The sequence below is a fragment of the Liolophura sinensis genome, chromosome 9 (genome assembly GCF_032854445.1).
Source record: "Liolophura sinensis isolate JHLJ2023 chromosome 9, CUHK_Ljap_v2, whole genome shotgun sequence".
Lineage (NCBI taxonomy): Eukaryota > Metazoa > Mollusca > Polyplacophora > Chitonida > Chitonidae > Liolophura > Liolophura sinensis.
Genome location: NC_088303.1, coordinates 6,445,531 through 6,517,619, shown reverse-complemented (window position 1 = coordinate 6,517,619; position 72,089 = coordinate 6,445,531). Strand labels below are relative to the sequence as shown.

At 40.3% G+C, this 72,089-nt stretch overlaps 4 protein-coding genes across 5 annotated transcripts in view; 3 read left to right on the top strand and 1 right to left on the bottom strand.

Annotated features, from left to right (window-relative positions):
• LOC135475065 (protein Jumonji-like) overlaps nucleotides 1-12,225 on the bottom strand; it is a 33,680-nt gene extending 21,455 nt beyond the window's left edge. Inside the window, exons 1-7 of the mRNA XM_064754808.1 lie at nucleotides 12,117-12,225; nucleotides 11,684-11,829; nucleotides 10,601-10,881; nucleotides 9,765-9,916; nucleotides 9,074-9,264; nucleotides 7,873-8,109; nucleotides 4,851-5,688 (exon numbers count right to left, since the gene is read on the bottom strand). Of these exons, the coding sequence (XP_064610878.1) occupies nucleotides 4,851-5,688; nucleotides 7,873-8,109; nucleotides 9,074-9,264; nucleotides 9,765-9,916; nucleotides 10,601-10,881; nucleotides 11,684-11,797 (1,813 nt within the window). The 5' untranslated portion in view covers nucleotides 11,798-11,829; nucleotides 12,117-12,225. The remainder of the gene's footprint in view (nucleotides 1-4,850; nucleotides 5,689-7,872; nucleotides 8,110-9,073; nucleotides 9,265-9,764; nucleotides 9,917-10,600; nucleotides 10,882-11,683; nucleotides 11,830-12,116) is intronic.
• A 20,190-nt stretch (nucleotides 12,226-32,415) lies between these two features.
• LOC135475350 (UDP-glucuronosyltransferase 2C1-like) lies at nucleotides 32,416-36,325 on the top strand. Its single transcript, XM_064755210.1, has 2 exons — nucleotides 32,416-32,484; nucleotides 34,232-36,325. The coding sequence occupies exon 2, from the start codon at nucleotides 34,242-34,244 to the stop codon at nucleotides 35,796-35,798; it is 1,557 nt and encodes a 518-aa protein (XP_064611280.1). The 5' UTR covers nucleotides 32,416-32,484; nucleotides 34,232-34,241; the 3' UTR covers nucleotides 35,799-36,325.
• A 966-nt stretch (nucleotides 36,326-37,291) lies between these two features.
• On the top strand, nucleotides 37,292-44,254 carry LOC135475312 (UDP-glucuronosyltransferase 2C1-like). 2 transcript variants are annotated; one of them, XM_064755160.1, is made up of 3 exons: nucleotides 37,307-37,378; nucleotides 37,697-37,814; nucleotides 41,806-44,254. In XM_064755160.1, the coding sequence occupies exon 3, from the start codon at nucleotides 41,816-41,818 to the stop codon at nucleotides 43,370-43,372; it is 1,557 nt and encodes a 518-aa protein (XP_064611230.1). In that variant the 5' UTR covers nucleotides 37,307-37,378; nucleotides 37,697-37,814; nucleotides 41,806-41,815; the 3' UTR covers nucleotides 43,373-44,254. The 2 variants fall into 2 exon arrangements, with proteins under 2 accessions (XP_064611231.1, XP_064611230.1); XM_064755161.1 differs by lacking the exon at nucleotides 37,697-37,814 and having other exon boundaries at nucleotides 37,292-37,378.
• A 16,046-nt stretch (nucleotides 44,255-60,300) lies between these two features.
• LOC135475062 (carbohydrate sulfotransferase 11-like) lies at nucleotides 60,301-68,782 on the top strand. Its single transcript, XM_064754805.1, has 2 exons — nucleotides 60,301-60,567; nucleotides 67,700-68,782. Exons 1-2 carry the CDS (start codon nucleotides 60,301-60,303, stop codon nucleotides 68,780-68,782), a joined length of 1,350 nt encoding a protein of 449 aa, XP_064610875.1.
• Nucleotides 68,783-72,089: the final 3,307 nt, after the last annotated feature.

Here is a 72,089-nt window from a genome sequence, read left to right as displayed (position 1 = left end):
TGACAGCTGTATCATACACTTCTGGATTATATATATATATATATATATATGACAGCTGTATCATACACTTCTGGATGGAAATGTATTAAAATAGATACCTGTTGGCCATAAGATATTCATACAACAGCTATGCCCTTCCCCTTAGAGAGGTATTGAGAAATGCAACAGGGTTTCTCAATAAATTTTGAGTGTGTTTGGACAAGAGGTTGCAAAGGGGGAGAGTGCAAGGGGGGGGGGGTATCTCGCAAAATTTTAGGAAAAAAAAGTCATAAAAATAATAGTGTAGCAGAGTACTTGGAATCAACCTTCCATATTTTTTCTGGTGCTTCATTAGCTCCGAATTTTACTGGACATGCGATACACTTTTGTTGAAAGACATTTATTTCCCTCAAAAAGCTATGCCTAGGGCCTACAGTGAACTTACTGAAATAAACCTACAAAAATACGTCTATATTATAACAGCTTGCTGAAAAATTGTAGGCCCTCATCTTTGCAGCTCAAACAAATTTTGCAACAAAATACCTTGTGAAGACGGCATGAAGATCACTGCCCTGGGTAAACAAAATGAGACTGCACATCAAAGGCCACATGTTTGCCTATGGCCTAGAGGTTAGACCATCGCAATGCATGGACTGGAAATCATCCGCTTAAATTTCGCATTAATGTTAATAGATATATACTTTGTGCAGTTTTTGCTATTGTCAACTCTCCTGTTCTGAAACCACCAAATTTTATGACAATATTGAGACACAAAAGTGGAGAATGCGAGATTATTCATGTGATTTATTTTGGCCTATCCTCTTGCAGATTTTTGCCACCAGCGCGATATTAGCAATAAAATCTTTATTTCTCATTTTTAATTTCTTATTTAAGTTCTGGACTTCAGCATCCCAATAAAAAAACCTACGGGTCAAAATTAGTAAAACCTGCGCGATATTTTATGAAAACATTGTGCGTTTTTTTGTTTATCTGGACTCTTGTATTCTTAACCTGATTGCTCAATTACCGTATTAAAAGATGCGGCTCTATATATCTATGTATATATTACAGCGAAGATATGTATATGAATGTATATAATATATATAAATCATTGTATAGAATTTAAATAAAACAGCACAAAATGTATAAGCCAATACTTCAACCATTATTATTCCTTACACATTAGAATGCCTGTATGGTAACTATTTCAAGTGTAATTCAATTTTACACAGAAGCTACGTCAAAGTGCAGGCCATGCATAATGGCCGAACGCTTGATATGAAAACTCTGGCTTATTATGAGAGGAGGTAGACAGCCAATAGTCGGCTAGCAGTTGAATATAAAATGTATCTCATTAATTAACAGTCGGTTTCCAGTTCTCTCAAATTCTATTTTCCTGACTAAACAGACTTTAAACTTATCAATGATCGTATCCCAGTCCTCATGTGACATCGTTTTTCGACTTGAAGCAACGCGCAAAAGCGCTTTGAGGCTTTTAGGTTTAAGTCGTCCTTGCAAACCAGGACTTGATGTTGTTTAGTAGGCTTATGCCCTTTCAACAGATGCCATCCCTGTTGGAATCAAGTATGAAAGCACCAGGAGGTGAAAAACAATTTGGAAATTGCATCTCCAAATCCAGCTTATGGATGTCAAATAAAAAACTTCCAGTGCGTATACTTATCCTGATCCAGTAAGGCCTCTTTCTTCGTCTGTTTTTGACTTTCCGACACCTCAGACATAGCTTCGACTCTATCTACGTGTGGTTGAACTGATATTTGGCTCTCTGGAACGGTTGAATCGTTCTGGTAGATATCATGCTTTGGTGCAGCATATTCTTCTAGCAGAGACTTTAGCTCGGTTGTACCATGCAATAACCTTTCTGATTTATTTTGTGGAAGGTTTTGGGGTATGCCAAATCTCAGAAGAACTTCAGTTGTGTCAAAGGCCTTCTGAACTTCCATCATACACCATACTCGGGACAGCCATCGAGTTGTGGATGGCATGATCAATCCATATGGCTTTTCGAGAGTGATTGAACAAAAAACGCTGCCAAAAGTCATAAGGGTTGTATCCATGAAATGTATGCCATGGTAAGTCTTCATAAGGTGAATAAATATCAGTGCCATTTGGTGACACCTACAATTAATGTATTTAGTGTACGGCGAAGCGTGTTTTAAACATTTGATGCAGTCCACCCTTGGCTCCCGACATTTCGTTTGTCCCATCTAACCCAACAAATCAGAGATTAGTGATGTTAATGCCTTTCCTTGCCAGCACCTGTTTGATTTGATCATAAAGGTATGATGCATTGATCCGTTCACAAGGAATTCCACAATAAGGTGCTCTGCTCCAGGATTTCCCCTCCACATAATTAACCATCCGCCTGAGAATTACAAGTTGTTCTGTTTGTGTCGTATACATAGCTCCATCTGCCAGCACTGTAAACGCTTCGGCCTGTCACCATTCTCCCACATCACTCTCCTCTATATATTTATCCAGTGTTAATGAAAACTTCTTCATTAATTTGGTGAGACTGATAGTTTTCACTACTGGGAATTGACAAAGTGATAACAATGTCTTCAATCAGATCGCCTAATTCAGACACAGTACTGGTGTAAGCTAAATTTTTCTGATGAGTAAACAGCATATATTCTTGAAAAGAATTTTCCTTCTGTTTTCCTCCTTTACACTTTCGCTGGCTTCCTGTGTCAGCTGGAAAACCTTACCCATTAGTTTACAGCATACTTTCATTCATGATTCGTCCCCTTTCTTTCTGTTTTTTTAATTGCAAGTTGAATGCACTTTGCACATCCAACCGTTTTTTTTTGTAAACTGAAGAATGCCCAGGGATAGAGAGGAGCTCATTTACTGAATTCACCTCTACGTACTTTGCTTACAGTAAGGATTCAGACTCGTATCTACAGGTATAGATACGATTCCTTGATTAACTGATTGATTAAGTGTTTTCACGTTGTACTTTAGATTTATTTCAGCTTTGTGATCTTTCTTTCAGTATATACACAATCTTACTCTATACCATTACAGGCCAATATATTTTAAAATGTGGACTATTTTTATAGCTTAACATAGCACTTAAACTCCTTTTTGTACCATTAAAACTAGCAAAACTGACAAATCAGTGCAAATGTCAACGTTGTTTATCTGTTCACGTATAGAAAGTAAAAAGCGCCTGATCTACACACAGACACTGTATGTAAGTCTACCCAACTTCATTTTATGTGAAGAGGTCTACTCGTATTTCTGCCCGAACACTTCGCCGAGTTTTTCCAATTATTAAGTTGGTAGGTTAATATTTAATGAAGGTTCCATATTTCAAATATATATATACATATTATTTACAGGTATTTTCACAATGCAAGAAAAAGATCCTGACAGACACTATAGATATGTCCGAGTTTCCCACGTCTGATTGATAAAGATTCAAACTCCGCAGTGTCGGAAGATGTGGAGGCCTGTGGTTCTCTATCTTGGGGTTTTGCCTATTTAAATACAATAGTTACTTCATGACAGCCCTCTAAGTCCCGCTTTCTAATTTTGCAAATATAATTTTTGTGAGAGAGGTTAGACATCCTTTAGTTATTATGCTGGAACATGCGTGACCATGAGTGATGCCCACACTTTCCGTCATAGGTTATAGGTTTTGTATTTCGTCATAGGTCAAGGACACAAAGATGCTAAAAATAGATACAGGATGACAGATTTAGGAATGGTGAATGTATACCCAGGAGTTTCGCGAATGTGCAGATAGGCTTGTTTGAGTGCTTTAACTATTTATTACTGTCAGCATATACGTAAAAGGTTTCAAATATTCGACTCTTTTGTTCACTTATTTTGTATGTCTCAGGAGGAATTTTTGATAGCTTTGTCGGGGGAATGGGTCCATTTACGGGACGGAAAACCTAGCGAAAAACCTATACACCCATATACATGCACACTTATGCTACACAGTTAAACCCAAGTGCTACGCTCATAACAATTAATTTAGTATAACGAACAACTGAAAATGATCTTGAATAGAGGTACATTGTTAAGCATATCTGAAAAGTATGCTTTCCTTGCTGACATGATTACACCACACATGAACACCTACACACACCTACGGACAGGTACATTATAAGTCAAGCCAACTCTTTACATTTGTAAGGGGGAATAACTACAAGTGGTTGGTGAGAGACCTCATAAAGATGTGTGGATAGATTGGAGTTTGACTGCGTCATGTAGACAAACTGGCGCTCTGAATTAGGGCCTGCTGAGAAATGAGAATGAGTTATTAAATCCTCATTCATTTGCCCTCGCAATATATACACTATCTCTTTGGTGGTTCACGCCAAAGACCCTGTTCAAGGCTACATTTATTTCTGTCATTAAATACCAAGTACAGGAAACCAGGGTTTTCTCAGAAAACCTCTCATCCAATTGAACTATCTATGAGTTGAAAATTACACATACCTATGAACAATAACCAGCCTTAAACCATCATATTCTGCTCACAAATTCTTGTCACTTCGTTTTTGTTTTTGAGCAGGAAAGTAACTGGCACACCCTTGCATAGAACAGGAGTTTGCTTAGCACATCTAAATTCATTCTCTCAGACATTTCATTTTGTTGGGTGTGACTTTACTATCACACCTCCAGGAACTTTATCTGAGGAGTGCATTCTGGATAGGAGTGTGATAGCTTGCCTCAAATTTCATGGCTTGGAGACAACCTTATTCCATTACTCTCTGTTGTTGCAATCTCTAGTGTAGCAATATTGTCACTGACAACTGAAAACCCTATGAATTTTGTGCAAACGCCTATTTTTTTAAAATCTATTTTCATTCAGAATAAAGTTTTGAACTGGTACTCACATCTGGGCCTGCCACGGCGTCTAGGACTTGAAGCGCTTGATTTGACATTAGAATGTCGTGATTGTTGGCTTTCAATGCTCTCCCTGACTTTAGCCGCCTTAGCCTGTCTTGCCTTCCTAGCAATTGCTGAAGACGCATCCATATTGACCTCGGCTTTTGCCTTCTTACTCTGCTGCTTCTTCCTCTTAATGTTGGACAGTTTCTTAGATGCTGCCATTTTGGCAAGGGATGCAGCCACAATTTTGCGTCGACTTTCTGATCTCTTGTCGCGACCTTTTTTCATCAGTGAAGTCTTCTTGCTGTGCTTGAGAACCTCCAGATCATCAACACTATCCAGGTCATCATCCACATCTTCTGCATAGTTCTTTGACAGAGTTGCTCGTCTTTTTTTCCTCACATTGGTTGCTCCCTTTTCCTTAAGTCTTGTGACTTTCCTGCCAGAAGGACCGGTCTCCTTGGTTTTTGTTTTTGATGCCACGTTCTTTTTATCCCTGACTTTCTTAACCGATGACAGTTTCTTCGCTGGCTTGACAGTTGGTTTTATTGGTATTTCTTGCTTTGGTTGATCTTTGCCCTTTATTATTTTTGATTTCTGTTTGACAGGTTGGGGAGGTTTGGGAATGATAGACAGCTTTCCCCGTCGACTTGTTGTGGTATCTTTGGAATCCCTAGACTGAACAGAACTGTCACTATCATCAATATAGAACTTAGGCATGGAGCCAATAGGCAGAGACTGAGGTGTGATTCGTTTTTTAGATGGAGTCGCAGATGCTCGGACAGGTTTCGAGGAGACTGCATCGCTGGGTTTGAAATCAGACCCTGATTTCTTGCCACTACCCTGGAAAAACACAAACAAACAGATGTTTATACATTTATTTGATTGGTGTTTTATGCACTGTGTTAAATATTTATAGGAGAGTTGCATAAATCAAAATTTATGTTCATAAAAATGAATGTGTTTCTCCAACAGCAAACAATACTTATGCTTATTTTTTTCAAACTTTAAACTTAATGAGAAAGAAACCTAGATGTATGAGATGTGCATGGCGACTTTTTTTTTTTAATCTGCCAATTTGAAAGCAATTTATCAATAACTCAATTTTTTATGATGGGATCATCATAATCAATGGTTTCTTCTGAGATCTGAGTTCATTCACTAAGGCTTCTCATTAAAAAGATATGAACAGGTATGTTACAATCTAAACCTGTTTTCCCTCTGAGCATGCCAGAACGTACCAGTCCTACACCACTGTGTTAATGTGAGAAGTGAGTATTACAGCTATATTACACAAATCAAATACATGTATTACATCAAGGAGGTCAGTTAGAGGTTACATCACAGAGGTCAGTCAGGGGTTATATCACAAAGGTCAGTCAGAGGTTATAAAATACAGATCAGAGGTTACATGATGCAAATCTGGGGTTGCAATCCCATACGCCATGCAGTGAGGCATGCGCAGGTAGTATTAAAATCAGGTGTTACAATTGGGTATTTCAATCATAAACTGATGCAGTATCAGCTGAAGTTGATAATTTTTCTGGCAGGCAAGCTACTTTGCTAACTGAATTGCATTTTGTTGCAAATCAGTTACATGCACTTGTACACAATTTATGGAAAGACAAGCATTTTGCTTTTGTACATAAAGCAACTTTCACTCCCAAAGCTCATAATTTCAGCAGTGAACATACCTGACCAGAAATACTGATACACTGCAAATGCTCCATCTTCAAGTTTATAGACTACATGTAGTATAACTCACAACACATCGTAAATGTACATCAGAAAGCATTCATGCTGCAAAGGGTTAGACTGTCAATGTTTCAACTTGTTACTATCTATGGGTGGGGATACCTCTAAAGGTTGAACTGACACACAAACTGGGGGTAGGGGATAGAGAGTAGTGCCTCTGCCTGGGGGGTTCATGACAGCTGCCTCCTTAATATCCAGGTTTGACTCCATCACTGGACATTTGTCATTCAATGAACATTTGTGCTGTGTTGAACATTTGTCCTTCCCCTCTAGATCCTGAAAAAAAGATGTACTCCCCATCAAGGAATGTACATCATGATCTTTCCCATCTTCCTGTTCTTCCCACTGGTTGGACATGGTGGGATCTCTTTCAGTTCTACGTGTAGATCTGTCCAGCATTGGTGAGACAGCTTTGGGGCTGCCCTTTGTTTCACTGTACACCGGATCGGACACATTCACTTCCACCTCAGACAACAACAAGGCTTGTGACTTGAAGTGATCATTTGGGACTAATAAATGTGCCTCAGACTTGCCTGGCAGTCCTTTATCAAGAAGATCTGAACGGTACTTTTCAAAAAGGTTCATCATTGCTTCGTTCGCTTCAAACAAGTCATTTGAAAGATTTAGACGAAGTTCTGGAAATGTGAGGTCATCTGCAAGTGACGGGCCCTTAGATTCTGCCCAACTCTTATCTGCTGAAGAGTTTCCTTTACAAGGGAGACTACCCACACAAACTGAAAGCTGGGTCTGGGGGACTTCAGGGTCTAACTGAGTTTTGGCTGGATAACCCTGACTGCTGAAATCTAGACATTTCAGTACATTATATGGAGGAGAGGGAAGAGGAACACAGGTGGCATGTGCTACAGGTTTCTCACAAGAAAATACTGAATAATATAGCTCATGTTTAGTAAGGCCTGGTTCATTCACAACATCTGGATCAAGGGGGACTTTAAAACAAGGAGATGTGGCAATCCCTTTTGGGGTACAAGGTTTACCAATACAATTTAAACCTGGGACAGGAAGACAATTTGTGGTATCATTATTATGACATCGTGCTATTTGAGGAGCACCAGTGCTGCAGGTAGTGGGTGGGTGTGGTATTGTCACAGTATCACTGGTGAAAGGGAGTGTTAGTGTAGAGCTATAACAGATATCTTGCTCATGCCGCGGAGATAAGCTACCATGATATTCACACCAATCTACACTACTGAGATCACACGGACAGGGGTCACAGGGATGACCAAGATCTACAAAACACGCTTGAGTTCTCACTGATTTGGATGGAGAGCGCTGGTGTCGGAGCAGAGCACGCTCGCTTCGCGGGGACATCTTGTTGGGCTTAGTTAGAAAGACCTTGCTGCGTCTGAGTAGGTCTTTGGCAGGAACTTTGTTGGCTTTCTTGGCCACACTGGGCCTGATGCTGGCCAGGCCTCTAGCAGTCTCTGGGGTGCTGGCAGAGGCCCGTGCAGCCTTTCTTGTAGGGGTGTGCTGGTTCTTCATTATTAAGTTCTACAAAGATAATTTCAACAAAGTCTAAAACAAACAAGAAAACAAGAGAATTATCAGAATCACCTGATACAAGACCCAAAGCCAATGTAAAGAAATCTTAAACAAAAAGGATCAAAACTTTGCCATCCAAATCACACAAACACTTTTTCACATGCAAGATCAAGGTTTCAAATATGAAATTTATGGGAGACACCATTCAGCGAGTGGGGAATCGCCACTTGGGCAGAACTTTTCAGGTGTGCCTAAATCTTAAGAGTTGGTTTCACATACATATGACAGAAAACAGCTGACGTGAACTGTGATCCAGAACAATGAACACTACGGAAATATGACTGGTCAAGAGGTGAGACATGGCCGTCTAAATTACAGCTCTCACATCCACCATGTTTTCAGCATTGTTCAAAAACTGCAAGAGCTATCAACCCCAAAACTCCCACCATCACTTCTTCTAGCGACAATGCCTTTTCCACTTATATGCACTAAAAAGGACCTGAAATTTTGCCCAAAAACCACATCAGTTGAGGAAAATAAATGTCAAACTATATTTTTGGTGGTGATACTCACGTGTTTCAATTATGGCATCACAATATTTTTCAAACAAATCTAAACTTGTTTGACTAAGCCCAACAGAACACTCAAATTAAAATCATTTGCACTAAATACTGTATTTCACCTAAATTTTGGTATGTACAAAGGTCTTAAAATTATACTTCTGATGTCAAGACTTAATTTTTCTTTGATAAAACATTAATCCAGCTTCACAGAAAACTCTTAAGTGGCCTTATAGGGTGGTTGAGTCAATCAGGGTCAAGAAAACATGAGCTGTGATCCAGAACAATGAACAACAAGTGTAAAAAAGCTAAACTTCACTTGAAATACAATACATGCAAACTAGCTTAAATAAGCCTATATGAATACAGATAGGACAATGAACGATGACAACCACAGGTGAAAGATGACTCACGGCTAGTTCCGGGACTTCATCCCTCATGTCACTGTCACTGGAGCTGGACAGGTCTGGAGTGCTCTCCCTTGTCTCACCGCTATCACTGCGCACCCCATGGCCTGGGGTGTTAGGGCGGCTGGACTCCCCTGCTTGATGTTCATCACGAGAGTACCCGAAGAAGTCTAGATGTGGTGGCAACACAGAGCTACCTGGAAACAGAAATAATCAAGAGTGACTGATTGATTGATTGGTTTTTGGTATAAATACTGTAAAACATTTTATGTGTATAATAGGGGCCAGTAAATTCAGTGAGAAAACCAACTGTCCATTTTCAAGTTACTGCCTAACATTTCCACAAATGGCTAAGATATCCACAAATCAAGTTTTGTGTGTATGTCACATCACGAGAAGATATATTGTGATCTCCAACAATACTTTAACCATTTTTTTATATCTATTTGATGTTTTCCCTGACAACAACTGCAAGCAGAACTACAATCACTATTATTCATTCAATACCAACTCTTTTCTTGCAAGAGGAGAGGCAGGACAATTTCTAAAATACTGTGTCGTAGGCTGTGATATTGAACCAACCTTCTTGCTTGAATGGGCAAAACTAAAACAAATATTAAACTGACATAGAGGTCTTATTGTAAATGCTTTCATTTGCTGGCTAACTACATGGATGTAAGAAAGGTAAATGGCTTACCACGCAGACAAAGGAAAGTGAGGAAGTCTTCTGTTTTGGCACGCTTGGAGAACAGCTTTACAGGTGTGCTGTGAACCTTCACAGGGGTGGTGCTGGGGGTAGATGGCTGGGAGTGACCCTGTGCAAACTTTCGTTGAGCATGCACAGTTGTCCTGCCAATCACATAAGCAGATTGTGATGTCAGAGCAGAAATTATTGATATGCATGCAACACTTTGCCATTTTTACATGATGGGTATCAGGTTTATTCATTTGCATATCTGATTGCTCTTAAATGTAGTATGCAAGATTTTATCAGTTATCTGATGGCAACCAGTTTCATGGGTGCACATGAGCACCCAATACCCCGAAGGCAGAGTACACCACCGACCTACATGTACATGTAAAAGTAACTGACAGACATTTCTATGTCTGATGTACACATGTGAACTTTGTATTGGCAGAGGACAAGTGGTCTTTAACACCGGTAATGTTATCCTAATGGCCCACAGAAATCTGTCGTCCACTTGTTGTCATCAAGGCAGCAAGAGTTATGATAGCAACCTTGGAATCTATGCGTGATAATCCTTGGAAGTTGTGGTAAGTGAGCTACATCTTGCTCCACACACCTCAACTACTTGACAAAAATTCTTGAAGACGGCGTAACACACCAATCAAATAATACAAAAACGTCTTCTGAGGATTATGGTTGAAGGAAACAGCCCTGAGTACACTGTCCTTTAGTCACCTAAGAAAACCCCCGATGCAAAGCCACAGCCAAGCCATTAAAAGCTGGATTTGAACATACGACTTCCATCCACAGGTAAAGTAGAGCTGCCACAACCTGCCCATGCTCACTTTTTGGATTCGTGTGTACTGGAGCTGGTACCAGACTCCTGACTACTCTCATCCTGGTTGAACCTGCCCACGGTGCTGGGTTTGCGGACAGGGGCCCCCATCAAGCCGCGCGTGACCCGGCCATGGTGCTGGTGGTGGTGGTGAGTCATCAGTTTGGTGCTGGGGGAAACACCCTCTTCTTCCTCTTGCCCACGTGACAAGCGTTTGCTCTCTTGGAGTGAGGCATACAGCGCTCTCTTCAGGTCAGTCTCTTCTCGCCATGACAACCCCGTGGACTCGTCCTGGTAATTAACAATTGGTCTCACAGCTAATTTGTTTATTTGATAGTACTCAAGAACTTTCTACCTATATGCATACACTGATGATCAGATTTATGAGGTGAGGCGTAAACCATCTAACAGTGAGAGTGGAGATATGCCCACATCTGCAGTCTATAGTTGAGTTTGAAAAATACAAACATCTTGATCGATTGGCCAAGACCTAGCTCCTTTTTCAAAGCTTAATAAATCAGAAGTGTTCTACTCACAAATCAGTGGATACACAAAAATGTATGTCTTTGTTATTAGTTTGACAACATTGTAACTTATAAACAAACATGTAACTTATTACATATAAACAAACAAATCTTTCACATTTAATTGTTTAATTACAAGTATAGTACTATTATTGTCATTTGTAACTTGTAGTTTCTTATAATAAGATCAAGTTTAGGGCCTAGTTTTTACATGTAGGGCCAGAAATTCATAAGCTAGCTTACATGAAGGCGGTGTGGCTATATAGTGAATGTCCTGATTGTTTTGAAGCCTGGAAAAAATCTTTACCAGCTCAAAACATCAAAGTGCTTTACCTCTACCGGAAAACTGGCTGGCAAAAGTTGATGCATAACCCATAATTTGGTGTGTATTGGTTTTCGTGAATTGACTAGTTCTTCACTATGTGGGAATGTGTATAATCAACACTACAAAAACACGTAGTCGTGCATCTGTATGACTATACATGCTCCCCTACATACCCCATGCATTTTGGCATGTGTTCGAGACAAATTCAGTCTTATCATGGTTCATTGTTGACTGGACCCCTTACCACATTCTTGGTCACGATCAGCCGCTTTGGTCGCTTTGCCTGCACATCTTCCTCCTTCTTCCCCTTGCTGTGCCACGCTGTACTTTGGCTAGAATTCTTACGTTTGTTTGTCATTGTTGTGATAACAGTAGGCCTACTGAGCAGTACTAATTTGGAAAAAAAAAAAAAAAAAAGAATTACCCTCCATTTTAAACCTTGGGAAACTGTTAAAACATTTACACAGTACAAAACTGGTGTGAAATAAAAAAACGTAAGTCAGGTGCTGGACAAGAATACGTTATTAGAAATGTGGTGAACTGCTTAAACAGAGGCTAAACTTCAATGTCGACGAAGCGAAGAAGTCAGAAGGGTTGACTACTTTATCAGTGAGCGAGCACAATCAACTTTGTTTTGCAATGATAACAAGTAAGTTGCAATTAAATTTTGACCTTACTCTATGTCAGAATTATCCAATGAGAGAAATACTTGCAGAGAAACGTTTAAAAGTCCACCCAAACGTAACCCTTGGTGGTGTCTTTGTTCCTTAAGTCTTCCCGTCTGTCTGTTGGACTATCAACATTCTCCATGTGCGATCCGCACTCGTACCTTGCGGCTTATAAGGCGTGCGAAGAGGCGTAGCACCATGGTAGGGCCGTTCTCCTGGTGGATGCACTTCCGTTCCCCTCGTGGATGTAGGCTGACGAGTACTGTTGTCCACGCTAGGACTGCTCCACACAGAGACTGCTCAACGCTGGCACTGGTTGTCGCCAACATCAAATCAAAATACCCTTAAATTACGCTTTTTTTTTCTTTTTTCTTATATAATAACTCTAGCGCTGTGCTGTGCCGTTTTTCGTGTATTTAACACTTATCTTACTTTTTTTTTATGAATGCTTATGATCGACCGATCGCGGAAGTCATTACCTTAACAAGGTACATGCACAAGTCTTCTGCTTTGAGTGAGTGAGTGAGTGCTTGGGGTTTAACGTCGTACGCAACAATTTTTCAGTCATATGACGACGAAGGAATCCTTAGGGTGCATGTATGTGTAATGTGACTCCTTGTTGCAGGGCGGATTTCCACCGCTGTTTTATTTAGTGCTGCTTCACTGTGACGACTTACCAAAGGCAAGTAAGGCACCCCGCCCGAGCCATTATACTGATACGGGTCAACCAGCCGTTGCACTATCCCCTTCATGCTGAACGCCAAGCGAGGAAGCCGGTCTCCTGCTTTGAAACTAGCCTACGTCCTCCCAACTGTGTACATGTATGTGTATCGTAACCTTTGGCGCGCGCAATTTGTACACATGCTGGCAATAGTAAAACTGTATCCACAATTCGGCTTCCAAACAGGAGCTAAGTTACACGTGGACATTTTTGAGAGATGATGAAATATGATAAATTTAATCGTGGACTCCAGTATTATGAAATATATAGTAGGCCAGCCTGTAGACGAGGCGGTTTGCATGCAGTATGCCTACCAACCGAGAGAATGAATATGGCTACTATGAAGGGTAAAGTTAACATTTAATCGAGAATTATCGATATAAACTAATTATTTATCGATATCGATAAATGAATTAGCGATATAGATAAATGAATTAGCGATGTCGATAAATATTTATCGATAATTTAACTCCCATAGGTTACGTCCAGTGTTTCAACACAGGCGAAACATCAACGTCAGTATCATAATTCACGGTGGAGAGTGATTAATATTTGCCAAAACCAGGAAAACCTACAAATCATAAAGAGTAAAGATATAAATTCTCATAAAACACAATTTTTATTCAGTCTTTTTCTTCTTCTTTTGTAACCGCGTATCGAGAATATCATAAAAAATATATCCTGCTTTTCTCTTAGTTGTGCCCAAGTTAGCCTAGCTGTCGCTAGTGTTCAGTTCGTTATTGTCGCACGTATTTCCGAAACATTTATAGAGGGAGCTATAAATTTATTGTATAATTCTGATTTCCGTGTTGTTAAGCTGTATGTTTCCCAGTGGCTGCTGAAATTTGGCAGCAGTTCCTTTTCTGTGTTTCTTTTCAGTCAGTAAGGTAGGGTATGCATGATATGTATGTAGGCAGTAGGCCTACTAAGGTTTCTGTGAAACGGTTGGTTTTTATTTCTCATTATGTAAGATGTAAAAGTACAAAAAAAAACGTCACAGCTTTCGTCTTGGGACGTAAAATTGGCTTTCAACTGCAGTTTTCTTAACACAAATGTGTGTGGAAAAGAACCCGAATTGGGAGTGGGGGTGGGTGGGTGGACGGAAAGCTGACCTTTTGTTCCTAGTAAGTTACCGAAAATTTCCAGATGTTGACGGAAAATATTCAGAAAATAGAGGGGTTATTAAAACACATAAAATATGTCTAAAAAAAGATTTTTCTAAACTTGCCTTTGTTACAGCTTTTCCCTTAAAATAATATTCTTCTTTCTGAAGTTCATTTTCATGTGTCCTTTAAATTGTTAAAATCGCCATATAATAATACTGCATATGCGATGTGCAGTTTCATCCCTGTAGCAAGCTTAATATATCCGTAATTACATTTAGTAGTTTGAGATTTGTATGTAAAAAATATTCAGCATTGAGGACATCTGTTTCATATCCGTTTATATTCGCTCAGGCCGTCTTCCTCTCTCAGTTGTATGTGGGAAGGTTTGCAACAACGTACGGATGGTCATGGGTTTCCCGCGTGCTCTGCCCGGTTTCCTCCCACCGTTAGTGAAATACTCTTGAGTACGGTGTAAAACGGGGATTTCTAGTGTGACAGACTAGCATTATTGATATCTTAAAATATAATAGACCTGTATGACATACTACATGTATGTACCCACCCTCTTTTTTAATAGGACGTCAGTAGATTATCATCAAGTACTTTATAGAGTTGCCTTTTAAATTCCACCCAAATGTATGCTGCAATTAAATATCTTTCGACTTTATGCTTCAATGCTTCACATCGTCCAACCAGGCTACCGACGTTTTCAGGCGCTACTTTTTCTGCACCAGGTGTTTGATTTAGTACATTACGAGCATTCTGGAGCAACCTTCCCCTGTCCGTTTTTTTCCTCTGTCCAAAATTTTGCTTGTACTGTCTCAATTAACGTGAACAATTCTGTTTACTAGGACAAACACCATGGCTGGTTTTAATATCTGTTCAGCAATCGCCGTCTTGGCTCTACTTTACAGCGTACAGTGTTAAAAAATCTTGCTGATATTAGCGCCTTTATTTAGCCACTGTAAAGAAGTGAGCGCAGTTGGTCAGGAGCTAGTTTGACTGGCACAAAAACTGCCACCTGAAGAGAGCCAGCGGAACGAAGCAAATACACACAATTCTGATGACCCCAAAGGCAGATGTACAGCCAGGGGAAGAGATGATGCGGAAGATTTCATATTCTTTGATGCAAAGAAAGCAAATGTTTCTCACTACAGGTTTAGGGACTTTGTCTAAGCTTGTCCGTAGCGTATGTGGCAATGTTTTGTCAGACACCCAAGCCCTGAGGAATCTAAAGAGCTATAACTTTGACTTGGCCATCCTGTATGGAGCTTTCATGGGGTACTGTTTCGTTGTTGTGTCATAAGTCTTGAATGTTCCGTACGTAGCCGTTAGCTCTGTCTTTCAGGATTTCGTCACTGGCAGACCCTTCTTACCGAATATTTATCCATCTTTCCAATCTCTATATACTGACAACATGACGTTTTTCCAACGACTGAGTAATGCTTTGTCTCAAGTGGGCTTTCACCTCATGATCCGGTACACTATGCCGATGGGCTTTGTGTCACCCCTAGCTCCGGAATTGTCAAGACAGGACGTTATCAACCTGGTAGTGAAGTAAGAACTATTTCTGTATAGCTACGACACTGTCCGAACCACGTGACGCTTGGCGGAATTGCAACACGTCCGGCAAAGCCTCTGACTGGAGAGGTTGATAAGTATTGTCACCAGATGGCGTTGTCTTGGTCACATTTGGTCACACAAGAGAAAGCTTTATTACGGGTGTTTCAGAAAGTGAAATGTAATGTACTGTGGAAGCATGAAGACACACTGAAAGACGGAAAATTGAAAGTGATTAAGTGGGTTCCGCGGAACGATTTACTTGGTCACCCACAGACAAAGGTTTTCGTCAGCCATTGTGGTAATAACAGAGTTTTCGAGGCTTTGTACCACGGGGTTCCACTCGTGTGTACACCATTTTTGATGGATTGGGTGATGGATTCTTTAACGCTGCAAGAGTTGATCACTGGAAAGCAGGTGTAACTGTCCCTTTGATGACGTCAACAGAGCAGCAATTTTGCAACGCCATAATGGAAGTCATTGCCAATCCAGAACACAAGAAAAATATGAAAACGGCGTCGGAAATGTTTCACAGTCAGCTGAAGTCACCTCGAGAGAAAGCCGCTGACGCTATAGAGCATGTGTTAAGATTTGGTGGGGATCACCTGAGGTCACGTGTTTCAGATATGAGTGTGTTTACTTACATGGGTCACAATATATTCTGCTTCGTATTGGCAATTTTTGCTGTCATTATTTTCGTTATAGTGAAATGTGCACAGATTCTTTCTCGGCGGTGTATAAGAGGTGCGAAAAAGCCGAAATGAAGCTAGATACTCAGCCACCAAATGTTTCGCAGTAATTAACGATAAAATAACGCAATGTTTAAGGAATCATTGATGTTCAGTGACCCTTGAACCCTTTCCCTTGTGGTGAAAGTTACATTCCTTTACACATATCCTGTCGAAAAGAAGACCGCTTTACTTTTTTTTCGCTTCAGCTTTCGTAACTTCAGTCGATGACGTATAACCATGGGTGGTCAGTGACGACACTATCAACCAATCAGTGTCAGACTTTGTAGAAACTTCATGGCCACCGGAGCAGTCGATACTTGTCGAAAATAAAAAGAAGAGAATTCCAATTCTATGCGCTGGATGCAACATTGCTCTAGAAGATGATCGATACATGGGTCTTCTTCTCATGAATGGCTGTTTTAAGGATATACATTTGGTGTTATAAATTAAAAATCCGATAACAAATAAACTCCCAGCACATTTGTATTAATTGCATGATGGCTTTATTCTCATGCGCTTTTACAGTGTATGCCACTGTATGAAAAGTATGTCAAAAGACAGGCGGGAATCTCTTCAAACTTGACCTGTACAGGTTTAGTTTGTACAGTGTAACGTTTATTGAAAACCATTTATTTTTTACCAGTACGATGTACATTACGTTTATAGAACACAAATTACCTTCTGATCCAAAGGTCCATGGTTTACGCCGGGCAGTCCGGTTTTCTTAGGTGTGGCATTGAATCAGATACATGTATTTATTACTTTGATTAGAGTTTTACATTTTAAATATTTCACCAGCTTTGTTATTATTTTTTGGACGATGTCAACATTGAAAACCTTGCTCACGTATATCGGAACACTTGCCTGGAAAATTCCAGGTCACAACACTGTGACAACTGACGTTATGCGTTGACTTGCAAGGTGCGAGGAGCGATGATTTAAAATTTAGCACGAACTATTCACCGCAGAACTTAATTGCGGGTCTTACTAATCATAATGGAAATAGAGTAATAACAGACTGTACAAGGCATTTTAAATATTTCATCAGCTTTGTTATTATTTTTTGGACGATGTCAACATTGAAAACCTTGCTCACGTATATCGGAACACTTGCCTGGAAAATTCCAGGTCACAACACTGTGACAACTGACGTTATGCGTTGACTTGCAAGGTGCGAGAAGCGATGATTTAAAATTTAGCACGAACTATTCACCGCAGAACTTAATTGCGGGTCTTACTAATCATAATGGAAATAGAGTAATAACCGACTGTACAAGGCTTGATTTTCTGATTTCTTTTCGGTCTTTTCCGTCTGTAGAGATCATTGCGTGTGGAACCGTGTACGTTTCGCTGGATCAAAGAATGATCATGAGGTGCATAAGGGGCAGGCCTCAGAAAGTATATTCATATACAAGAGATACATTTATTTCATTAGTGCTCTAGACAGCTGTTAATTTCGTGACATGAAAATCTGATACAGATTGATGTTGTCGTTACGCAATGGCGCCTAACAGTTAAGCTTGTGTTTATGAGTACCTTAAGGGACCATAAATTCCATCCATGACTACCTTTCCCATTTTTCCTGATTCTGTGAGTTTTATTGAGTTTAGAATGATGTTTTGAGGTTTGGTTGGAACATGGGATGATATTCTACTGAAAGAGTTGTAAGTTTCAACACCAATTATAACATTTTGTGACATTTATTTGCCTCTAAAATACATTTTTGTGGGCGAAATTTGAAGTCATTTAGGATAGCTTGCTTTATAGTTTTATGCGCATTAATTTTATTTGCAACAACCAGTGCCGTTTTTTCTTCATCTTTTACATGAAGTTGAAATTTATGCCATTGTCCCAAAAAATTGCGTGTACACGGTACCAAGAAACCATGGTCACGGTGCAGAATTAAGTGATCTCTACACTGGTGATTGTTTTTTTTTTCTTATTCTTTCGGGTCCCCCCCCTCCCATCCCCCTCACTATACACCCTTCAGACTTCTGTTAAATGCATATATTTAGCACACAGAGCTAATTTATAGGGGTACCTCTTGTTAAGTTCTTTTGTAACTTATTCAGTTGTTTCTTATGCCATACACGAACATTTTTCACTTATTTCCTGTTTTTCAATTCTAAACCAGATAGAGCCTGGAGAAAACCATGCATCATACCTCCTCCGGTAGCCCATCGGACAAACAGACCTCAACATTTAATTTAATTAAACTACCATATTTGATTGATTAATTTGATTGGCGCTTATGTTGTACTGAAGAATATTTCACCAATACGACGGACCGGCCCGGATAGCACAGTTGGTAGAGCGTCCGCTTCGGGACCGGTAGATCCAGGATCAATCCTGGTCGAGTCACACCTAAGACTTTAAAAGAGGAAGTTGTAACTTCCTCGCTTGGCGTTCAGCATGAAGGGGATAGTGCAACGACTGGTTGACCCGTATCAGTATAATGGCTCGGGCGGGGCGGCTTACTTGCCTTCGTCTCAGTGAAGCAGCACTAAATAAAAGAGCGGTGGAAATCCGTCCTGCAACAAGGAGGCACATTACACGTACATGCACCGTAATGATTCCTTCGTCGTCATATGACTGAAAAATTGTTGAGTACGACGTTAAACCCCAAGCACTCACTCACTCACCAACACGACGGCGGCCAGCATTGTGGTGGGAGGAAACGGCAGAGCCCAGGGGGCTAATTGAACCAATTCAACATGTATACTCTATGCATCGTAAAATGAATGTTAATGTGCAAATGATATCACATTTTTCTGGTAGCTATAAATATGCACAGCAATCACCGGTGGTATTAAACATAAAACACAGAAAAAAAAAGTGTAACAGCCAAAAAGACTGATAGATAAGGACATAGATATTTATTTATTTTATTGGTGTTTTACGCTGTACTCAAGAATGTTTCGCTTATGCGACCAGCATAATGTGGGTGGAAACCGGGCAGAGGCCGGGGGGAACCCACGACCATACTCAGGTTGTTGCCAGACCTTCCCGCGTAAGCCAGCATGAGCTGGACTTGAACTCACAACGACCGCATTGGTAAAAAGCTCCTGGGTCATTACGCTGCGCTAGCGAGCTAACCAACTGAGCCACGGTGGTCCCAGGATATAGATACATTGTACATCTGAATTCTGTAGGAGGTGGTAGTTTAACATGGGTTCACAGCCAGCAACAACTTCTGATATCGAATTATGACAGACCTGATAAGACTTATGTGCTCATTTATTCGTTTCTTTCATGTCATACATACACTAGAAGTCTAGCAACTCATACTGCTTAATAATTTTGTTTTTATTCTCAAATTAATATATTTCCCAGTCTGCCCCATGTCAGTTACTCTTTTGTAACAGTTTGTGAGACTGGTGGAACAGTCAATTACAAGATTATATGCAGCCAGACAGCATTTAAAGTGCATACAATGGAGAAATTCACCACATGCAGGGAATATATATTTGACAAATTCTTAGTTTACACTTTCAGCTTATATGTAAATCAAGAGGCATAGCCCGGGTTAAACCTACGATCATGCACAGGTTGCTGTAAGACCTTTTCACGCACGACTGGAGACGAACCGTATGATACAAAAGTCAGCCCTGACATAAAGCGGTGCCTGTCGACATTTCACGTCGGGTTTGAGTGCACATGAACGTGTACCAGAGCGTATCAAGTAACGAGTCTCGTCACTTCTGCCGATTTACACACTGCTCCATTTTGTTTTATTGTTAACATACAAAGACTTCATCCAGTGAGAAATTGAATACTGCTGCAATAAGCAGCAAGAACACACACGTCGTTCCCAAGTATTTTATTCACTGTTTAGACACAGAGATGGACAAATTTAAGTTACAGGAAAGGCAATGCAATTTATGCAGCAAGTACATACATGTATTGTCATTGGTTATTTTGATTGCCGTCTTCACGTTGTTAGAATAGATACTAGTATATGGGAGTCCTCTGCACATAGCCCCATTTCAGAGTATTGGTGCTATTGCCTACATTGTATTGATGTGTACAGGAACAGGCCTTTTCGTCAATATAACCTCTTACCATACATGCAATATGTGCAATCTTTTACAAATTATAAACTTTTATATCCACGACGTGATAATCGAGTAGACGGTGATATTAGATACCTTAACAAAAAGCTGTGATGGATTGTTTCCCTGAGTTTAATACCAAATTTGAAGGTGAGCATCAGACTAGTTCACAGCTGGCTAAAAATACATACGATAATACATACATACTTTCTGACTGTCAAAAGTCAAAACATCAAACCTTGCCATGATGAATAGCTTTTAGTACTGGAAGTTGAAATTATGAAACATTTGACTTCTTCACATCAAATCCATGAGGTGGTGAAAATTTAAATTTCAAAGGCCTAAACATAAGCTGTACAATGGTATTTCAGGTTTTAAATTAAGTCACAAACGGCTTTGTGGAATCGGCCCATGGTATTGTAAGACGGGCAATCGGCCCCAGTGATAGAAACTGTGCACCTCAACAAGCGAAACTGACTATAGCTGTTAGTGGCAACTGCAGACACACTCGTCAGGCCATTCCTTTTTTCAGCTCTGTTTTACTCTTCTGTTCGTGTTATTTGACAAATCTGAGACTTATAAAGCTCCAAAGATGCGCTGAAGAGATGTGTATGTTATAAACTCGAAAAATGGTAGCCCATTCCAGTCACACTGAAATATCTTTTTTATTTATTTATTTTTTTGACTTCTGTTTTTAACCCACCACCACCAAACTCGTAGCATAACTTAACATGTGAAAATATCGGGCTTCTGGGGCTATGAGGTGACGGTGAGCATCAGACTAGTTCACAGCTGGCTAAAAATACATACGAAAACCAAAGGGCTGCTGACTTGATTATCGAACTATTAAACCATGAACCTGCTTATTCAGAAAAGTTATATATATAAAAAAAAGCAAAGAACAAAAAGAAGAATACCTGAGTTTTTATATCAATAATATGTATCAGTCATGAGTTGTTCTTTGGTGCCTTCAAACAAAGCACTGTAAAAAAGGTAAACATCATTTTCCACATAAACGGACGAGCCTGGTGACAAAGTTTAAAGCAATTTATATTTGCCATCTATGCATCCAGTCAGATTTAGAGACGTTCTTCTTCGTACCGTATTTTACATAATATAAGAAACCTCAATTCATCAATTTAAACTGAAAAATATGTTTTTCATGTCCATACATATGAAGTCTGAATTATCCGTGTAATTACCGCCATACGATTGTAAATGGTACTTTAACCATAAGTACCAGAGAAACGTTAACACTTAGTACGCCTAGTCAAGATACAATTGCAGACAAAAAGGACATTTAATGACTTATTACTGATATACAAAGATACTCACTAATGCATTAAAACCTGTCTTGAAACAATGATACACAAGGATATTCACTAATGTGATAAATCATGTCCTGAAACAATGAAATAATGATACACAAGGATATTCACTAATGCAATAAAACCCTTCCTGAAACAATGAAATGCAAGGATATTCACTAATGAAATATAACCTGTGCTGAAACAATAATATACTGGAATATTCACTAATGCAATAAAACAGTTTTTACAATGATATGGTAGGAAGTTTATCCATTAGTGCTTTAAAACATGCACTTTTAGAGTGATACACAAGAAAGATGTACACAAACAATCTACAATATATACATACCGGAAAATTTTAAGCATATTATGTTTCCGTGAAAATCTCGCGATAGCCACGGGTAAACATCCCTGGAAGGCCTATAACTTTATACAGATTTGCATGTACGCTTTGCTCATTTTTTTTATTTTCACCCTTTGTTTAATCTACCTATATCCACTCCTGCTTTCATCCACATGCACGTATTTATCTGTACGCTGCAGAGAATGTGTATTCTGACATGAGGTCATAACTATGAATATACATTACATGGGTATCAAATGGAGAAATCAGGGGTAAAGTGACAGGTCTTCCCACAGTTTGTTACCTCGCAAAATCTCGTGGTTCACGGGAGATTTCAGCTTATTAGATTACTGCCATGGACCGCTTCATGGTCTGTCCATCATGTTTGCGTTCAATGTACATGTTTGTGGCTTCCCACGTTGTGACTTTCAGTAAGGCAGTTAAGGTCGCCATGATACCATCATGTCGCAGTAGTCACTCTCATATTATTGAACGTAATGTAATAACAGCTGTCGGAGACCCCCCTGGCCTGTCGTGGTAGCGCGGAATATTGAACCAGGAGCTTCTCAGTAAATTGTGAGTTCCTCCAGTACAGGATGGCCACCTCTCGTCCCACATACACATGGGAAGGTCTACCAGCAACCTGCGGATTATCATGGGTTTCTCCAGCCCGGTTCCCTCACACCATCATGCTCGAAAATAAGTGAAATATTCTTGAGTATTCTTGAGTAAAACTCGATTAAATAAATAAAGACAATAGGATATGCGACAAAACATAGTGGAGATCGTCCATTATCCAGGAGATCACTTTTTGTTGACCAGTTAAAATGTTATCTGCAGCCTTTGTCTTGACTAACTGATTATCAAGGTTAACATTATGAGCCAAAAGAAATTATTTTATGTGCGGAATAAAATGGTCCTTCAAACATATCGATGTGTACAGGTTATGGTGTTACGTATGACTAATGGAAGGCAATGTTGGTATGGACTGAGTACATGTAGGAATGATGTTTAAATAGCTAAAGGAATATAACCAGCAAGGTGAGAGACATATGTGCATAATAAATATGTAAGACTGGTGCGTGGTAGCCTAACCTATTTACTGTCTTCACACCAGTCAAAGAAGATCACGTCAGAGGTTATTTTCTGGGATATAAGCTGGAGAAGCTAGCAAAGAATTTATTTATGTTCACAGATGTAATATGACAGACCAGAAAGCGTGTTTCTGAGGAAGGACGAGTGTCCATCGATACAACCTGATGTACACGAGGCACACTCACCTTGTCAAACTGATTTTCGCGTTAGCTTCTGGCAAATTTCAAAGACTTGCTGGTAAGTAGAACTACACTACGGGTGGGAGTGCTCGTTAACCCGCTGGACAAAGTGTCTGACCCAAGTACAAGTCTTCCAATCCTCCACACCAATCACACACTCCTGAATATTTTATTTCCGCGAACGTATGCATGTGTGATGTCAACGTAAGTGATGTACTAACACATCCAAGTTTGCTCAAGATTTTTAATGTTACTTTCAACACTATTTAGATTATTTAAAGGAGAAGAAAACTTTTTAAAAAATGGCACTATAGGCTGAAAAGAGCACATGTTTTTCTATCTGGTGGTGTCTGCTGCATAATTTTACAATTTTTCCTCGCCATTCTCGTAAAGCCTGAATACGGCAAAGCTCCGTGGCGTCTTCAATCATTAACACTCTGTAATTTATGCTGGGGTGTGTTGCCTCTCAGCCAATGAGAGTCAATAAAACTGCCGGCTTGTTCGTGTAAACTCGGAACATACGTCCAACATCCCGGTTTCCCGATCGTCAAACGGAAAACGAACCGTACTGCTGGTTACCTTCTGGGAAGAAGAGTTCTGCCGGAGATGTACGAACTGCACTTCGGCGGTTTCTGAAGGCAATTCTCCTCTTAACAAAGAAGACTTCAGGGCTAGTTCTTAGGCTAAATGGAGTCACCCACAGTGGATTTTGGCGCTGAATGTATTTATAATTTTTCAACTTGAGGTACATATTAGAATTTTTTATGGCACCCACCTACGAGGAAATACTGTATTCAACGGTATTTGTTTGAAATTTAAGTTTTCTTCTCCTTTAACGACGGTGTATTCTTGTAGAAATCTATGCCCAATGATATGGAAGCCGCTAGAGGACATCTCCCTACCTTTGTAGCACAGGACGAGACAGCGAGGTAGTGAGGCAGCGAGGTAGCGAGGTGGAGAGCTGTTATTATAATGACTTTAGTGTCAGACTGAGGCTTTCACCGCGTGTAAGTTGGGTTCTTGACACACCTAGCTTTTAGTACTGGAAGTTGAAATTATGAAACATTTGACTTCTTCACATCAAATCCATGAGGTGGTGAAAGTTTAAATTTCAAAGGCCTAAAAGTAAGCTGTACAATGGTGTTTCAGGTTTTGAATTAATTCACAAACGGCTTTGTGGAATCGGCACATAGTATTGTAAGACGGGCAATCGGCCCCAGTGATAGAAACTGTGCACCTCAACACCTCAAATATCTTTTTTATTTCTTTGATTTGATTGGTGTTTTACGCCGTACTCAAGAATATTTCACTTATACGACGGCGGCCAGCATTATGGTGGGCGGAAACCGGGCACAGCCCGGGGGAAACCCACGACCATCCGTAGGTTGGTGACAGACCTTCTCACTTACGGCCGAAGAGGAAGCCAGAATGAGCTGGAAATATCTTTTTTAAATTAGACACTGGGTAGTGGGGGAAATCACCCTACCACAAATGTACCTTTCTGAGAATTTCTTCAGAACGCAGTCTTTCACTTATGCTATGCGTAACGCGTTAATCTTAATGACAGCTAGACGACCACTTGTAGTCTCAACTTACGTGCGATTTCGTTACAGTCGCCACAAGTAACGTAATACAATCTTAACAATTATTCGTTCTAATTTCGGTAGATCGGGGGTCAATCCCGGGTCGAGTCACAACTAGGTGCTTAAAAGAGGAAGGTGTAACTTCCTCGCTTGGCGTTCAGCATGAAGGGGATAGTGCTAGGACTGGTTGACCCATATCAGTATAATGGCTTTGGTGGGGCGACTTACATTGCCTGCGGTAAGGCGTCTCAGTGAAGCAGCACTAGATAAATAAAGAGCGGTGGAAATCCGTCCTGCAATCCGTCCCGAGGCACATTGCGTGCACTCTAAGGATTCCTTCGTCGTGACATAACTGAAAAATTGTGAAGTACGACGGTTAACCCCAAGCACTCACTTACTCACTCATGATAACACTTATTTAATGAAAGACGGCTTATGTCTTTATTCTCACAATAGTATGCTTCCCAACTAAAATAAGACCAACAAAGATTCGAACTCTTCTTTGAGATGCAACCTGTTCTCCACTGTGACTTGGTTGTTCACTCTACTATGAAGCGTGCCCGATAGCAGACGATAGCAGAAATGCAGATTTAAACTTGCCAAAATATAACAAAATTGATCGCTTTATAAAGTTTACATATCAAAGCCAAAGTTAACCAAAACGAAACTTTGACAGCACGTAGAAATACACACATGAAAATTTCAGTTATGTTTCTGGTTAATGTTGACCTTTACACTGTATATTAAAAACACAGTGCCTCGTTTGAACGAAAAATTGGCGTTTTTGATCGAGAGTGCAATTTACCCGGGTTTATTATTAAGCAACCATCTCTTTTATTGGTCATATAACTTGTATGGGTGCTTCGACCAAGTTGTATATTGATTTGGAAATCTACACAATTGTGCTGTGATTTTGAAATTTGCACATTTTTATCCACCTCCCTGTGGCCGATTTTTCGCCTTACCGCACTAGGTCCTTTGTTATATATTTATTTATATATTTACTCAACTGTTGCCTTACACCGCACTCGAGAACATTTCACTTCACGGTAACGAACTTTATGGTGGAAGAAAACCAGACAGAACCCGCTGAAAACCTACGACCACACGCAAGTTGCTGCAAGATCTTGCTGTGTACGACATGAGTGGAAGTCAGTCAGAGCTGGTCTTTAACTCGTAGGGAACGCATTGGAGAGAGGCCATGTGTCTTTAAGCCAAAATCTTTCATTCATTCATCCATTGGAGAGAGGCTCTTGGGTCATTACGCTGCACTAGCGCGCTAACTTCCTCGGTCACTAGTCCGCTTCGGGACCGGTAGATCCAGGATCAATCCTTGGTCGAGTCACACCTAAGACTTTAAAAGAGGAAGTTGTAACTTCCTCGCTTGGCGTTCAGCATGAAGGGGATAGTGCAACGACTGGTTGACCCGTATCAGTATAATGGCTCGGGCGGGACGGCTTACTTGCCTTCGGTAAGTCGTCTCAGTGATGCAGCACTAAATAAAAGAGCGGTGGAAATCCGTCCTGCAACAAGGAGGCACATTACACGTGCATGCACCCTAATGATTCCTTCGTCGTCATATGACTGAAAAATTGTTGAGTACGACGTTAAACCCCAAGCACTCACTCACTCCTCGGTCAATTTGAGTGACGTTGTCGAGTTGAGTGATGTAATACTTAATAACCCACCGGGGTGCAAGAAGCCAACTAACACACGGTGTATGCCTCAGTCTGACACTAAAGTGATCATAATAACTGCTACCCACCTCGCTGCCTTGATACCTTGCTGCCTCGCTGCCCCGCGATGCCAGGCAGCAAGGTATCGAGATTATGTTAATCTCGCTACCGCACTGTCTTCCATCGCTACCTCGCTGCCTCGCATCGCTACCTCGCTACTTCGTTAACTCGCTTTGCGACTTCGTTACCTTACTGCCTCGCCCTGTATTAGAAGGTCGGCGTAACAAGGTAGCGAGATGTCCTCTATCTGCCTAAATATGATAATATATCGGTGGTACTAGAAAAATGGATTTCTTTCATAAAGTCGGAATTTACACACATCATTAAATAATTAGTAGACAATTTTCAGGAAAAATTCATCACCATAGGTAATATAGTATTCACAGATTTGAAAGTCTTAAATATACCACATTCCATTCTCTAGACTTCACTCTGTCTGAGGTGGTATGTGTTTCAGCTTAGTACTTTGTGTTTTAAAAATATTTCTTCTGTAATGGTAAAATGTTAAAGAAAGATGTTTAAAATCCATTCCATGATATGAGTGAAATATTCAATTCTTACGTTTTATACATGTCAAGTAAGTGAGTACTGAAATGGTTCGTCATAAATTCTGACCCATGCATGTGTTAGATAATGTTATGTGTATTGGGCACTACGTACATCATACGCACTCCGTATTGTGCCTTGATATAGGCCAAAGTCCTCCTACTTCACCTTGACAGGTCGTCATCGTTATCCAGTCAGACATAAGTAATTTCCTCGTTGAGTTGTCAAAGGATTGATGTAGAGAAACCTACGGAAAGCTCATGAGCTTGAGGTGCTTAAGACACGAATTACCTCAACTAAAATGATCGTACAGAGTTGGTCCTAGTTGCCGATGGCCACATGTATATAAATACAAACGACTTTAAAATTGAAATGCACATGCCTACACATGACAAGTCTAGTCGAGTCGACAAACAATCGATTTCCAGGTGTGTACGGACATGTATCTGACTTTCAGTGGACAGTCGAATTTAATGTCAGTGATTTTCAGTGAATTTAATGTCATATACTGGGTATTGTTATATTGCAGCCTACCATGCATGTAACTTCAGTTCTGTCGCACAGATGCGAATGCTGTACAATATTTGGTCAATATCTTAAGAACACAACGGACAAGCGTTGAACATATGCAAGAACATATTTGGTTTACGAGACTTTCAGTCTGTCATATTGTTTACAAGTGCGATCCATGAGTGAAAGTTGCGGTGTGAGAATCTTTGTGATGCCTCATTTGCATATTATCTCACAGTTTACACCAGTGAGGGATTTCCCCTTGTCATTCCCTTCATTGACAGTTTTCTGAAAAAATTAGCCCAGGGGGTTTAGCTGGGAGTCAAACACAACTAATTATTGTATTAGCTGAACCATCTCAAAAATTCAAAATTTCTTTAGGCGGTACGTCCCATTAACGAATACATGAAACCATAAGCTTTCTTCATGAGGCGTAAAATTGGCTTTGAACCACAATTTTTCCGACGTCTCACTGCTCAGTGCGGAAATTTATACTATCCAAAAAAGAAACGCATAGGTGTTTTGTTTTATTTTAAAATGAAATAAATACATTTTGTCTTCATTTCATGAGCAAAATGTGTTTTAATATTGTTAATAGTCACAGTTAGCACGCATTTTATTCCTCAAAACATTTCTTGGTTGAAAGTGTTGAGTTTGGAGGCCGTTTTTGGAAGAAGTAAAAAATACAGCACCACACTGCATCACGTGCAGTCTTACACGCCGAACTTACGCATGGAAAGCATGCAGTGTGTGACTATAAAACCGCAACTTCGGGCAGGAAATCGACGTCTTTCAAGTGGTGTTTTCAAGCTGATTCAACATGCCACGTCTTGACACTGTCACAAGTAATATTGCCATTGGAAGACTTCAAGCTGGAGAGTCCCAATCGTCCATTTCTAGGCGTCTACACGTCAGCCAGAGCACGATTTCACGGCTTGCTGCCCGCTACAACAATACTGGGACAACAAATGACCGTCGGCGTTCAGGTCGACCACGTGTCACTACAGCAGCCCAAGATCGCTACATAAGGGTCCTCCATTTGCGTGACCGTTGTGCTACAGCTGAAAGCACAGCAGCCAGCATACCGGGACTGATTGGGATATCAGGTCAGACAGTGCGGAACAGGCTGAGGGAACATGGACTGAGAGCCAGGAGGCCCTATGTTGGGATTGTGCTGCGTCCTCACCATCGCGCTAATCGCCTCCGATGGTGTAACAACGTGACTGCATGGAATCTACGCAACTGGCGACGCATTTGGTTCAGTGATGAGTCCGGATTCCTACTGCAGAGACGTGATGGTAGAAACCGGGTTTACAGACGTGCTCACGAACGTTATGCCCCTAACTGCGTACGCCAAGTGGACAGATTTGGTGGAGGGAGTGTGATGATGTGGGCAGCAATATCGTATACTGGTCGTACAAATCTTGTCCACGTTCAGGGAAATCTTACGGCCGTACGCTACCGAGACACCATCCTGCAGCCACACCTCTTACCTGTCATTGACGTTCAGCGGGAGTTGTTCCAGCAGGACAACGCCAGACCGCACACGGCACGTGTCACAAGGGACTGCCTCGCCGAAAACAATGTAAATGTGCTACCCTGGCCGTCCCGTTCCCCGGATCTTAACCCAATTGAGCATCTGTGGGATGAACTTGATCGACGTCTACGCCAACGTCAACCTCAACCCCAAACGCTTCAAGAGCAAGTTGCATGTTTGCAGGAGGAGTGGCAGAACATTCCCCAGGCCTCTATCCAGCGTCTCATCCAGTCCATGACAAGGCGTGTCAGAACTGTTATTCGTGCCCGTGGTGGTCACAACAGATACTGACATTCCACTCAAGTGGGAGACTCATTGTGACCGTCTTACCTCAAGTTGATGGCCTTGTTGTCTAGATATGGACCCTTCCTTAATCTGCGTAAAAAAATATTTGCTGAATAGCAATTCTTTTTTAGTTATGCATAATTGAAAAGACTGCATCACCTCCGCAAAAAACCGGGTTATGCGTTTCTTTTTTTTGGATAGTATAGTTCCGTGCTGTGGTGAGGTCAAAGGTGATAGCTATCAAAGCTAATTTGATGGGGAGAGAGCCCGAATTTGGGGAGTTAAATTGGTCCCGAGTTCCCCGTATGATTACCGATGACGCCATTTCCAAATATTTCCAGCCCCTGACGGAAAATATTCATAAAATAGCGGGATTATTAGCAAATATAAAATATACATAAAATAGTTGGTTTATTAGCAAATATAGAATATGCATAAAAATGCCCATGTAAAGTAATAAACATTCAATACTATAATTTTTGAATCAATATATTTAATTAATTATGTCTTTTTCCCGCTGGTTACCGGAAGACCTTCCCACGTATTAAGTAAGAGGATTTGGTGATATCAGCCAGTTCGGCAGTTATAAAGACCAAGGTAATATTTAATTATAATTTTCTACGTCACTACTTACCTCAATTCATTCATGCTTCCCTGAACGCGGCTGGCCAAATTAGGATGTAGTCCACGTGACAAAAGCATGAGACACACACACATGCGCATTCAACCCTTACCTTGTTCATCTGTCTTAAAGACGTCTAAAAATCACCTTACCCGCTGGCAAGGAAGGCCATTGTTAAAGAATTGTTCGGCTCTTGCGCCTCATGGATCGCGATCGTGTGTTGACAGCAGTCCAAAAGCTTCCACGTCATGCAACGGTGCTGTTCCTGATTCTCCCCTCAGCCTTAGCTCAACGTCAATGTGAGCTGTCAAAACAGCTACACAAAATGCCATCTGATGAACAAGCTAAGTACAAAATATCATATCTCCTTTCCTTAAAAGTAATCCTCGGTAATTATTCAGCATCCATTATTAGAAATATAAAATATAAACATCCAGTCTACATGTCTCTGGTTTTCTTGTACATTATTACAGTACTATACCGATATGAGCTGTAGTTAACTATAACGCTTATGATTAAAGTCTTTTTTTTTCATTTCTCACTATCTTATCAAGAAATTTAATATTTCTTGTTCTTTCCTTGCTTTTCGTGTCATCAAAGATCTTTTCTTATGAAATTGATGTACTTGCTTTACCCAGTCAGCATAAGCTGATGTGACATTATATGCGAAATTTTTAGACAAAGTCAGAGAATGTGTTGCAAAATATGTCTGCCTATAGTTCTATACATCTTGTGATTATTTATTTTGTAAAATAGGGGGCCTCTGTGGCTCAGTTGGTAAGCGCTCTTGTGCAACGTAATGACCCGGAGCCTCTCACCAATGCGGTCGCTACGAATTCAAGTCCAGCTCATGCTGGCTTCCTCTCCAATCGTAAGTGGGAAGGTGTTTCAGCAACCTGCGGATGGTCGGGGGTTTCCCCCGGGCTGTGCCCGGTTTCCTCCCACCTTAATGCGCCCACCATAAAGTGAAATATTCTTGAGTATGGCGTAAAACACCAATCAAATAAATAAACCAAATAAATTTTGTAAAATATTTTACACTAATTGGTTGCTTTATAGTGTCATGCGCATTGATTTTATATACCATTGTTTTAATTCACTTTTTATATAGCATAATGTTGAAATATATAGGGAACAAAAAACTTTATATAGCGTGTTGTTATTTATCTGAAAGCGTTATGTGGCATATTGCGTGAGAGAAAAATAGAAATAAATCCGTATCATACAAAAGTCAGTCCTATGCATAGATATAACATGGCACTTAACAATCTGATGCATGGGGAGCAATAAGGTATGTGCATATACTGTGTATTCTTGTGGCACGGCGAGTCCATGCCCCCAAAGTACTGCCGCCACTGATGTATCATGCCGAAAACACCATACATTACACAACACTCGGTCACATTAAACTGGTACCGCACCAACCACCAGTCCTGTTTCCCTGCTCTAACCTACTAGTGCTGAGAGCCAAGTGATGAGAGTAAGTGTCATTTTCAAAGCCTTTGGTATGACCCGACTCGGGTTTGATCCCGGGTCTCCCGACTTCGAGGCAGACGCTCTAACTTTGTCGTTGTAGTCAGTCACACATGTAATGAAAAAACGCACTAAGCAATAACGCGTGTCGGAGCCCGCTTTGGCCTGGTGGTTATGACCCATACAGAAGCCTCTTACCAATTCGATCGATGGGAGTTCCAGTTCATGCTGGCTTCCTCTTCGATGGTACCTAGGAAAGTGGACCTACCAGTGACGTGCGGAAGGTCGTGGGTTTCCCATGGGCCGTGCTTAGTTTCCTTCCACCATAATGCTAGCCAATCAAATAATAAATTAATAAATCTAGATAAAAAGATAATAACTTTATTTGATTGTTGTTTTACGCCGTACTCAAGAATACTTCACTTATACGACAGCAGCCAACATTATGGTGGGAGGAAACCGGGCAGAGCCCGGAGGAAACCCATGACCATCCGCAGGTTGCTGAAGACCTTCCCAAAAGGATAATAAAGTGTCTATGCCAAAACACAGTGCCCACTATCCTACACAGCGCTCGTTTATGAATAAATAAGAAGTTACATGGGGAAATTCAGCCTTTATCTTGAAACTCACAGATTAACAAGGTTAACGTGATGAATTAAAAATTCTATCTGCATTTTCTCTGTAAAAATATTGACCTTCAAACATGTTGATGTGTAGAGGTTATGGTCTTACGTCATGTACGTGTAAAAGACAAAAGGTCATGTGGGTAGTATCTGCTATGAAGTTTATCTAGCTTATTTCACCAGACATGCGAACATGACCTACTTGACACGTGTGTGGTAGCCTGACCTACTTACTGTTTACACACCAGTTAAGCGGATTATGTCAGAGGTTATTTTCTGGGACATAAGCTGGAGAACCTAGCCCGTTGTTCATAGATGTAATGTGATAGACAAGAAAGCGTGTTTCTGAGGTAGGACGTGTTTAGGTGAGTACACGTATCTAACGGCACAACGAAATGTTTACAGTTATATTAACGTCCACGGCACACATTGATCTAGTGGCGTTTTTCTTTGTGTTACTGGTTTCGAGTAAATTTGAAAGACTGGCTACTCGGGCACATGTATTTTCGTGTCTAACGGCTATGATTACAGTCAAGGTTTGGGTATCTCTAGTGAGAGGGTAAACGATTCCCCGCCCTGTTAAATGTCAGATTTTGATCTTTTACACACATCATTAAATAGTTATTAAACAGTTTCAAGGATAAATTTGTCACCATAGGTAACATAGTATTTACAGATTTGAAAGCCTTAAATATACCACATTCCATTCTCTAGACTTCACTCTGTCTGACGTGGTATGTATTTCAGCACTTCGGTTGTTTTTTTTTTTAATATTACTTCATCTATAATGCTAAAATGTTGTCTAATAATATGAGTGAAATATTCAATTCTTTTGATTGTTTAATAACCTCCCCTTGTGGTGTATACAACGGGAGGTGGTAAGTAAACTTCAAATATCAGACATCTTTTCTTTTTGCAGTCTAAAATCAGTTATGCCATATAGATCATAGGGAATTACGAGTACTCCTAAATATTCGGCCAGTAGAAAGGAAGAACATATTTGGTTTAGCAGACTTTTAAACTGTCATATAGTTAACAACTGCGATCCATGAGCTCACTTTGCGTTGTGGACATTTTTGTGCTGAGTCATTTGCATGTTATCTCACAGTTTAGACCAGTGACATATTTTCCCTTCAAATTCTCCTCATTGACGTTTTTCGAACAAAATTAGCCCAGTAAGTTTCCTGAGGAGTCAAATACAACTAATTTGTGTATTTAGCCGAACAAACTCAAAGATTCGGAATTTCTCTTGGCGATGTGCCCCTTTAAAGAGTACATGAGACCATTCTCAGCCTAATTCTTGAGGCGTAAAATTGGCTTAGAACTACAGTTTTTCTAAGATCCCACCGGTCAGCCCGGAAATTTAGATGCCTGCTGTGGTGACGTCACAGGTGATAGCCATCAAAGCAATTTTGATGGCGAGAGAGCCCGAATGGTGGGAGCTAAATAGGTCCCTAGTTCCACGTATGATCACCGATGACGTCATTTTCGAATACCTCCTTCCACTGACGAAAAATATGAATAAAATAGCGGGTTTGTTAACAAAATCCCTATATAAAGTAAACAACAATCAATGGTACAATTTTTAATAAATAAATTTAATTATTTCTTTTAATTAATAACATTTTTCTTCCTTTCTTAATAAATAGGTTTTCGTGAGGGGTAGGTCTAGGGTCAATTCTCACCTAAGACCTTAAAAGAGAAAGTTTTAACTTCCTCGCTTGGCGCTCAGTAGAAGCGGATAGTGTAACCACTGCTTGGCCCGTATCAGTATAATGGCTCGGATGGAGTGGCTTACTTGCCTTCGGGAAGGCGCCTCAGTGGAGAAGCACTAGATAAAAGAGCGGTGGAAATCCGTCCTGCAACATGGAGGCATATTGCATGCACTCTAAGGATACCTTGGTCGTCATATGCTTAAAAAATTGTTATGTACGACGTTAAACCCAAGTACTCACTAATAAATAGGTTGACAATCATAATATCAATTGTTGAATTTTCAGAAATGCAGGGTATCGAAATAAATTGGAAATCTACAATAACAATGTTTGTGGAGAAGCCAGATATCTGGAATATACATTGTCATGGTCTAACGTGAAACTTCCTGTTTTCTAGGACCACCACCATGGCTCGTGTTCAAATATGGTCTGCATTGGTGTCCTTGGTTCTAGTTTCCAGTGTACAGGCCTCGAAAATCTTACTTTTATCAGCCCCTACATATAGCCATTGCGCAGAAGTGAGCAATGTCGGCCAAGAACTTGTCAACAGAGGGCATAACGTCTCTATACTGTTTAGTAAGACGTATAAACACAAAAACTGTCACCTGAAGGGCGCCAGCGGAACAAAGCAAATACACACAATTCTGATGACCCCAGAGGCAGATGTCCAGTCCGCGGACGAGATGACCCAGAACATTTCCTCCTCTTTGCTGGATGGGAAGGATTTCTCCATCATAACACGTTTGGGAACTATGTCAAAGCTTGTCCGTTGTGTATGCAGTAATGTTTTATCAGACACCAAAACGCTGAGGAATTTAAGGGATGAAAACTTTGACTTGGTTATCTTGAATGGCGCTTTTGTGAGTTATTGTTTCTTTGTGGTACCCTACGTCATGAATATTCGGTATGTGGCTGTGAGTACTCTGTTTGAGGATTTCGTCAGTGGCAGGCCTTTCTTGCCGAGCATTTCCCCCAACCTTCAGTCGCAGTATACCGACAGCATGACATTTTTCCAAAGGCTGCACAATACCTTATCTTATGTGGGCTTGCATCTGATGGGCCGATATCTAATGCCGATGGACCTAGTGTCTCCCCTAGCTCCAGAGTTGTCAAGACACGACATCATCAACATGGTAGCGAAGTCAGAATTGTTTCTTTACAACTACGACACTATTTTAAGTTACCCACTTCCCCAGATGCCCAACCACGTGATGATTGGCGGAATCGCAACAGGTCCGGCACAGCCTCTGACTGGAGAGGTTAAGAAGTATTATCAAAAGTCCTCAGATGGCGTTGTCTTGGTCACATTTGGAGGAAACTCAATGGACTTTCCAGAATCCAAAGTGAAGGCTTTATTACGGGTGTTTAAGAGGTTAAAATTAAACGTACTGTGGAAGTATGGAGATTCGCGGCAAAATGGAAACGTTAAAGTGATGAAGTGGGTTCCGCAGAACGATTTACTTGGTCACCCACAGACAAAGGTTTTCGTCAGCCATTGTGGTAATAACGGAGTTTTCGAGGCTCTGTACCACGGTGTTCCACTAGTGTGCACGCCAATCATCGGTGATCAGTTTTTCAATGGAGTTCGAGTAGAGCACTGGGAAGTAGGCATCATGGCTCCTTTGATGGGGTCAACAGAGGAACAACTTTACAACGCCATAACGGAAGTTCTTTCCAATTCGAAATACATGAAGAATATGAGAAAAGCTTCAGCAATGTTTCACAGTCAGTCAAAATCGCCACGAGAGAGAGCGGGTGACGCTATAGAGTATGTGTTAAGGTTTGGTGGGGATCACCTGAGGTCACGTGCTTCAGATATGAGTGTGTTTACTTACATGGGTTACGATATAGTCTGCTTTACATCAGCCTCTGTTATTGTCACCGTTCTTGTCTGTGTTAAATGTGCAAAGCGTCTGTCAAAACGCTTTTGTCGACGAGCTGCAAAGAAGCAGAAAACAAGCTAGATATGTATTTTTCATAGTTTGTGGATAACAAATTGATTGAATATATTTTCAGTGAGATATGAGATTGCTGTATTTGTTTGATTGCCTTTATTGAATTTGCCTGTACTGGTTGTTTTCATTATGAAACCCATTCCATGATATATTTTTATATTTCGGGGTTCTAGCACCCGTTTTGGGCCAAAGTCTGTGATGCTTTGACCTAAGAAGTGTAAATAAGAATGAAATTATACTACATGAAACAAATGAATTATCAAACAGAATTGTGAAGGTTAAGAAATGGCCTGTTGGGTAGAACTGAAGTGCTTTTTTGTTAGGTGATAAAAAGTATTGTGCATGTATCAGGCCTCTTTTGACAGTGTTAAATTCAATTGTGGAGGGATATGTTATCATAAACTAGAGAAAGTTTTTAGCTATGGCTGTACGCAATAAAGTTTGTGGTTCTTTCCTTATAGAAAGTATATATGTAAATGTATTGATATTTAAGATAATATTTATTTTAATATTTCAGTATTAAATTAGTAATCGTCCGGTATTGTTATGTCTTTAATACCCTCAAAACATATCTGATCTCTCTATAAAGCAACGTTGATGTGCAGCAAAAAGTGCCATTTTTAAAGTCTTTGTTATGTCCCGACTTCGAGTCAGACGCTCTAATTTTGTCGTTGTAGTCAGTCACATATTATAGGTAATGAAATAACGCACTAAGCAATAACAGACGTCGGAGCCCGCTTTGGCCTGGTGAGCGCAAAGACCCGTGCAGAAGCCTTTTACGAATGCGATCGATGTGAGTTCAAGTTCATGCTGACTTCTTCTCCGGTGGTACCTGGGAACGTCTACCAGTGACGTGCGGAAGGTCGAAGGTTTTCTCCGGGCTGTGCTTAGTTTCCTTCCACTATAATGCTAGCCAATCAAATAAATAGATTAATAAATCTAGATAGAAAGTTAATAATTTTATTTGATTGGCATTTTACGCCGTACTCAAGAAAACTTCACTTATACCACGGCAGCCAACATTATGGTGGGAGGAAACCGGGCAGAGCCCGGAGGAAACCCACGACCATCCGCAGGTTGCTGACAGACCTTCCCAAAAGGATAATAAAGTGTCTATGCCAAAACACAGTGGACCCACTGCCCATTACTCTACACAACGCTCGTTTATGAATAAATAAGAAGTTACATGGGGAAATGCCGCTTTGTCTTGAAACTCACAGATTAACAAGGTTAACGTGATGAATTAAAAATTCTATCTGCATTTTCTCTGTAATAATATTGACCTTCAAACATGTTGATGTGTAGAGGTTATGGTCTTACGTCATGTACGTGTAAAAGACAAAAGGTGATGTGGGTGGTATATGCTATTAAGTTTATCTAGCTTATTTCACCAGACATGCGGACATCACGTACTTGCAGGTGTGTGGTAGCCTGACCTACTTACTGTTTTCACACCAGTTAAGCGGACTATGTCAGAGGTTATTTTCTGGGACTTAAGCTGGAGAACCTAGCAAAGGCATTGATGCCCGTTGCTCATAGATGTAATGTGATAGACAAGAAAGCGTGTTTCTGAGGAAAGGCGTGTTTAGGTGAGTACATGTATGTAACGGTACAACGAAATGTTTACAGTTATATTAACGTCCACGGCACACATTGATCTAGTGGCGTTTTCCTTTGTGTTACTGGCTTCGAGTACATTTCAAAGACTGGCTACCCAAGTACATGTATATTCCTATCGAACGACAGCAGGTTTGCGTATCTCTAGTTAAAGGGTAAACGATTCCCCGCCCTGCTAGTCTCCCAATCTTCCACACGGACATGAACGTATATGATGTCAACGTAAACGATACCAACACATGTAAGTTTGCTCTTTATTTCGGTTATTGAAGGATGTCGTATTCTTGTAGATATAAGCGTCAAGTCCGACATTCCTGTACCATTCGTAGTCCGTAAAGGGCGTTCCAAGTCGATAATCACAAGATCCATTTCCAAAACAACGTTTAACACTAACTCCCAAAGACAAAGGTATGTAAGAAATTATACAAATAAGAAATAAAGCCGGTAACACTCAAGAGAGAAGCGGTCATCAGTTTTCAATGATGCCGGGCAAACAATGAATATTCCAGGCATGAATTCCATATCAAAGTTCAAATTTGTAGTCCGTGAATGAGTTCCATGTGAAATAACAATTAAACAAGTATCTCAGTCGCGCTTTAATTGCAACTGTTCATAAAGGGATCATGCTGATGTAATTAGCATGGCTACCTTTACGGCCCCTAGCCCCAGGTTAAGCAGTATTAGATACAGTTTGAAAATGACGAGCGTTACAGACCCTAACCGAACAGATTGTGATTCAAAAGTAACGGACGATTACGTCTTTTCCGTTAATATGTACAGATCTCATGCTACAAGAGGCGCCATTGCTCACTTCTGCGCAATGGCTATCTGTAGGGGCTACAAGAAGCCGAGGCCCAATGATGATATAATTGCAATATAGGAAAATGGATAGTCCTCTTCATTTCGGAATTGTTCAAAATGTTTGTAATGTCAGATTGTGATCTTTTACACACAGCATGCATTAAAAATTATTAGGCAGTTTCCATAAAAAATTCATCACCATATGGAAAATAGCATCAATATATTTGAAAGTCCTAAAGATACCACATTCCATTCTCTACACTTCACTCTGTCTGGCGTGGTAGGTATTTCAGCACTTTTCTAAATCTATAATGCTACGATGTTGATGAAAGTTGTCTAATATCCATTCAATAATATCGATGAAATGTCCAATTTTTTACGTTTTATAAATATTAAGTACTTGATCGATAACGTTCGTCGTTCATTCTGGCCCATGCATACGTTAGAGAATGTTAAGTGTATTGAGCACTACGAAGAGCGCTACGACGTTTACTCTCTTCATCCGACGGCTATATATAGGCCAAAACCTTCCTACCGATCCTTGACAGATCGCCATCGCTATCCAGTCAGACACAAGTACTTACCTCGTCCGGCTATCAAAAGATTGATGTAATCAAGCCTACGGCAAGACCATAAGGTTAAGACCCGACTCATTTGAACTAAAATGATCGTACGGAGTTGGTCCCAGTTGCCGATGGCCATATGTACATAAATTGTAAGACTTTATAATTGAACTGCATTTGCCTACACATTTGCCTACACACAACCAGTCTGGTTGAATCAAGTAGCAAGCGATTTCCAGACGTGTAAGGGCATGTATCTGACTTGTATCTGAGGATTGAATTTTTAACTGAGTTACCTCCCCTTGTAATATAGACGACGGAGGATGGTCAGTGAATTTCATGTCAGGGTTGTATGGTACTATTGCAGCTTAACATGCCTAAAACTTCAGATCTGCCGCACAGATCGTTGGAATTGAGAATGCTCTATAATATTTGGTCAATGCAAAGAAAGAGACTTTCAATCTGTTATATTATTTACAAGTGCGATCCATGAGTGAAAGTTGCAGGAATCTGTGTGCTGTCTCATTTGCATGTTATCTCACAGTTTAGACCAGTGAGGGATTTCCCATTATAATTCTCTCCACTGACATTTTTCGCAAAATCTTAACCCAAGAGGTTTAGCTGGGAGTCAAATACAACTAATTATTATATTAGCTGAACCAACTCAAAAATTCAAAATTTCTTTAGGCGGTATGTCCCATTAACGAATACATGAAACCATAAGCTTTCTTCATGAGGCGTAAAATTGGCTTTGAACCACAGTTTTTCCGAGGTCTCAATGCTAAGTGCGGAAATTTAGTTCCGTGCTGTGGTGACGTCAAAGGTGATAGCTATCAAAGCTAATTTGATGGGGGGAGAGCCCGAATTTGGGGAGTTAAATTGGTCCCGAGTTCCCCGTATGATTACCGATGACGCCATTTCCAAATATTTCCAGCCACTAACAGATAAAATGCATAAAATAGCGGGGTTATTAGCAAATATAGAATATGTATAAAATAGCGAGGTTATTAGCAAATATAGAATATGCATAAACATTCAATAATATAATTTTTAATCAATAAATTTAATTAATTATATCATTTTTCTTTTCTTGATAAGTCGCTTGGTTGAAGATCACGACATAATTGTTGACTTTTCTTTAGAAATGCAGGGTATCGAAATAAATTGGAAATCTATAATAACAATGTATGTGAAGTAGCCAGATATCTGGAATATCCAATGTCATGGTCTAACGTTAAACATTCTGTTTTCTAGGACCAACACCATGGCTCATTTTCACATATGGTCTGCATTGGTGTCCTTGGTTCTAGTTTCCAATGTACAGGCCTCGAAAATCTTACTGTTATCAGCCCCTGCATAAAGCCATTACGCAGAAGTGAGTTATGTCGGCCAAGAACTTGTCAACAGAGGGCATAACGTCCGAGGCCCAATGATGATATAACGGCAATATAGGAAAATGGATAGCCTTTTTAATTGTTCAGAATATTTGTAATGTCAGATTTTGATCTTTTACACACATCATTAAATAGTTATTAAACAGTTTCAAGGATAAATTTGTCACCATAGGTAACATAGTATTGATAGATTTGAAAGTGTTAAATATACCACATTCCATTCTCTAGACTTCACTCTGTCTGACGTGGTATGTATTTCAGCACTTCGGTTGTTTTTTTTTAATATTACTTCATCTATAATGCTAAAATGTTGTCTAATAATATGAGTGAAATATTCAATTCTTTTGATTGTTTAATTACCTCCCCTTGTGGTGTATACAACGAGAGGTGGTAAGTAAACTTCAAATATCAGACATCTTTCCTTTTTGCAGTCTAAAATCAGTTATGCCATATAGATCATAGGGAATTACGAGTACTCCTAAATATTCGGCCAGTAGAAAGGAAGAACATATTTGGTTTAGCAGACTTTTAAACTGTCATATAGTTAACAACTGCGATCCATGAGATCACTTTGCGTTGTGGACATTTTTGTGCTGAGTCATTTGCATGTTATCTCACAGTTTAGACCAGTGACATATTTTCCCTTCAAATTCTCCTCATTGACGTTTTTCGAACAAAATTAGCCCAGTAAGTTTCCTGGGGAGTCAAATACAACTAATTTGTGTATTTAGCCGAACAAACTCAAAGATTCGGAATTTCTCTTGGCGATGTGCCCCTTTAAAGAGTACATGAGACCATTCTCAGCCTAATTCTTGAGGCGTAAAATTGGCTTAGAACTACAGTTTTTCTAAGATCCCACCGGTCAGCCCGGAAATTTAGATGCCTGCTGTGGTGACGTCACAGGTGATAGCCATCAAAGCAATTTTGATGGCGAGAGAGCCCGAATGGTGGGAGCTAAATAGGTCCCTAGTTCCACGTATGATCACCGATGACGTCATTTTCGAATACCTCCTTCCACTGACGAAAAATATGAATAAAATAGCGGGTTTGTTAACAAAAGTTGAATAGGTATCAAAAATCCCTATATAAAGTAAACAACAATCAATGGTACAATTTTTAATAAATAAATTTAATTATTTCTTTTAATTAATAACATTTTTCTTCCTTTCTTAATAAATAGGTTTTCGTGAGGGGTAGGTCTAGGGTCAATTCTCACCTAAGACCTTAAAAGAGAAAGTTTTAACTTCCTCGCTTGGCGCTCAGTAGAAGCGGATAGTGTAACCACTGCTTGGCCCGTATCAGTATAATGGCTCGGATGGAGTGGCTTACTTGCCTTCGGGAAGGCGCCTCAGTGAAGAAGCACTAGATAAAAGAGCGGTGGAAATCCGTCCTGCAACATGGAGGCATATTGCATGCACTAAGGATACCTTGGTCGTCATATGCTTAAAAAATTGTTATGTACGACGTTAAACCCAAGTACTCACTAATAAATAGGTTGACCATCATAATATCAATTGTTGAATTTTCAGAAATGCAGGGTATCGAAATAAATTGGAAATCTACAATAACAATGTTTGTGGAGAAGCCAGATATCTGGAATATACATTGTCATGGTCTAACGTGAAACTTCCTGTTTTCTAGGACCACCACCATGGCTCGTGTTCAAATATGGTCTGCATTGGTGTCCTTGGTTCTAGTTTCCAGTGTACAGGCCTCGAAAATCTTACTTTTATCAGCCCCTACATATAGCCATTGCGCAGAAGTGAGCAATGTCGGCCAAGAACTTGTCAACAGAGGGCATGACGTCTCTATACTGTTTAGTAAGACGTATAAACACAAAAACTGTCACCTGAAGGGCGCCAGCGGAACAAAGCAAATACACACAATTCTGATGACCCCAGAGGCAGATGTCCAGTCCGCGGACGAGATGACCCAGAACATTTCCTCCTCTTTGCTGGATGGGAAGGATTTCTCCATCATAACACGTTTAGGGACTATGTCAACGCTTGTCCGTTGTGTATGCAGTAATGTTTTATCAGACACCAAAACGCTGAGGAATTTAAGGGATGAAAACTTTGACTTGGTTATCTTGGATGGAACATTTATGAGTTATTGTTTCTTTGTGGTACCCTACGTCATGAATGTTCGGTATGTGGCTGTGAGTACTGTGTTTGATGATTTCGTCAGTGGCAGGCCTTTCTTGCCGAGCATTTCCCCCAACCTTCAGTCGCAGTATACCGACAGCATGACATTTTTCCAAAGGCTGCACAATACCTTATCTTATGTGGGCTTGCATCTGATGGGCCGATATCTAATGCCGATGGACCTAGTGTCTCCCCTAGCTCCAGAGTTGTCAAGACACGACATCATCAACATGGTAGCGAAGTCAGAATTGTTTCTTTACAACTACGACACTATTTTAAGTTACCCACTTCCCCAGATGCCCAACCACGTGATGATTGGCGGAATCGCAACAGGTCCGGCACAGCCTCTGACTGGAGAGGTTAAGAAGTATTATCAAAAGTCCTCAGATGGCGTTGTCTTGGTCACATTTGGAGGAAACTCAATGGACTTTCCAGAATCCAAAGTGAAGGCTTTATTACGGGTGTTTAAGAGGTTAAAATTAAACGTACTGTGGAAGTATGGAGATTCGCGGCAAAATGGAAACGTTAAAGTGATGAAGTGGGTTCCGCAGAACGATTTACTTGGTCACCCACAGACAAAGGTTTTCGTCAGCCATTGTGGTAATAACGGAGTTTTCGAGGCTCTGTACCACGGTGTTCCACTAGTGTGCACGCCAATTATCGGTGATCAGTTTTTCAATGGAGTTCGAGTAGAGCACTGGGAAGTAGGCGTCATGGCTCCTTTGATGGGGTCAACAGAGGAACAACTTTACAACGCCATAACGGAAGTTCTTTCCAATTCGAAATACACGGAGAATATGAGAAAAGCTTCAGCAATGTTTCACAGTCAGTCAAAATCGCCACGAGAGAGAGCGGGTGACGCTATAGAGCATGTGTTAAGGTTTGGTGGGGATCACCTGAGGTCACGTGCTTTAGATATGAGTGTGTTTACCTACATGGGTTACGATATAGTCTGCTTTACATCAGTCTCTGTTATTGTCACCGTTCTTGTCTGTGTTAAATGTGCAAAACGTCTGTCAAAACGCTTTTGTCGACGAGCTGCAAAGAAGCAGAAAACAAGCTAGATATGTATTTTTCATAGTTTGTGGATAACAAATTGATTGAATATATTTTCAGTGAGATATGACATTGCTGTATTTGTTTGATTGTCTTTATTGAATTTGCCTGTACTGAAAGGCTGTTTTCAAATGAATTGTGAAATAGAAGTGTAAAGAGAAATGATCTGTTTGGTAAAAAAGAACTACTTTTTGGTTAGGTGATAAAAAGTATTGTGCATGTGTCAGGCCTCTTTGGACCGTGTTAAATCCATATTGGGGAGATATGTCAACATAAACTACGGAAAGTTTTTAACTGCTAGTATTGCTGTACGCAATAAAACCTTTTAGAAAGTAGATATGTACATGTATTGATATGTTTGATGATATTTATTTCAATATTTCTGTATTAATTTAGTAATTGTCTTGTGTTCTATCTTTAATAAACGTATCTGATCTCTGTATGAACCAACGGTGATGTTATTTCAGGCAACCATAAACATGTACATTTGTGAAAATGTAGTTTTCTACTTTTTAAATTGTAATCATAGTTGATAAAACATGTTCCTTATCTACAGAAGCCTTGTATTTTTTAGAATATTTTACGCAGTTAGCAATACTTTAGCAGCCTCTTATAAGGTTTGTATTGGAGATATTGCAATACGTGTTTGGTAGTTAGGGTTTCCATATACCTGACGTTTAAACCATTAAAAACATTACCAATTGAAAAGAAAATAGGCTGATCATTAAATAATGTTGTTTTGGACATTGTTGATAGATAGTTTTTTGAATTGTAAAATGATTGATTGGTATTTCGATTTTTATCCCCGAAGAGAAGCTGTCATTTTGGAGAACTTAATTTCTGTCTAGAAAACGTCATAATCCTTCATCTGTGTTTACTATTAAAACAGATAGTTCTGGAAATCAGGAATTCTTTTCTTTTTTTTTTTGGTTGGCTACCTGCACTACACCATGTTGTGAGGAAGTCCTACAAAATGCTTTGACTTTCTATGTTGCGTGTTGTCTGTCCATGGAGAGAAGCTCACTGTCTCTTGAATCTGTTCCAGAAAGTCCGCCATAGTAATCATAAATTGTATGATTGTATGAAACATAACTAAAGGTAGGTTTTAATAGAGCGTTCTGTGGCCATCCGTTTGAGGCTGTGTTGTTTTTGGGTTATTGTTTCACTTTAAAGAACTCCTGTCAAAACTATCGCTATAGCTTGAAGCATTGATGTTTATCGGCAAAACAAACTAAGAAAGTACACGGAGAAAGGAACGGAGAGGGATCCATGCAAAGAGAAGCAGACAAGAATTTTCGTTGACAACGGAAAAGTACAAGGAATGTTCTTATCTTTTGTCAAAATATATGCATCTCAGCTGTACTCTGATTGCAACTGTTCATACGTCCAACGTGGCGATCTTACACTGGCACAACCAGGCAATGAATATACTGCCAGGCCGCTTGGGTGGCTTACTGGTTAGAGCGCTCGCACAGCATATGTACACACACCTAATGTCTGCTCATCGTAATATGACTGAAAAATTGTTAAATATGGACCCTAACCTCAAGCATATATACATATACGCATAAATACAAGCATACACGCACACACACACACGCACACACACACGCACACACACACACATACCCATACATACACACATACATACATACATACATACACACACACACATACATACATACATGCATGGGGAAGTCGGTGACTGGAGAGAGGTCGGACGTGTTGTTTGGTCGCTCAGTCTGTCTCAGTTAAATTTCAGCTGAAATTTAGCGAATTTATCGTTGCTTTTGCAATCAAAACTTGTACTGAGTTGCGAGGATTAGTCTCGTACACTTTTCGTTGAAGAATTTCTTATTTTTGACCAGTTTATCGACATTTTTGTCTTAGATTCGTGTGGCTGTTTGGCCGGCCTGCGTGGCTTGGGTCAGACACGAGTTGTCGTGTGCCCTGTGTCACAGAGATTATACAGGTTAAAAGGACTATACAGGTTAAGGCATAGAACAGTGAACGAGGTCAGCCTGCTCGGTCGAGGTTTATTCAATCCCGGGCTAGCGGAGCAGACAGAGAACAGGGTTTAAGCTGCTGGTTGTAGGTCCGTGCATCCTTGCACGAAGTTTAGTTGTTCTATTGGCTGGTGGGTGAGGGGGGTTTTAAATAGAGTTAGTCCCTGGCTGGCCGTGGAACTAGCCTTTGTGCTCTTAGCTTTTGTTTAGTGGTCACCCAGCCAAGAACATTACCTTTTTGATAGGTCACTTGAGAATGGTATGCGCCGTATTTACATGAGTGGTGTGACCGAGATCACTCCACAATCAATTTCGGTTGGGAATTTTAGAATTCCTTTGTGGTACAGAGGTCAGGTCTGTGCCTGTCACATCTGTGATAGCACAGAACATTTCAAGGCCAACTGTCCTTTAAAGGATAAATGCCTCAAGTATAAACAGGAAGGCCACTTTCAAAATGACTGCCCGTTGAGCGATGAAAATGACAATGGCAATAATGACGATAACGATTGCAATGATGATGATGATGATGATAAAGATAATAATGATTATGAGTTGAAGGTGACAATAAAGATGAGAATGAAGGTAGAGGAGATGATGACGGTAATTATAGTGAGGGACATGGGGATGATATGGAAATTGGGGTTTCTAGCGAGTCTGTTCCTTCCAGTCAACAAAATAAGGGGACTTTGGATAACTCTGCTGCTGACAACGATGAAGCTGGAGAGTGGCAAGTTGTCACCAACTCCATGTCCTCCAGAAAAAAGATGCGAAATAAGCGCATGATGCTATAAATAAGGTGAGGAAGTTAAGCGAATCGCGAGTAGTAGGTGGGCAACAGAGCCTTTGCGAGGCATCTCAGACGTCAAATAAATCGGAGTGGGTTGTCAGTATGAGTCAAACCTCGAATACCTCCTCACCCCCTGGATCGTCAAAAATTTCGAATACTACCCCATCCTGCATTAAGGAGATGCAATCCAGTGGCGTGACGCCCTCCAAAGGTGCACTTGGTAAGAGCCCGTCCTTATGGGGTAGCACGTTCAGCCCTGACCCGTCTACAATGTCATAGTTAGACACTAGAGATATAGCAGATTGTGTTGATCCCCAGGGAAGCTCTCAGCAATTTGATATGTCTAGGGCTGGTGGAGAATCCAATATGGAGTAATCTCTTTCGGAAATGGATGCATCCGAAGACTTGCCTGCCTATACCAATGGCAAGGGTGAGGTCTTGGTACCTGTCTCAACATCCCTGGGGCCGAATTATCGCACATTGCGGCGCGATTCTAAGGTTGACAAGGTTAAAAAGCAGAGGAAGTTGATAACGTTGTTACAGGAGGATTTTGCTGAGCGTAGGGCAGCGATGTATAAAATGTCCAGAAAAAAGAAAAAAACAAATAAATATTAATAATGGCTACTACAAAGATCTTACAGTGGAACTGTAGAGGATTGAGTTGTAACCTCACAGAGCTCCAGATGTTAGCTCAAGACCTCAATCCTATAGCTCAAACTCTGATGACTGATCCTAGTTATCAGTGTCGAGGTTATGTATCTCATCACGCTTTTGCCACGTCTACGAATGGAAAGGCATCAGGCAGTTCTTCTCTTTTGATTAGGCAGGGTGTAATATACAATAGACTGGCACTGAACACCGACTTGCAGGCGGTGGCGGTGCGTATCACACTGGGTATAGTATTAACAATCTGTTCTATTTATATACCACCTTCTTCTACTCTTCACCAACAAGAGCTACAAAATTTATATGATCAATTACCTAAACCGTGTCTTCTTTTGGGTGACTTTAATGCCCACAGTGTTCTCTGGGGTGACTCTGAACGTAACCAGAAGGGCTCTGTATTGGAGGATTTTATATCTAATAACTCTCTATGCGTCTTAAATGATGGCACACATACTTACCTTCATCCTGCAAAGGGCACTTATTCGGTCCTTGATTTTTCTCTGGCTGATGCAGGGGTAAGGTCGGAATTCTTCTGGAGCGTCCATGATGATCTGTGCGGAAGCGACCACTTCCCCACCATACTTACCCTTGAGGAGCCGGTATCTTCCTGCCTTCCACGCTTTAATTATGATAAAGCAGACTGGCCCCGCTGTGCTGTTCTGTGTGGTGAAACACTTACTAGCGACCTTTTTATTTTTGTAGGAATAATCCTACAATGCTACATTTTCTCTACATGAACTATCCGCATCCCTGAGCAAGGCCCATGACTCCAGGGCCAGATGATAACCACTATCAGCTTTTACGACACCTTCCAGAATGAGGGTGCTTCTTGGAATTTTTAATACCATTTGGATTTCCTGGAATTTTCCTGCCTCATGGCAAAACATTATTATTGTCCCCGTCACAAAGCCCGGAAAGGATTCTACCGATTCAAATAACTATCGTCCTATTTCCTTAACCAGTTGTGTATGCAAGACTATGGAGAGGATGATTAACGATCGCTAAGTTTGGAGACTAATGAGTTGATAAGCGACATTCAATGTGGATTTCGAAAGAATCGCAGTACTGTTGATCATCTTGTTCGTCTAGAATCCTTTATTAAGAACGGTATCGTTAATCGTGACCATGTCGTATCTGTCTTTTTTGACCGGAAAAGACATATGACACTACTTGGAAATATGGCATTATGAAAGATATGCATGGATTTGGACTTAGAGGTCGGCTTCCAGACTTTATTCGTAAATTTTTAGACCATCGTCACTTCCAAGTTCGGGTTGGGGCTGACTACTTTGAACAAGATCAGGGGGTTCCTCAAGGCAGCATTTTATCAGTTACTCTCTTTAGCCTTAAGAGTAATAGCCTTGCCAGAGTTTTATCTCCTAGTATGAATGCATCCCTTTTTGTGGACGATCTTGGTATCTCTTGTCCAGGCAAAGGTATGCACACTACTGAGAGACAGCTGCAGCTTTGCCTTAACAAAATCCATGCCTGGGTACTGGAGAACGGATTTAAGTTCTCCAAGTCGAAGACTAACTGTGTACACTTTTGTCGGAAGTACTTCCCCCATGAAGACCCCAAGGTATCAAGGTTGTGCCGGAGGCAAAATTCCTCGGGGTGATCTTCGATAAGCACCTTATATTTAAATCTCACATTAATTATCTTAGAGCCAGATGCCTAAAGGCGCTTGATATTTTGAAGGTTGTCTCTAGTGCTCGATGGGGAGGGGATCATGAAACCCTACTTCAGCTCTATCAAGCACTGATTCGTTCTAAGCTAGACTATGCCTGCAGTGTTTATGGAGGTACGTCACGCTCCCAATTGAAGAAACTCAATACTGTACACCACCAGGCCCTACGGTTGTGCTTTCCGTACCTCTCCTGTGGAGAGTGTTTGTTGAGGCAAACGAGCCTCCCCCTGGAGCTTCGGAGAACTAAACTATCCTTATAGTATATCACCAAGCTTAGAGCCAATCCATCCAACCCAGCCTTTGATTGTGTCTTCCATCAGGAATTTGAAGACTTATATGCTCAGAAGCCATCCATTGTTCCTCCACTGGGCGTCCGCATCCAGGAACATGTGCAAGCAGCTGGACTTGGGCTGGATACTATCGCCCCAATACGCATCCAGGAAGATCCACCGTGGTTATGTCCTGAGCCTCAGGTTGACACCTCGCTCTCCTCCCTGAAGAAATCTTCCACCAACCCTTAATGTGTTCAAAGTATCCATTTTATCACCGTATATTCACTGACGGTTCCAAGAATGATGATGGCGTGGCTTCTGTCGCTGTCCTTGGACCCAGAACCATTTCAACTCGGTTTCCAAATTCCTGTTCTGTATTTACTGCGGAAGCCAAGGCAATTTTGTGCGCACTTCGGTCCATCCCAGAGCTCGGAGGTAGCAGATTTCACATCTGCTCTGACTCCCTTTCCTGCCTCCAGGCAATTCGGGCTAGTTCGCCTGTACATCCAGACATTCTGTCTATCGGGGAGATGTTTAAACGACTTAATGAAGATTTTATCATTGTCTTTTGTTAGGTGCCCGGGCATATGGGTATCCCTGGGAATACTGCTGCAGATGAAGCCGTTAAGGAGGCTCTGCATTCCGTTACCTTCCAAACTGACGTTTCATATTCGGACTTGCGTCCGAATGATATTCGTCAGTTTGTTGGTCCAGCTCCTTCCCTTTCACGGCATCATCTCCGCTCTTGCATTTTGAGGAGGTGTCGTATCGGCCACACACGTGCTACGCATGGGTATTTGTTAAAAGGAGAAGATGCTCCTCATTGCTTTGCTTGTGATCAACGGTTCACAGTCAAGCACATATTGCTTGACTGTGGCGACTTCGCTCCTCCACGAGATTCCTTTTATCACGTGAGCTCTCTTGCAGAACTTTTCAATTCTGTAGAAAGTGATACTATTTTTGATTTTCTCTCTACCATTGGTATGGCAGGAAAGCTGTGATTTTAACAGCCGTCTGTGTTTGTCATGTGACTTCTGATGTCTTTTTTTGACTGAATAGTAAATGAATTATCCGTAGCAGATCGACTACTTGACGTTTTATTGTCGCGATAAAAATGAAATATTGTTTAAAGCGACGTTAAAACTTTCACTCACCCACTCACACACACACACACACACACACGCGCGCGCGCGCGCGCGTGCGCACACACGCGCACACGCACATGCACACGCACCCACACACACACACACACATACATACATACATACATACATGCATACATACATACATACATACATACATACACATACTGCCCGTAGACACGTGTTCAGCGACACAATTAGACACAATCTTAAAGCAATGCCAGGGATGGTGGACACCCTGTAAAACATAGTAAACAAGTGACATTTATTGCGCACTTGTACATGTTGATGCGCGTTTTACAGTTTATATAAGCACCGTATCATAAAGTTAAGTTTACTCGTCTATTTGTATATATTGAAGACATTTCACAGGTTTCCTATCATAAACGCATCTCTTTAATTACTAAATATAGTTTTTTTAGTAAACATATCTAAAGTTTAACATAAATGTGTTTAAAATGGAAACGTTCGTTTGTATTGTGTATATTTGTAATTATTCAGTGATGACAAGTCTAGAAATTTGCATAAAACAGCTAAATATAATAAAGTACTTCATAGAGAGTAAAACCAGAGCAGAAATAACACTGTGGTAACCCGTGAAATACGACCTCTCCTAAACTTACTAGTGAGCTGTTCATGTAAATGCTTAAAGGGTAGCAGTTTACACACTTCCAGCACAAAATTAGTCTATAATATGTGCCTCGAATTAGAACATTTCCTTGGCAGTCTCACTGGCTTTAATCAGTATGAACTTCTGAAGTCCAGTGGGAGAAACCTGAATGCTGTATAATGAGATCCTATTCCCCGCGATGCTCATTACTGAAGATTTATTTGTTTTGGTTGTGTTGTTTCATCGATAAAAGATATTCGACCAAACACCAGATCGATGGAAGTTCCCTTGCCATATTACTCCGCCAAGTCAATTAACTCAATTTATATAGCCATAGCACTTACTAAAGAACTTCAAATCAAGGGAACATCAAAGATTAACGCGTTTTACTGTTACTTCGGGTTGTACAGAGATGGTAGAATTAAGAAGGAGCATGAGTTCGTTCATCGTTGTTTTCTGATTACAAATTTAGTATCAATGTTCTAAATCAATATTATTGACTTAAAAGGAGACGACGGTAGGCAAGCCCCACACCCCAACCCTCCTATAAACACGGAAGGTGAAAACAAATCAATGATAAATGCGAATTCTCGAAAACCGTGTGCAAGACTTAAGAAACGAGTTTAAACGAGTTTAAGACGCATAGAGAGTTTAGTCAGGGGAGAATACCTTTGACACGCGCATGGACAATACTACGAAAAATCATGTATAAAAGCTAGTTTTGTTTGACCATTGCTTAACGCCAGCTCGGCAGCATTTCAGCTGTGCCTTGGCGAGTTTGTTTAATCCACGACAGGAAGTTCTTTTCGACGCGTTACTAAGAACATTCAAAGTCAAACAAAATTGACGGAAAGTTTTAAAAACAAATTATATTTTTTGAAATATATAATATACAAAACTGAAATGTATAAATGCTATATTTTATATAAGGGCCAATAGCTTTTAAAGAATGAATGACATTATTTTATATTATTTTTAATTTCATATATTGTTATATAGAGTAAAATATGTAAAACGTTCTTGAGCTGAAAAATTATCCATCTTTATCTAAATCTGAGAAATCAAAGGCTATGAAATAAACGTCGAAGACTTTGTTCCGTATAGATCGAACTGGAATATAGACAGAAAAGTCACTGAAACATTTTACCCTAAAGGAAATGAATAAGGAACCACGTGGTGAATTTGCAACCCTTTTTGAAATCTTCATGCAGTCATATGAACGAAATACAATCATTATGATTTTAAGAAAGAAGTTTGTATCTGTACAATATTCTTTGTACAACTGCACAAATAGCCATTGGCAATGTTAAATACATGCACATGTACTAAGTAGGGAAAACGGGGAACACTTGAATAGACCTAGTTGTTATATACATTCTGTACAACTTGTCTAAGTCATTTCTATATGCTTACATAACTAAATCAATAAAGCGCCTGGATTGAACCCCATGTGTTTTTACATTTATACATTTTACATGTTTTCAATACAGCCTGATGTTTATTGCGTTCAACATCACGGATAATAAAGAAGTAATGAAAATGTATTTGTATAACTCTATCTCACAGACTTGCTGAATGTTTTGCTGAAGTTGCCTGATAGCTTTTCTTAGAAAGTTACTTGCTTATATTTATGTGAAAATGTATTGAGAAATCCTGGTTATAGAAAAAGATTTGATTTAATTTCATTACCCGGAATCAATGGCAAATTAAAAACTTTGTTGAGTACAGGTGCTGGAAAGAGTGTTCAGAATAAGTGCTAATTAGTGTTCACAAAATGTGTTCATAAAAAGGGTGTTAACAAAAGGTGATCAAAATTAAAACACACAATATTCTGAGTGATTTTCATCTTGCATTAATTTGTCTGGGTTTTGATTTTTCGTCGATCAGTTAGATCCACGAAATGAGATACCGATCAAAGACACTATATAGGACGACAATAATTAGCTTAACCCGCACCTTGTTAGTGTATATTTTTTTACACATTTTGAATATTGAGATTTGAATGGCCGTTCAAATTTAAGCAATTTTGGACTCGATACAAATCTAGAGAGTCGCTTAACATAGGTGTTGATTTACAAACAGAGGAATCACACTTTCTGATTAGCGTTTCTCTTTGACGACTAACTGATTTCAAATTCAACCCATTTTAAAATATTATTTAGTAGTATATCAACTTTTTTCTCGGACAGGAAGCGCAATGACCCAGGAGCCTCTCACCAATGCTTCTTCCTCTCCTGCAGTAAGTGGGAAGGCCTCCCAGCAACTTGCGGATGGTCGTGGGTTTCCCCCCGGGCTGTACCCGGTTTCCTCTCACCTTAATGCTGCCTGCCGTTGTATAAGTGAAATATTCTTTAGTACAGTGTAAAGACCAATCAAAGAAAAAAATTGGACAGGAAATATCCACTTTTACATATGCACAGAACGCATAATTTTGAAAGTGCTTTATTAGACTTTAAAAATTATATAGTGATTTCAAACTTGGCAAGAAACAATGGAACATTTAAACATTGTTTCGCGGTTTATGGTTGACCGTCAACAATTAAACCCTATTCCTAAATACAAGTGAAACTCAATAGCTTAATTCTGTTAATTTTTAGGACAGATATTGGTAAAATGTATGTGGCTTAAAGCAAACAATTACATTTCTATCCCATATTTTTGGGGAAATTAAAGATATGAATATGTTGTTCATTATATGTACAAACCATGTGAAAAAAGAAACTAAATATATTCATACTAGAAGTACATGTATATAGGCTGAAAATAACGGGCTAGGTGTTCCAACAATAAGAAGAATTAGGGTACATGATAATTAAAATATATCGTAAATCTGTCCTAACAAAATTATAACTCTGTACCTTGACACATGTAAGCGATTTTCACATTTTGGATATTATATTATGATTAACTCGGACGTCCCCAATTCATCTCACTAAATATCCAGATATATCGGTGTCATAAACCGTGTTAGAAAATCTCTGAGTAATGTGTTCTGTGTTAAGTAATATTTTTCTTTGAATACAAATACGGTCTGCTTTATCATTTTACAAAACTTGTGTGGATTAGCACGAGTCCCATTGGCCTTTATTATCAACATGCGGGTTAAAGACGATTAATATATTCGTATTCTGTAAGATATGGTGAGTAAGTGACTAATCGGCCAATCGTGTCTACAACAGATTTCGCTGATTATAACCTGGATGTGATGTAAGTAAAAATGATGACTGTCACATTTTACGCGTGGACATAACAATATACTTTAAGACGTACAGCATATAGAGTAAAACCCCAGCAGCAACGACATTGAGACATAGCTGGTAAATAGTCGCACGTAACCGGTGAAATACGGCCCCTAGTCAATTTACCTCTGTCAGGGTTTTTTTCTGACTGCTGATGTACATGTAAATGCATAAATCGTAGCAACTTACAGGCCACCTAGCATCATGGTTTAATCAGAATTAGGCACAAAATGCAAATAAAGACCTTCAAAAAACTCTAATCATATTATAGATATTCTATAGAGCTTTTCTTGGGCAATTAACGTATTTGATTCGGGGCCTCCGTGGCTCGGTTTGTTAGCGCGCTAGCGCAGCGCAATGACCCAGGAGTCTCTCACCAATGCGGTCGCTGTGAGTTCAAGTCCAGCTCATGCTGGCTTCCTCACCGGCCGTACGTGGGAAGGTCTTCCAGCAACCTGCGGATCGTCGTGGGTTTCCCCCGGGTTGTGTCCGGTTTCCACCCACCATAATGCTGACCGCCGTCGTATAAGTGAAATATTCTTGAGTACGGCGTAAAACAACAATGAAATAAATAAATAAATAAATATTTGATTGGTAATTTACGCCGCTCTTAAGAACATTACTTATACCACAGTGAGCAGCATTGTGATGGGAAAAGACAGGACAGTACCCGGCTCGTTGCTGGCAAACCTTCCCAAGAACGATCGGAGAGGAACCCAGCATGAGCTGGACTTGAATTCACAGCAATCGCATTGGTAATTGCGCCGCGCTGACACGCCGACCACTCGGTCACGGACGACCCCTCCCTAAGACCAGGATATCTTTAATCAGTGTGATATTATCACATCAGACTCACAAGATTAAGATATATCTTAACATAAGAAGTAAATTCTTACAAATTTGATGACATCCCATTCGCTGTGGTTTATTAGTCGACATCAATAGCTTGACTCAGTTTGTTATATCTTTTTCATCGATAGAAGTTATTATATTGGACAGGCTGGCCTAAAGTCAAATCGATGAAGGTGTTATTACAAAATGCTTCACTATGTCTATTAACTCAATTTATACGCATTCGTGACGTCAGACCAAAAACTTAACGGAAAAATCTCAAACCATGGTCACATCAAAGATTTGACTGCTTCTGATGTGGTTTTGCAGTTCGAGGGAACATGAACTAGTGGCTAGTCTATACTAATACTAGTTTAGTTATACGTCATACTGCTTTACTTCCACCAAATAAATTACAGCATGAAGTGATTTATATTTACGCATTGTTAATTCAAAAGAAGGCAAACAGAGGCAATGAGCCCAACCCCACCCCACAAGCAGTCTCATGGTCTACACATGAATGATAAACACCTGCCATTTTGTCCAAGAATTCACATAATTAAGAAATCGTCATGAATGAAAACTGTTGACTGATAGTTTTTGCATGAACGCGCTCTAATTTCTTACTTTATGTACAAGCACTTTCTCAGTTCTCCGGTGTTGATAGTTGAAATCGGTCTTGAAATTATTGCACGGGAACGTCAGTATGGCTGACTGCTGACTGCTCAACGCTGTATCATTTCGAATTGTTGTTTGTCCTAATTCTCGCATGTGAGCAAAATTCTTGCGCTAATTTTGTGGAAGTAGTTCTGACTTTGAAATCACTCTGTGAGTAAAACAGAGGAACGCTATGCCAATAAAATGATCGATGTCATCGTGTTGTATTGTTTTGATTTATTTATTTATTTGATTGGTGTTTTACGCCGCACTCAAGAATATTTCACTAATACGACGGCGGCCAGCATTATGGTGGGAGGAAACCAAGCAGAGCCCCGGGGAAACCCACGACGATCCGCAGGTTGCTGCCAGACCTTCCCACTTACGGCCGGAGAGGAAGCCCAGCATGAGCTGAACTTGAACTTACAGCGACTGTATTGGTGAGAGGCTTCTGGATCATTAGGCTGCGCTAGCGCGCTAACCAACTGAGCCACGTAACAACCTGTATTCTTTTGTATTGAGTTATATCGTATGGCATTCTATTGTACGAAATGATATGTATCGCACTGTATTATATTGAAAAGGCGTCAACACACAGTATTTTATACGTACGCACAAGAATGGAGAAAGAGCCATAATTTTGTGCATTGTAGCATTAAGATGGAAGTACTGACTGCATTGTATTTTACCTGACGGATAATGCCATTTTTGAATATTTTATTTATTTATTTATTTATTACAGAGGTTTTTTTTATAGACACAAGTCGTGCACAATTCACATCCCGACTGAGATATTACATTGCATCTGTCAGAAGTTTGTGCGTATGACTACAACCTCAAAATGAGAACAAAAATTTGAGGTTGAAGCATAAAATAATGTTCAAAAGAAATTCAAATCAAAACATAACATAAAATAACGACTATAAGGTGGAAAGATTCATATAATTATGTCAAATGGTTGTCACCACAAAAATCCGAGCGCGGAAAAGAAAATATAAGAATATAGATAGAGCAATGACATTTAATCAAAGATAATGAAATTTACGCTATCAGGATCACAATGTATGCGAGTAGCAGATGTGGTAATTGGAATACAATCAACGTTTTGCCACAAACTTTGGTCTCACAGGCATTTTGTGTCAGTAGTAAATCTGTGAGAAGGGATTCATGAAATTTTCTTGAAAGTAACACTTATACAAAAAGAATATAGGTCAGAAGAATTATGTTTGTTCAGATTAAAACTTGAGAATGTGGACACATAGATAGATGCAATCAACGCTCATGTGATTATATTTGATTACCAAGCTGACAATTTATAAACTCGCAAGGTAGACGAGTAGATTCCTGATTAATATTACCATTTAGAACATTTCTTTTGTCTGTGCGGCATCGTTTGAAACTGTTGAACATTTGTCCTTATATGTCACAGTTCTAATTTCTTGCCTTATATAATTTTTAGTTCTCAAATGATTTGCGTTCAGCAATATAATATTGGAAACTGGTCTTGCCATGACTGACCTGGCATGTCCGTTTTAATTGTCGCAGTTAATGTTAAGCTATGAGGGTACGGATTTTCTTTGTTGAAAATTGCCTTTTTCTGACTATTCTATGAATATAGTTGAGCGCATGTACACACACTTAGTTGCATTAAATCTACCTCCTGACACCATTACTTTCACATTGATCCACTTGAGAGCGCTGTACCGCGAATAGCTCACTAAATAGCTAGCCGTTAAAGCCATTTTTCCCTCGGGCTCTGCCCGGTTTCCACCCATCATAATGCCTGCCGCCGTCGAATAAGTGAAGTATTCTTGAGTTCGGCGTAAAACACCAATCAAATAAATAAATAAATAAATAAATAAAGCCATATTTGCACAACAGAACATCCATGTTTTTGACGTGAACCAAAATATATGTAATTTTTGAATGGCACTCAGGTAAAACTTTGTCATTTTTCGTCCAATTATTTACGTAAAAATATATATATTTTTTATTAAATGGAAGAATTATCTTAATAGAATCCAAACTGATGTTGATATAGAGAAATAATTTTATTAGTTTTCCCGGGCTGCAGAGATGTCGGATTGTCAGATATTCCGCAATGCCTAAGAGTTTAAACTCAGCTAAAGCCAGCTTAATCTCAAAGACTGTCGCAGTAATGGTCGTCACATTTATTCACACATTTATACCCCAACATGAAAACCTTCCCCAACCGGTAAGCAGATTTATTTTGGATAGATTAACACGAAGATTAATCACAGATTCTTAATAATGTCGAGCTTGTCGCAATGGTGACTGCATGTTAAGCTGATCTATCGCCCAGAGCTGGAATCGAAGTAGTGGAAAGGGATGACTTGCGATTTTTTGTGTCAAGGGCAATGTTTTAGTCATTGGTCTGGTATTGTCAGGGCATTGTAAAATTTAATACAAACAGCTCACAAATATGAGTTTGTGCTAGACCCATAGGGAAGCTGATCAAATTAATCTGGTAGGTAAATTTTTACAAACGGTCGAACACAACAAAAATACAAATGCACTATACTGATTTCCTATTCGGAAACAATACAGAAAAACATGTATATGTACCTAGCAAAATACCAGGTAAATCACGTGCACTCGTGAGACAGAATTTATCAAATGTCCTTTAAAAGCATAAGATACTACACATTGCAGATAATTGTTCCACAAAAAATGTGGTGAAAACCCTTGGGACATTCACTAAAATTCTTAAGCGGAAAAGTTTATCGGAAAAGTTCGGCCCGCCCATTGACCTTCGATCGCAATAATTTTCTGACATAAATCATAATATATAAGGCAAGTAGGCATATTATTAGGCAGTTTCCATGGAAATTATTGGTGCATATAAATGCAGTCGAGTTTTTCTAAAGTCATTTCTCCTTGAGGCCACCCCGTTAGAATATCCACATTGTGTTCAACTTTATAATAGAGCGGCAATCCAAGGTAAGTAAATGTACATCTGCAAGTAGATTTTTTCAACTCACGTTTTACCCTGATCTCGAGGGCTATAGACTAGAAGACAAACGTGAGGACCTGCTGGTTTTACTTTGCTTTGGCTCAAGTTGAATGCATGACGTGGTCAACATCGACAAAATGAGGCGCTGTATACAGCAGATCATGGATGGAATTGTCCTTTGCCAAACACTGTGTATCTCTCATATTTATTTGATTGGTCTTCTCGCTGTGCTCGAGAATATTTTACTCATACGATGGCGATCAGCATTATGGTGGGAAGAAACAGAGCATATGTGTCTCCCATATGTCCGCCCCCAAACAGGACCCTTCACAATTGTAGGTACAAACCTACACAATAACACACGAGGAGCACGATGGTCTATCACGACAATAGCCTTAATTTGTAAAATCCGGTTTCTATATTTTACAAGTACATATAGTTTTCCCGCTTCATTATGGTCAAGTGTTTGGATGTGCAACTTTCCCAGAATTGTGTTTTGCAAGGCTTGTCAAGACATAATACTATGCAGTATATCTGTTATATTATAATTATGCTATGCATGTACATTATAATATTATAAAGCACGTTGGTCTCTGCGCTATTTTCATGTCAGTTGTTATTAAGCGTGATGGTAACACGGTATTTTAAGTAACTGTAGAAAACTTACGTCGAATGAATGCAGTTAGCACCATTACTCTTTTTTAACCTAATTGTGGTTAAGTCATATTTCTAGAAGGTGTATAAGTTTTCTTATTTGTACAGCGCTTTCTTTACATGTACTGTTGGAATAAAAAAAACTTTGAAGTAAATTAAGAAGACGTCGGATTTCACCGGTTAATTGTGACAATTTGCCAACTATTACACTGCTGTCGCGGCCCTTGTTTTAGTCTCCATGCCTCACATGTAGTCTTTTGTATCAAATAACTAACAAAATGCACTAGGTAATTCAATTTTTTTGGCCAAAATTTGAGTAAATTTCACTTAGATCCGCAAAATGTCATGCAAAGAAAAGATCACACCTTTTTACCTAGGGTTGAAACAATACCGAGAATACACTATAAAAAGTAGATATCACACTCCAAAGTAGTGTTACATGTACCGCCACTCACAAAATTAATCTCTTAACTTTAAAACTTTAAAAAAACTTTAAAACTGAAACATGGTACGTCTATGCCTAAAAGTAATTTTATACAGAAAAACGGCGTTGTGCAGAAAACTAGCTGTCTGGTAATCCACACTCATGGTTCAGACGAAGCCTAGTGGTTCAGCAGTAGAAACATTCGGAAATGTCCAATATATATAATGTGAAAGTATCATATAATACTGGATGCATTTATATGTATCAGAAAATACTGTGCGTATTCGACTTAAATGCATGACTGAATTAACAAGCAAATGCAGTAGACATAAAAGTTGGTAAATATGAGCACAGTGAATCCTGAAATTTGACATCTAACAGATATTCATTAGCATTAGACTGGTTTAGCACAGCGTTTCACCACAGCAAATATTAAAAGTCAAAGTGACAAGATTCGGGTAAAGACAGTGTCTGGAGGCATTAAGACCAGTTGCAGAGAAAAGGGTTACAGTAATATAATTAAAGACTACATAGGGAGTGAACCTGAGCGGTGACGACAGTGTGTTGGCTGGTGAAGTACGGCCTCTTGTTAGTTTACCTCAGCCAGGGTATTGTTCTGAGTGTTCATGATAAATGCCTCAATAGTAGCAATTTACACGCCCCCCCCCCCGCCCCGCCGGCCCAGCACCTTGGCTTAAGCACAACTGGGTAAAAAAAATGTTAACTGTAATTTAATTGATGTAACTGGTTTAGAACTTGAGAATGTGGTTAAAGTGTGGTTAAAGTACACGTAAATTCAGCTCAGTTTGATAAAAAACACATTTTTTTTTCTGTAGAGACGTTTATACAACGTTAACAATTGTCAATATTTTCTTTCTATTTTCAAGTGTTGGCTAAAACAAATTAATCATTTCCACAACACCAGGTGAATAGAGATGAAAATGTAAGTTGTGATACGTTTCCTTTCTTCCTATCCTCTATTAGGATATGAATGCGTTCAGGTACCTGGTTTTCCTGTGTGTCACAGATCTGATCGCAGCCCCAGTACTCTCATCCAGTATTACCACGGGTCTGCTGACTGCACCAATGTCTCCATCCAACATCACCACGGCTAACTTGACCCAGGCAGATCTCCTACAGGGCGCTGTGTTTGGAAATGCCACAAAAGGGCCCGACAACAATGGCGAGAATGAGGAGGGTATGTCGGCAGCCAATGACAATTCACAGAAACTGTTTAAGACTATAGAGTCTCATGTAAATCGAATCTATACCCCGGCCGTGACTCTCATGAACGCTTTTAGTTGCACAACGACAATACTGATGCTCTGGAAAAGCAATATGAAATCCAGTGCGGAGGTGTACATTATGGGTATTGCCTTTGCAAATTTGATATCTGTCATAAACTATATACTTTGGAACTTCAGTCAGTTTGAGGTTTTTGCAACAAACCGGCACTGGCAGATATTTTACAGCTATTATCTGGCGTTTCTGCTTCCTTTTTCATTCGTCGCCTTGATAGCAAACACTTGGATTGTTATGGCCTTTGCTGTCGAACGTTTATTGGCAATTCGATATCCATTTAAAGCTCGGGTTATCTGTAGTAGGTCTCGCGCAGTGAAGGTTGTTATCTGTATATTTTTCTTGGCGTTACTTACAAACGGAACCCGTTTTTTTTCCAAAAGAATACAGGTTGAAATCGATCCGCTCACAAATGAAACGATACATAGAAGGGTATTCACCGAATTTGGCAGAAACTGGCTCGTTATTCGAATACACTATTGTTTTTATGCTATAGCGGGTGTTATTTTACCTGTGTTACTGCTGGGCTTTTTCAATATAGCCATTTTGGTCAACCTTCGCATAGTGCGCAGAAAGCAATTGAGCCTAAAGGAGGGAATCACTGATTCAGACCCCAGCAATAATGTTCAAATACAGCGTGTTCTTATTGCTTACATGTCCGCTTTTTTCGTCTGCAATATCATGTCGGCTACAACAGTCGGAACTGTCGCTATCCACGGATTTGCCGTTTTCAGCAAGTTCAACTTAGAGTTTCAAATTCGAATGCTGATATCAACAATATTGTATATTCTCAATCCCTCCGTTAACTTTATTGCTTATGTGTGCTGCAATAACATCTACCGTACGACTGTTAAGCGCTGTCTCTTTGGCCTGATTTGCTGTGGAAGGAAGCGTCCATTCGAGAGCTCCAAGGGTCCAGCCGTAAGTGATCGTATAAACACCATTACCACCCCCATGCAAAATTCTCAGGAATAAATTATGATTGGTTCATGTTACCCGCCCGTTTACCGTTTACCATGCTTATCATCATGTTTATTGTTTGTAAACTATAAAGAATTTCCGTTCGGCAAATCGATATCAGAGACTTCTATGTACAACGCTGTCTCAGAGCCTTTTTAAGTCAGTCGTTTTACAACCTTGTGATGTGTTATTGTCTTTAGCAAATTATTTCTGTATTGCATTGCTATACATGCCTAATGGGTGAATGTACAACCTTAATAAACCAAGATGAGTAAAACGTGATGAAATTAGCCTTTGTCTTTAAAAAACAGAGGGGTTAGCTTTGACATCTGTTTGGAAAACTGCCTCCGTCGGCCGATGTTGCAGATAACATAACATTTATCAAGTGTTGATTTATTGTGATCTTGCTCTGAACGAACGAGCTTCATGTACCCCTGATGTTTTGGGTACAGATTTATTTATTTAATTGATTGCAGTTTTACCTATACCTATTTTACCTCTATGACGGCGGCCAGCGGTATGGTCTATACGAAATGTCAAAATGAGTAAATTTTATTTACATATCTTTCACCGAAGCCTGACTTTTAATGCCTCCCGTCGTCACAAAGGCTTAGTTGAACTACACAACGATGTACGGTTTAGGTAAAACATATAGCCCTGAATGTAGCTTTATACTTGAATCGCTGGTGTGGAACGATATAAAGGAATGTATAGCAGATATAGCGGGGTATATAAACTCTGTCAAAAAAGAAACGCAACCCCTGTCCTCGGATATCAAAAATTCGTTCGAATAAAGTTATTGCTTCCAAACTAAATTTTAGCCAGCCCAACGTTACACCAACCACGTGTTACAGCCTCACCTTCTCCCGATTATTGACCGACAGACACAGCTTTTTCAACAGGACAACGCCAGGTCTCATACTGCACGTGCAACAATGAACTTTCTGCAGGGTTCCAACGTCAATGTCTTGCCGTGGCCCTCTAAATCACCAGACCTCAACCCTATTGAACACCTGTGGGATACTCTGGATCGACACGTGCGTCAACGTCAGCCACCGCCACAGACGCTTCAACAGCTCGCCGTTGCGTTACAGGAGGAGTGGAGGGCCATTCCCCAGGAGAGAATCTGGCGTCGTATCCGTTCTTGTCCAAGGAGATGCCGTGCAGTGATTGCAGCTCGTGGTGGTCATACGAGATACTGCGGAAGACGCCCCCTGGTGAGCAACTGGTGTCTGTGAGATGACTTTTGAAAAGATCGTTTTAAACATGACCATCTCGATTATTATTCTGCCAAATTTCTGACTTCTGTCTTCAATAAGAAAAAAGTTGTGCCGTCCTAAAACTAAATATTAAAATCTCTAAAATACGGGGTTTGCGTTTCTTTTTTGACAGAGTTTATATCACCTTGTACTACTCTCCTTATGCAAATGACCGTAGCCATAAATCTACTCCACCTCTGCTGAAAAGCCTGCACATCTCGCAAACGGTGACGTAAACATAGCTATTTGTCATTATCCTGGCCGACCAATGGAAACGACTCTACTATCTCCTGGCAGGAAATCGAAACAGTAAATGACAGTTGACATGTGCAGACACCTATAGCTCTATATACGACAGCAATGCGATTCGGTGGCCACGCCAAGGAAATGGAAACATTATGTGGATTTCAAGGTTTACTGTAGAATTTGTTTAGCACAGCTAGTATCCACAGTGAATAATCGTGTGGTGACAGCCCAAAGGCGTGATTTGAGGACGAGAAGTTAGACTTCTAAGGAGCTCCTGGACGCTTTCCACTTCGCCTTCCCTGACGTTGTTTTGGTAAAAGGAGAGGGCTATGTCTGCTTGCCATGTTCCGTGAGATTAAATAAATTAGAAAAGGCTATACGGAAAGAGGAAGCCTGCAAACGAGAGAGAGAGTGGGGGGGGGGGGAGGGGGGGGAGGGTAGTTACAGGGATATTAAATAGCAATGGGAAACAAACAAACAGAGAGTGCCTCGAATGGCCGTCGGAAGTCCATCTCCCCGCATTAAGAAGGGGTTTAGAGCCATGCCCCCACGACAGAGAAAGAATATGTTTCAACCACTTCTGCTCCAGTACTACAACCTGTTATTGTAAGTTAGACGAATTTTTTTTCTTAAATACAATTACTTACAACCCTTTATGACAAACAGGGGCCTCGGCTTCTCTGCTAAATTCCTCGCGTTCGGGTTCTTCGGTCGACATCTTACTTTTTCCAGTTCTTGCTTGATGATGAATATTAATGAAGACACAACCCCGACTTCAACCAATGAAAATTTGTAGTCTTCCGCGAAGGGTTTTTTTTTTGTACGGAGCATCCATTGGCTAACACTGATTACATCACTATCCAATGAATACGAAAGTGATAGGTATTTCTACAGACCGAAAACCGGTAGGTTAAGACGGTCTGGTTTAGAGAGACTAACCTGGTACATACTAGCTCTGTTCGCGTTATCACCGCTTGAAAATAATCTTGATGAACAGAAGAACTGGAAGAAAGTCTTCTGGAGGATTTTCACCTCTTCTGGGATAATTGCGGAAGACCTGCGACAGAATTGCTAAAATTAAGTAGGCGGAAGATATATTCGGGAGGAAGAAAAGGACAAATCGTGTGGGCCTCAACTGGGTACAATTTCAGGGTTCACGTGATCCTATTCTGTATCAGGTAACATTGAATGGTCTCAGTCAGGTGTGCTGGATGGCTCAGAACTCACATATATTCTGTAACAGTGTCCCATAAAAGCCTAGACGAATATTTCCGGAAAACACACACGACGCATGGTCAGGTAGACAGGTATACTGTATCCCGAAAGTAAATGGACGCAATAACAACCCAGAGACTGTTTGTCACCATCGTTGTCATGGCTGTCTGTGGACTAGTGTGGAAGTACAATGAGATATCGGGTAAGTGCTGAACAGAAGTAAGACGTTTCATATGCGCTAACTGGAAATATAATGTGATTTCATAATGGGTATCACGATATGATTCGGAAAGTACGGTGTGATATCGCGTAAGTATTGACTGAGATCGCTACACTGTAGACATCTTGCATAAAAAGAATGTGGCAGTTTTTAAACGCGTATTTATTTATTTATTTATTTGATTGGTGTTTAACGCTGTACTCAAGAATATTTCACTTATACGACGGCGGCCAGCATTATGGTGGGTGGAAACCGGGCACAGCCCGGGGGGAAACCCACGACCGTCCGCAGGTTGGTGGAAGACCTTCCCACGTACGGCCGGAGAGGAAGCCAGCTGGACTTGAACTCACAGCGACCGAATTTGTGAAAGACTCCTGGGTCATTACGCTGCGCTAGCGCGTTAACTAACTGAGCCACGGAGGCCCCCAAACGCATATTGACGATGTAATTTTTCCAATATAAGGCTTGGCAAAATGCGAACATAAACTATACACCGCAGGAAGCGATAATTTTGTACTTTTGTAGGAAACCATCAATCCTTTTTGGTTTTAGATATCACTTTCATATATTTGTATATTTTAGAAGGTGTGTAGCTCCTCTTAAAAGTGTCAAAGAATAAAATTCGCAAATGGTGCTATTGAATGATTTCTTAAATACATGAACATAGTTTTATTCATAATTTTTTTAACGTTTTAACCGTGATCGGGTTTATGGACGGAACAGACAGGACAAGTGTCCTTAGCCATGTGCCTGGAGGTCGTACTCTGATCAGTAAGAGCTGGATTCGAACACGGGACCTAGCGCATTGGCCAACAGCCTGTTAGTCGTAGCGAACAAGCGTTTTAAGTGTTTTTTTTATAGCTAACCAAGGCCTTGAAACCAGTTTTATGCAAGTGATACCTCTTCGTCTTTTTCAAAATGTAAAGTTAAGATATTTCCTGTATAGACACAATGTCCATCCGTATGCCCATTACTGAACGCAAACATGTGTATATGTCTTGTTAAAATGTTAAAAATCCAGTTAATTCCGTGGCCAAATTCTCACCTAACCGCACAAGTCATAGAGCTGATTATATGTTATGAGACAGGGGATACTTGAAATAGTTTCTTAATGCTTGTACAAGCCACTGACCTTCCTCCCAGGCAACGTTTATTCTCGACCTTTGTGAGATTCAGAAAGTGTTCGTCCGCCGTTGCCGTAGCTGCCGACTATTCTGCTATTTTCGTGTCAATAGGTGAAGGGCGTCATGGCTTACTGACCTGTTGAACTCCCAAGTAAACGAAGGAAATACCTGCTTGATCACCAATACAGCAACGGAATTATGTTTTTCTCCTATTTTACAGCTAACAAAGTAAAATGTGAACACCTCCTGTCGATATGATCGCTGGAGTCTATGTTACATGTAACTGTCCTATACCTAATGTATTATTATTATTATTATTATTATTAAACTGTTAAATGTATCATTGACTTCTCTTACGTATTTTTTCAATACTCTTCTTCAAATTCGAAAGCTGTTCGTCCTATGCTATCCTATATTGTCCGGAAAAAACGAACACAGTACATGGCATCAGTAATCTTGTGTATTTAAGCAGAAACATAAACTAAAGTATATGTTGCATGTTTTACAATATAATATAATGTTAGCATGACATTCTTGAGTATTTTAGTAACAGAGTGATGTTCGTTACATAGAATGTTTTTTAAGTATTTTCTACACGCATGTATTTTAAAAATAACTACGGAGCTTAGCTTTCAGTTGTCGTCATTATAAGTTCACACATTGTTCATATTACTGAACAGGTCAGTTCTCTAGACATCAATCGACTTCTTCTGGTCTATTACAGTCACATCGTCAAATGCCGCACTGACCAAGTTAAAGGTAAGTGATACACCATATCGTAAAATATAGATTACTTTCTCTTAGTTCAAATATTTTCTATACGAGTTAAATTCTTCAAACGGTAATGTTAATGAGTGTTAATATAGTTTGTTTGAGGATGGCACAAGCTATTCGCTGTGGTAACTGAGTAGAAGTGTCTGTCTGTGTAAACAAAACGTGTTTCTTCATGATAACATCGTGATATTGTTTCGAGTATATAGCAGATTGTATAGATGTAAACCTAAGTCAACTGCATGTAGGCAAAATGAACAAGAACACAAGTTCTACATATACTGCCTGCATGTAAGTATCTGCACTGACCATCAGATAACGTTATTCCTTCCTTCTTTTGTCTTGTCTCCGGGGATGATCTCCGTTATGGCCAATAAAGGCATGAATATGTGGACTAACCGTATGCAGTCCTGTTGTTATGTGCCATCATCCTCTCGGGTCGCTGGACACTGACAGCACACATTGGCGATGAATTTCATGTCGTTGTCCTCCATAAGTTCGGAGACAAACCTGTCACACTTATGTAAGGACCAACCATGATTCCCGGCAGCATCCATCTTTAATTGAGCTACAAAATCGCGAGATGTTCTTAGTGGATTAATTTACCGCACCATTTCACTGTTCCTCTGTCAATGGAGGCCATCTTTTTGGCGGCGTTTATATGTCTGTGTGTAACCTCATTCAGCAAATTTTTGCTCCCAAACGATTCTTCGCTATTACGAGATATAGGACAGAACTACTAAAGTGTACGGCTGGGTGACGCACCCTAGGCGGGACAAACATACCCTGTGTACATGTAATTATATTCAAGTTTGGTAATTGCTTAAGGGCCACGAGAAATGAAGTTTTGTATCGGATGTCATGCCCAGAACACTGACTGTTTCCCCGATATCGATGAAAACAGCTTTTCTCTTACGTCTTACCAGCTTTCTTTTATATTTATATAGTATTTCTTACATATTACTGTGAGGACTGGCGTTTTATGTGGTTTGGAGAAAGGGTCTGGTGATTATCGACGTGTGACGCTCCCTCAAGGCGTACGAGTGTTACATGAATGATTGACTTCACGCTTAGATTGCTTATGTGGGTTTGTGGTTTGCAATCTCAGATAGCATTTTAATTTTTGAAAGCATGGATGGATAAATTTGGGCTCTTTAGGACACGAATTACTTGTGTTTTAATGTCTGCATTTCTAGGGTTGGAGGTCGAATTACGGGCAACTAGATATATTTTTGTATATCAAAAACTGTGTAACAGCCTATTGATTAGATTACCCGTTGCTCTCATTGCAGATTACAGGTAGCAAGTCTATCATCCTATTGCAAGAAGCGGAAATGCAACGGCGAAAATCTCACATTGAGAACGTTTGTTCTTCTAAAAAAGCCCTCATTCATGTCCATACAGATTCAAGAAGCAAATTGCTTATTAACAGACGAAGAAAGATTTCTATGTGTTACGTGGCTAAGGCAGGTTGCACCTTCTGGAAACGGATATTCCTTAAACTGCAGGAAAATCAACCCGAAAGGCCTGATCAGTTTTGGTTCAGTGTTCATAAGAAATTTGTTCACAATAGTGTCATCGACAACCTGCAAGCGATGACATTTGACCAGTCTTTTCAATTTTTGAAGTCTTCGAAGAAAATACTTTTTGTTCGCAACCCCTTTTCTCGCCTATTTTCGGCCTACTTGGACAAGTTTGTCCTGTCCGACGGTTGGAATCCAATCGGTACAATACTCATCCGAAAACTAAGACCAAATCCTGGGCCTGTGTCGCTCAAATGTGGTCACGACATCACATTTAATGAGTTTTTGAAATTTGTTTGGACTTTCCGTAACAGTTCCTCGGAAGGTTTTGCTGAGCACTGGCTTCCGGCTTCGAAACTCTGCAATCCGTGTTCGATTGACTTTGATTATGTCGGGAAGCAAGAAACCTTTGGGGCAGATCTGGATTTCGTATTAACACAGCTAAAGCTTCGGGACGAACTTTCGGTCAATGTCACCAAAGACTCTGTGGCATTGACATCCATGGCCCAGTCGACGAGTCTCATGTGGACCAATTTGCTCAATTCAGACATACAGTGTCAAACCGCAGTTGATAAACTGTCCAGATTGTGGAACGCTTTTGTAGCCCAAGGCTTTTTGCCTTCTGGAGTTATTTTGCCTTGGCGTAACCACAAAACAGTTAGCATGTCCGAGTTTCTTAGTTTTGTTCAGCGTACCTACAAGAAACAGAACCTGACAGAGAAAACATTCATACACAGACGACGGGATGCTCTCCTGGCCGCTTACAACTCTATCCCGGCACAAACGCTAGACAACATTAGATACATGTTCTCAATGGACTTCGCTTTATTCGATTACAGCATCTGGCCTTAAGATATCTTCTGTGGAGAAACAGTCATAATCTGTGAACTCTATGTTCAATTGTCCTAGTAACAGAGCTTAGGGGCAGTATTGTAGACTTTATGTAATCGATGTGCGACGTTTCTTGGCAATATGATCATAATGGTTCGGCCTAAGGTAATTATTCTTTTGGATTTAGTTAGCTACAAATGTCTCCAAATCCACAGCTCACCGTCTCACAAACCCACCAGATCCACAACTTACCATCTTATCACCTCACCAACGAACAAACTCACCACCTCTCGAACTTATCATCTCACAAACCTACCAAAGCAACTACTTACAATCTTATCAGCTCACCGTCGAACAAACTCACCACCTCTCGAACTTATCACCTCGCAAACCTACCACCATCACACGTTAATTATCAATTCACCACCGAACACACTCACCACCTTTTCGAACTTACCACCCCAAACACCTACCAGCTCCACAACTTACCACTTTATCACCTCATCACCGAACAAACTTGTCACCTCTCGAACTTACCACCTCAAACCTACCAGCTTCAAAACTTATCAATCACCTCACCAACTCCCCACCTCTTCAACTTACCATCCCACCAACGTATCGCCTCACAAGTTATAACCTTATCAACCCACCACCTCATCATCTAACCAACTTATCACCTTACCAACTAACCATCTCACTACCCACCATCTCATAACCTCACCAACTAACCAACTTACCACCTCATCAACGAAGTACCTCACCACCTCCCCGGGTCATCACCTCATCAACCAACCAACTTATGACCTTAACAACTAACCACCTAACTACCTCATCACTTCATCAACTCACTGTCTCTCTAACTTGCCAATTCTCCATCAGACCAATCAATTTACCAGCTAACCACTTCATTAACTCACCACTTCATTTATAACCCACCTGAGAAAATTGGAATGTTCAGAAAGATAAGTGAGAAAACGAGATTTCTGGAAAACTGGAAAGAGAAAAACAGATGTGTCGGATACTTGAGTGGAGAAAAAAAGATGTAACAGACTGGAGTGGGAAAATACAAATGTTTCAGAAGCTGGAGTAAAAAATGTAGAAAAAAATCATAGAAAAGGGACTTTTCAGTTACAGATCAGATACAGTATGGGTATCGTTGCACATGTATAGCCAAATCGAAATGCCCAGTGTTCAGTTCGGTCAATTTGATGCCAGTTTGGATCTTCAAGTCCTTTAGGGATTTAAAGATAAAGTATGCTGTGAACTAAAATGTACTAATGGAAAAAAGTAACTGTGCATCACAGAAAATGGGACAAAACAAAAGATGTTTGAAAAGTTATAAACCTAACCGTCAATAAACATTTAGCCAAGCATTTTTCATGAAATGTCATGTCACGTATCGCGCGTGGCACGTGCACTTCGTGTATAATGACATGACTCACATTCTGCATGATGTTTGACACATGAAGTTCACATACCTGATTTCGAAAATTGAAGAACTGTTGATTATTCTTTAGCCTCTAAATGTTGTGGAAAACACGTTAACTTCAACATAAACTGTGCGTACAACATGCCACGGCTTACAGCAAATCAGCGTCTCCGCGCTGTCGGTATGCTGGAGACTGGAATGGCCCAGAATGAAGTTGCCAGACATTTTGGTGTCCATCGAAACACGATATCCTCTCTAGAAATGGGAGAATACAGAATGGGAACACGAGAGATTTGCCCCGGTCCGGCCGTCCACGTGTGACGTCACGTCAGCAAGACAACCATATTCGGCTGACCCATCCAAGGAATCGATTCCAGAGTTCCAGTTTGACTGCTTGGACCATTCCTGGCTTACGCCCAATCAGTTCCAGGACTGTACGGAACCGACTGCGGGAGCGCAACATCCGGCCCAGACGTCCTGCCATACGTCCGATTTTGCTCCAACGTCACCGACAGGCACGTCTTGTCTGGTGCAGACACCATCTACGGTACAGGAGACAAGATTGGGATGGTGTTCTGTTCACTGACGAGTCGAGATTTCATCTGGACGGCTCAGATGGCAGGGCAAGGGTGAACAGACGTCCTGGTGAACAGTATGCTGACGCGTGCGTTGTTCAACGTCGAGCGTTTGGTGGCGGCAGCGTTATGGTATGGGGAGGCATCACATCTCATGGGCGGACCCAACTTGTCATTGTGAATGGCAATCTGACAGCCCTGCGATACAGGGACGAGATCATTCTGCATCATGTGCAAGCGTTCATTCAAGGACATGGACGTAACATCACACTTCAGCAAGATAATGCCCGTCCACATGTCGCTCGTGTTGTGACGGATTTCTTGAGACAGCACAACATTCCGGTACTTCCTTGGCCAGCAGTTTCTCCTGACCTGTCCCCTATCGAGCACGCATGGGATGAATTGGAACGGCGATTACGTCAGGGCCCGAATCAGCCATTGACGTTAGCTGATTTGGGACAAATGTTGCTTCAGACATGGAACAACATTCCCCAAGCTTTCTCCACTCGCTTAGTGTCGTCTATGCGTCGTCATTGTCAAGCCTGCATCAACGCCAATGGTGGACACACACGATATTGAGTTTGTGAACTGACTTTTGACACCACATCTCTTCGAGGGCGTGTCATGATGCCTAGTGTCAAATCCTAAAGATTTCGAGATTATCCTGTCAACAGTTAAACAGTGATTAAACAGAATACCAAATATCATATTCTTATTTTAATTCATTAAAACATGGCATAACTGCAGATGATGCACAGTTACTTTATTCCAGTAGTATATTTAACTTGCACAGGAATTGTGGCGATATTTTGATCGTGGTCATTCTTGTCGATTGACCCCGAGTAAAATCTAGCAAGCAGTTTGCAGTCACGCCTGAACTACCCACTCTTACCCACTCCAGTATTTTCGCGGTATTCAGGTTATTCCATAAATCAAAAGCGTTCAAGGGCCAAAATGTGCATACGATTTACGCCCCAGTGACACGTAACAACTTACACCCCAGTGACACCCAGTGACACCTAACAACTTACACCCCAGTCACACCTAACGATTTACGCCCCAGTCACACCTGACGATTTACGCCCCAGTTACACCTAACAACTTACACCACAGTCACACCTAACAACTTACACCCCTGTCATCCCTAACGATTTACGTCCCAATCACACCTAACCATTTACACCCCAGTCACACCTAACCATTTACGACCCAGTTACACCTAACAACTTTCACCCCAGTCACACCTAACGATTTACACCCCAGTCACACCTAACCATTTACGCCCCACTTACACCTGAGGTACGGTAGCAGGGGGAATTTATGC

Coding starts and splice junctions, on each gene's coding strand:
- LOC135475350 (XM_064755210.1), top strand. CDS start 34,242: ATGGCTCGTGTTCAAATATGGTCTGCATTGGTGTCCTTGGTTCTAGTT.
- LOC135475062 (XM_064754805.1), top strand. CDS start 60,301: ATGAATGCGTTCAGGTACCTGGTTTTCCTGTGTGTCACAGATCTGATC. Junction 60,568..67,699: donor TTAAGACTATAGAGTCTCAT/GTAAATCGAATC, acceptor CTCTCATTGCAG/ATTACAGGTAGCAAGTCTAT.
- LOC135475312 (XM_064755161.1), top strand. CDS start 41,816: ATGGCTCGTGTTCAAATATGGTCTGCATTGGTGTCCTTGGTTCTAGTT.